We start from the raw sequence: 71,253 nt of genomic DNA, 5'->3' as shown, positions 1-71,253 counted from the left end.
AGAGCTGCTACTTTTATACCGGCTCATATTTTGAGGAAGTGAAAATCTCAGAGGTCAGGGAGGGAGGCAAGGGGAAACAGGGCACTGGAGAAAAGGAAAGGGAGAAATATTTTTTAAAATCACCAAGAGTCAACTGAGACTCTTCTCTCTCTTCCTCCCACCCTTCCTTCACCCCCTTGTCTAGGATGTCAAATTTCAGCCATTTTCTAGAAGGGAATCAGTGATCTTTCTCCCATAAATGAATTTATTCTTATCTAGGTCCACGTTACACTTCTGGTCACACCTCAGTGTGGTATAGATGGTGTTTGCTTGGTGCTTATATTTTTAATTTCCCATCTGACTAGCTGCTAGGCGGCTGGCCTGCACAGAACTTTGGGCTGCAAGAACGTGGGTTGGAAAGGACTTGGGGATCAAAGTGATACCACTAGAGATTAATGTAACACTTTTCTCTGAAACCTCAAGTCTTTATCTGATCTGTCTTCCAAATATTCCCAACAGATCAGTCTGCGAAGGTGTTAGTGCCTTTCCTAGAAAAAGAGCAACCCCTGAGAAGATGATTTGTCCACCTGCTAGCAGCCAGCCGAGTGACGGGGGAAAAAATCACCCCATATCACCGAGCTCTGCGGTTTCTTCATAATAACAGTCGCCATTCACTTAAATACCCGAAGTGTTCATAAAGCACAGGATACCTTATCTCATTGAATCCACACAACGACACACCCTCCCCCTCACATCCAGCTATTATGTTTATATTTTATAGATGAGAAAGCTGAGGCAAAGCATTTTTGCCGGGAGTATTTGCCTGGAGTATATTGGCCTGGAAGCTAATAAGAGTCTGGCAGGATTTGAACTGGCCATTTCTGACCCCATGTCTGGTGTTTTTTCCAATATATTCAGTTTCTGTCCATCTGCCATTTGTCCTTTGTTCTTTAGAAGGACCATGACATCAGGAAGGGGGTATCACGACAGGCAGTGAGCTGGAATTAAGAGATGAAACTGGAGAATGCAATGCAATTCAATTCACCTTGACCAAGCATTTCCTAAGTACCTACTATGTGCCTGGCTTACATTCTGTGGGAGGAGGGGAAGAGTGATACATATTGTAAATTTAGAACTCTATTTACAAAATACATATATTTTTTACAAAATTTACAAAATACAAAATACTTATAAGATGTAATTTCTGATGGGGGGACGCCATAGGTCTACCATGAAGCAGAGAATAGAATAGAGGTCCCAGAGGATAGGAAAAGAGAGACTCTGGAAACAGAACTGATACAGATGGGAATGCGGGAGTAAGGGGCGGAGGTCAGGGAAAGAAAGTGTTTCCCTGGGCAGACAATAAATTAGAGGCCCTGGGATTCTGAGTGAGTCATGTGGTAGTTTGTCGGGGATTTTAGAGCCACAAAGGTAAAGCTGATTTCATCATCAACCCCTGAGCAACTCAGTCAATAAACATTTATTAAGTACCTACTGTGTTAAGTTCTTGGGCTACAGAGAAAGCTCTCAAGGAGCTCACCTTTTAATGGGGGAGACAATATGCAAAAAATGAAGTCCCAATAAACTCTATATAGGATACACTGGAAAGAATACAGGTGAGAGGGGGGAGAGTTTCAAACTTGGAAGAATGGGGTTCTGCCTCTGTCCTGTATCGACTGGGTGACCCTGGCAACCTCCCTTAAATTTCTCGGTGTCTCCAGCAGATCTCAGAGGTAAAAGGTACATGGACAGAGGGAACTCTCTCCTGTGGGAATTCCCCAGACTCGTGAAATCACTGGCCTAAGTCTCTGTCCTTTCAGAGGATGGAGGGTGGAGAAGTAGGTGTGCTGCTCATGTAGCGGCCGGACAGGCTGGACCTTTCTGATGGTCAACGCAGTGGAGCTAGAGAGAGGCGACTTACTCCTTTTCCTTCAGATTGTCTGTGGTTCTAAACAACTTGGAAAATGGGGCAAAAAAAGAGGGGTCTTGGCTTTCCTCCACTGCCATAAATTCTTCTCCCCTACTTGTCAAATCTTTATCATGTAACAGACGGGAAGTAGACCTAGACTCGAGTTATCACAGGGAAATTACAGTGGAAGAAACTGCCTTGATCACATAAACCCCAGTCTATTTTGTAGCTATTCCTGTTCCAAAGCAGCACCAAAGTCTCTTGTGGGGATCTCAGAGGATAATGATCCCAGATCTAGACTGGGAAGGGATCCCTAGCCAAACCCCTTCATTTTACAGATGAGGAAAGTGAATCCCAGAGAGGCTGACTGACTTTTGTAAGGTCACAGGGGCAGTCAGTATTGAGGTGGGATTTGGCTCCAGCTCCCTGACCCCAGAGTCAATATTCTTTCTAATAGGATTCCTCATTCCATTTGTAGGCTGCTCTAACTCTCTAAGGATTAGATCCAGTTCTCAATAGCCCAAATAAGCCATTGATTTTATTTCCTCAGGTAAATAAAATCTTACCCAGTAGCTATTTGCGAGTACTTGATTGAATCATTTTGTTTCCACTGGGCAGGCTGCATTCACATGTCCTGGGCAGATTTGCCCACCCCTTCCCCAAAGGTCTATCACATGGCACCTTGATCAAAAAATGAGCTTTCTATGAGCCTGGCAGACAGAGCTCTGTTCCTTTCTGCTCTCAACTCCTCTGACTTCATCATTTAATTGCCTTTCTAATAGACTCTTACACAAAAGCCAGTCAGTCTACTGATAGTGTTGACAGGAACCTGGAAAATCTAACTCACAGTGCTTTGCTGAACACCTGTACCCTTTTTTTGGAAGGGGTCTCCAACAGTATGGTGGAATACATAAAAGTCAGAGGAACTGATTTCTAATCATTTCTCTGCACCAGCTGGGTGACCTTGAGCACATCACTTTATGCCTCCAGATCTTGATTTCTTTTCTTAATTTCTAAAGAGCACAAGTGAGAGGGGAGACCTTGAAACTAGGAAACTTCTTCCTTCCTTCCTTCCTTCCTTCCTTCCTTCCTTCCTTCCTTCCTTCCTTCCTTCCTTCCTTCCTTCCTTCTTTCCTTCTTTCCTTCCTTCCTTCCTTCCTTCCTTCCTTCCTTCCTTCCTTCCTTCCTTCCTTCCTTCCTTCCTTCCTTCCTTCCTTCCTTCCTTTCTTCCTTCCTTCCTTCCTTCCTTTTCTTTTTTTTAATTTGTTTATCTATAAAATAGGGAATTGGATCAGATCAGTGATTCATGACCTGGGATTTATGAACTTGGTTTTATTCATATTCTGATAACTGTATTCCACATAATTGATTTCCTTTGTATTTTATTATATAAAAACATGATTTTGAGAATGGGTCCATGGATTTCACCAGATCACCAAAGTTGTCCATTATGCAAGCAAGGGGAAGATCCCTAAGATGAAGTGACCTCTAAAGTCACATATGGACTCAAAGGGATTCTAAGGAATGAGGCTTTGGGTAACTCCAAGTAGACATCTTTGCTGCCAGAAGGGAAAAAAGCAATGAGAGCAAAGGGAATAAGACCAAACAGAGATCATTTGCATTTTTATATGTCCTTACTTCAGAATGATTATTCTCTATCCTGGGTTAAAGTTAAGCCTCTGATATTTGAGGAACATCAACATCTGGGGGAAATGGGCAAGAATGACTGAGAATTTCTTTTTCTGACTCCCAAATTAAGTTCCCCTTTTCCTTTAGCACCAAAATATCTGTCCCACCTGATAAACATGTCAAGAATTGTGCTGCCACATATACACACATACACATGAACATATATATGTATATATATGCATGGAAATAAAAAAACAATGATTTGATAAGAGATCTGGACTGGGGGGTGGGAGGGTTCAGAGGACATGCACTTGAAATTCTGGTTCTGTTACTTGATTATTGGTAAGTTGCTTTGCCTCTTTCCCCTTTATTTCCTCATCCATAAAATTGAGCCTCAAACTATGTGATCTTGGTGGTTTTCTTTAAATCTTTTGGTTCTATAGCAAGATGTCAGAACCTCATGGGTTAATTTCCAATGCGTTTGAGCAAGATTCCTGAAGTGAAGAACTCCCCAATATTCCCATCCCTAGAGGTTGCAGAAAAAAAGCTAGAGGGAAAACAATATTCTTGGGCATCCACCAAAAACTTTTCTCCCTAATGTGGAAAAGGATTGTCAAACTTCACAGTATGAATATCCGGCTTGATGTTTCCCACTGTGGAAGAGCTTCCTCGGGCTACAATAGCAGCCCTCCTTTCCTTGCTAACAGAAAAGCATGGCGAATGACTAGATAGCATTTCCATCCTTCCCTTGGGAGCCCTCCCGAAAGAGTATATATAGACTTTCACTATAAGCAGGGTGAGGGACCCAGTGATCATGGGATTGCATCTCTATGGGGTGGGGGGCTTCAGGCCAACTTTCTGGGGCTTTTAGACATTCCTGAGTTATGTTATGGGGAATGTTCTGGTGGACAGGGGAGGCCCGATGATTCAGATCAGATTGTTTATAGAGAACTCTTAGTTGAGTTGTCTGCTCCCCCTACTACATTCCCTCCCTTTAATACATATTTCAAACTCTCTAAATTTAACTATGGCCTAGAATTACATCTTTTACATAGTAGATGTTTAAAGAATGACATTTACTGGGGCAGTGAGGTGACCCAGTGGATAGAGTATCAGCCCTAGAATCAGGAGGACCCAAATTCAAATCCAGCCTCACACATTTGCTGTTTATGAGCTCCTAGGCAAGTCACTTAACCCCAACTGCCTTGCAAAATCCCCCCCAAAACAAACAAAAAAATGGCATTTATATGGTGCTAGGACTTGTATTGCACATATATTGTCCATATTTGATCTGTAACATACTTCTGTTTGGTAGGCAATTCAGATATTATTATCTCCATGTCTCTAACATGAAAATGTTAGGCTGGGAGAGGTCCGATGTGTCAAAGTTAAGTGACCCCCGTCCCCAATAATCCAAATTTGGAGCATTTCCCATTATCCAATACTGCTTCTAAAGCCCAATGTGAAATCAAGCACCACTAGGCGGCCAGCTTTTTCCTTTAGCTTAATATATAAAACAGTGTAATTATTTTGAAAATTTAGGAGATATTAAAGATCATGAATTAAACTGATGAGTTCGATGACCTCTAAAATATTTTCTAGCTTTAACCTCAAATGATTTTATAATCAATCCTGGGAACTAAAGACAAGAAAAAGGCAGGATGCCAAGAAACAGAAAATAGATGAAGTTTTAAATCAGCAGTTGAGCTATGTGAATTTAAGAACATGGAGAAACATAGATTCCAACCAGCCAGAATTCATGAGTAAGCATCTTTCTCAATCTCCTACCAGGTGAAGCAGCAAGGTCAAAGCCTTAGGCCAACCCAGTCAGACCTATTATGGACTCAACTTGCCTTTTATCCTGGTCGCCACTCCCAGTTTTGAACCGTGGGAATCTGAAGTCCGACCTAACAGTGACTCACCTGCCAAATATTGACTAAGACAGATGTGTTGTCTTGCAGTTCCTAAGAATGTGTCATGTAAAGGCCCAAAGGGAATCACAGAGTCTGTGTGTGGAAAACGGAAAAATCACAAGTTGTTTTTTTAGCGAATATTGGCCCACCACGTGAACAGTAGTAGAACAAATGGAACCAGGTTAGACAAGCCAGGAAGTGAATCACGTATGTGGGAGCCAGGAGAACCCCGCAGACATTGGCTAGTCTAAGCTTTGCTTTCTACAAGTTATTTATCCAAGGTCATCCCCAGGACTCATCAATCTGTAAATTTAAATTTAACTTAAAAGCTTCACATATTTATTTTCAAAATGCTCATTTTCTAGATCCAAATGGCACAGAATTAATTAGAGTGCTTAAATGTCTACAAGAGGTAGGAACATTTAACTTACAAGCATCATGTTTCTTTTCAAAATGTTCATTTTTTAGATGTAAATGGCACAAGCATTAATTATGCTGCTTAATTACCTACAAGAGGCAGGAACATCTCTCTTAGGATTGGAAGGAAGGTTCTATAATGGAACAGGTAGGAAGGTTTGAGCTCAGATGTTACCTTTGAAATGCACACTGAGTGATCCTGGGGAAGTCATTTAATATCTCCAAACCCCATTTCCCCCCATAAAATGGGAACAATAATAACATTACCTCATAGGGTTTTTTGGTGAGATTTAAATGAGATAACATGTATAAAGTACATTTATAAAATTACATAAATTATAACTATATATAAATATAAAATTATATAAAGTCATCATGTAAAGGTCAGTTCTTTAAGCCACAGATATTAGAAAAGATGCTAATTTTAATTCAGCAGACACCTCCCAAGCACTTACTTCACGGCATCATTATGTTACCCAACTTTTTATTTGTGTTTCTAAGAACATAGACTCTTAGGGGACTCATGGTTTACCCTGAAATTATGTGAAAGGTTGTTGTATGGAGGAGGGATGGTTCTTTCCCAGAGGGAAAGCCAGAAGGAATGGGGATGGAGGTGCAAAGCCAGGCTTGTGTAAGGAGAACATTCAAAAGCTTGGAGATGTGCAAAAGTGGGACAGACTGTCACAGTGGGGATTGGGGTCCCCAGGCCTAGAAGTCTTCAAGTAGAAAGGACAAGGCCAATTGTCACAGAGGAATGCTATCCTGGGTCAAGGCCATTCCTCTTGGGGCACAGGTTAGACAGTATGATTATGCATTCCTTTCCAAATTAAAAACTTCTTAACCAGCACCTGGGTATTTTGAGACCAAGGCCAGTGTTCTGTCCATGACATATTCCCTTTTTATATATATATTGTAAGCTCCTTTCAGGCAGAAGCTGGTTTTTTCCTCCCTGATATCCCCAATACTTATCACAGTTTCTGGCACACAGTAAATACTTAATAAATGCTTATAAATTGATTGGCATGAAGAAGAATTTCCTGCCAACAAGAATACTACCAATGTAAAATTTTACTTTCTTCTTTTCCCTGTCTCTCAAGACTGGATTTCCCAATTTCATTCAGATGTGGAATATGCAGTCACAAATCAAATCCTAGTACTGAACCGTTAGTCTGCCCCATTAAAAATTTATTTATTTATTTATTAACATTATTTTTAAAGAATTTTGAGTTCCAAATTCTCTCCTTCCTTCCAGCCCCTTCTCCACTATTGAGAAGACAAGAAATGTGATGTCAATTATACGTGTAGAACCATACAAAACATATTTCCATATTAGCCATATTGCAAAAAAAAAAAAAATAATAGGCAAGAAAAATAAAGTTAAGTGGAAAAAAAAAAGTCTATTTCAATCAATATGTTCTCTCTCTAGAGGTGGATCTGCTCCATGTTTCTGACCTAATATGGTTCATCTCTTCTTATCCTGACCAAAGATTCTGGAACTCAAACTGTCTCCCTGTCTTAGCTCTAAGGGAAGGACATCTCTTCCTAAAGATAAGTCCTTAAGAATCAGACCCAAATCCACTAGATAAATCTTAAACACTTTCCTAGTAGGTCTCTGAGCTAAGATGCATTGAAATTTCTGTGACCAAAGTCAACAATGGAAAGATTTCTTCTACTTTTCTGATCCTTATCAATACCCTACTCTCACCATGCCAAGGCTTATGGGAAATAAATTATAGCATTCCTTGAAAATAAGGGGTTTAAGGGAGCGGCACCCTCTTTTTTTGCCAGATGCTGTGGGTATAGCTCTACCAGAAGGCAGCAGTAACACCTTAGAGCATTCCTGTCAAACATTTAAAATAAAAAGGGAGATGCTACTAATAGGGATCCCTGTGGACCACATATCAAGGTAGAAGACCGCATAAAATTATCTATTTATTTTGGTAAATATTTTCCAATTATGTGGAATTTATAATGTTATTTATTTCACATATAGTTATGAATGCTATGATTATTTGCTCTATTTTATATAATTATTATATATAAAATATTATGTATACTATGCATATGTGATTTATGATAGAAATTGGTATATATGTACATACATATGTATGCATATTTATTTATATTTAATATATGATAAAAATTGGTAAAGAAATAAAATCTGATCTGGCAGTTTTGGGGCAGTTATAGGCTGCATGCAGCTTTGGGCTGAATATTTAACACCTCTGGCCTAAGGAACTTCTGAAAAATCTCTGCAAATTCTACAGTTCCAGAGGGTTTTTTTCCTTTCAGATATGGAACAGATCGTCTTATTCTTAATCCTAAGACTCATAGAATTATTACAATGGAATACAGCTCCAATATTTCCCTAGTAGAACCATCAGTCGAGGGACTAATATTTTAGCCTTGGTGGGACGTATGCAACACTAATTATTTTACATCTCACCTGTAATGGACACAATGATCAACAAGTGATTTCTTTTTCTAGTGGTTTCTCCTTCTGTTCGTTGGACCACTGAAGGAAGGTATAAACAGGTGTCCCTAACCTGTACACTGGGCTTATGTAGAAATTCATGAGGTCCATTGTTTGTAGACTATGGGTATGGGGAACAAAGTATACTGCCAGCCCCCACTCCCCCTACCTACTCTCACTCAACCCCCCAGAACGGGTCAGTCATCCTTGTGTTTGGAACAAATAATGTACAAGTACAGTGTACAAGTTATCCTTGTTTGGAAATTGGTAGGAGAGCCCACAGTATTTCTTTCTACATGTGATTTTTATTTAATTACAACCTTGAACTAATCCAGGAAAGAGACAAATACAAGAAGCTGAAAATTTTCAAATCTATTTTTAACTTGATTTTTATTCTATTTTATTTTAACTTGATATGTATAGCAATGAGCCTCATTTTGTGGTCTACTTTTCTTTCGAATGAGGAATTACAGAGTTCTTTTAGGGGTAATGTTATTGGTTTAGGAAAATCAAGGCTAGCTAAATCAATGAAGTGTTGTTGTAAGGTTTGCAAAGTTTCATGCAGGTGACCCCATTCGATCCTCACTAACTTGAACTTAGGTGACAGGAAATAGAGCACTAAGCCGGGAATCAGGAAGTTCTGACTTCAAATGTGGACTCAGACTTACCTAAGTAATCCTGGGCAAGTCACTTAAACCATTTGCCTCAATTTCCTCATCTGTAAAATAGGGATAATAATGTCACCTATCTCCCAGTGTAGTTGTGAGGCTCAGGTGAGATAACAATTACAAAGTGGCACATAGGAGTCACTCTGTAAACGTTTGTTAGTTACTATTTATTGTTGTTGGACAGTTAGGTGATACAGTGGATAGAATTCTTTGGGTGTAGTGAAAAGAGCACTGAGAACTGGGCATGGAATCAAGAAGACTCATATTGATGACACTTACTAGTTATGTGAACGTGGGCCGTCATTGAACCCTGTTTGCCTCAGTTTCCCCATCTGTTAAGACAAGGAAATGGAAAATGGAATTTTTCCCTAAGAAAGTCCCCAATAGAGTTGTACATCCTAGCTCTGCCACCTATTAACTGAGTGATATTTGGCAAATTAATTTAACCCTAAATTAAATCAATTTAATTGGGCCCATGATTTATGTAAAATGAGGAGAGAAGTGGTCTCCTATATATATATATATATATATATATATATATATATATGTAATTTTTTTTTATCATATTCATCTTTACCAAGAAAATGTTTCTGAGCACTCACAATGAAAAGGAGAGGCTGGGGGAGGAGGCCTCCTGCATTCTGGGTATTTCTCAGGAGTCAGCCTGCCTTCCAGGGGGATCTGAATGGGGAAAGGACAGAAAGGGGAGGGAAGTACATTTCTCAGTGCTACAGGGAGCTGCTGTGGGGAGGGCTGGCATATAATAACCATCATAGTATGTTAACATTCATATAGCCCCTGATATGTGGCAGGAGTTCTTTATCATTATTATCACATTTGGTCCTCCCCAGCACCCTGGGAGATAGATACTGGTATTATCTCTATTTGTATTGATGAGAAAACTGAAACAGAGATTAAGCTACCTCTCAGGAAGGCAGACATACAGAGAAAAAAAGGAAAGGGAATAAGAATTATGTAGCATCTACTGCAATGTTGTGCTAAGCACTTTACACATATTGTTTCTTTTTCTTTTTTTTTTTTTTTTTTTTTTTTTGTGGAGGCAATTGGGATTAAGAGACTTGCCCAGGGTCACCCAGCTAGGAAGTGTCAAGTGTCTGAGGCCAGATTTGAACTCAGGTCCTCCTAACTTCAAGGCTGGTGCTCCATCCACTGCGCCACCTAGCTGCCCCCATCTCATTTGATCTTAAGAATAACTCTTTGAGGTGGGTGCTCATCATCCTTATTTGACAGTTGAAGAAATTGAGACTGGAGTTAAGTCACTCATTCAGGGTCATACAGCAGGTGCTGGAGACTAGATTTGAATTCAGGTCTTCTGGGCCCCAGGTCGGCTGCTCTATCCATTCAGCTAGCTAGCTGTCTGTAATTTTCCAGAGGAGCTAATTAAAGGGGCACAAGGGAGTTAGGAGTTTGCAGAGTGGAGGGAATGGCAGAATTGGGGAGTCTTGGAGAGATGCCCTTTGATGTTTGGTGAATCACACAACCTTGAGCTAAGGCCCCTGCTGCTCAGGAGCCCCTAATCCCCCATTCTGGAGACGACTCCCCTAAAGTCTCCTCTAAATCTATTATCCCATGAGCTGATTTTTTAAATGATTCTTTTTCAAAAGTTGCATTTATGAAAAACAAAATGACTTAAAAACAATGGATATTAACTGTATAGAGCACAATTATCTATTTCATATCCCTCTAACTATAACCACCTGAATTACACCACTTCCTAGGACAGACCCTAACCTGCGAGATAAATGACCCTCCTGCAGAGTGCTTCAATTAACGCTGGTGAAGTATTTTACATGGACAGGGTGACTCAGTGCAGGTTTTAAGCTTTAAAATATATATCATTATATTTATGCCTTGTAACAATCTTGCGGAGCTAAACTGTGCAGACAGTAGCCCATTTTGAAGACTGGGAACTTGAATTAAGTCAGGTGACTTGTCTATCATCACACAACTAGCTGGCAGGATCTGAATCCAGTTCCTGGCTCTCTGTCCAATGTTCCATTCTACTACACCATAACCCAAATGCCCGTAGAGTTATTCAGAATCAGGCTTTGATGCTCCCTTAATGTTTGGTCTCGAGTTTCTGCCTGAAGATTTGAGATTCACAGCTTCTGACATACTGAGAGCATTTGGTTGAATGCCATCCTCCATGTTTTAATACCAACATATGGGATACATGAAAAAGACCTTCTTCTTGGAATCTTATAGACTACCGCGCTGTGTCTGAAAGGGACCCTAAAGGTCATCTAATCCAACGTCCCATTTTACAGAGAAGGAAACTGAGGCTCACCGAGATGAAGTCATTTGCCTACAGTCACCAAGATAGCAAGAAATAGCACAAGGTCTTGTGCTTCCCCCAGGAAAGCAAAAACCCTCAAAAGTAAGAAACCAAATATTTTAAATGAGAAGGAAAAGAAAAACCTAACACGGAAGTTTCTGCAAAACATTTATTAGAAAACTAAAGTGAATATGGCAACAAAACTTAAATAGCAAGAAACGATTATAATATCAAATCGAGTATGTCTCCAAAGGGAAGAAGCCACGTGGAAATTGTCTAGACTAGGGTGTGATCAACAGCTAATCCTGGGCCAACAAAGATTAGTGCCGGGTCTTTCTGCATTCTAGGGCAGCTACCTCACAGCACCACGGGGTTCAAAGCATCATTGTGCATTTTATCTTTATTTTAAACTTAAGGATAAAACAACTTAACCAGAAGCCAATTTGAAGCAGGTTGAAAAAAGATTCAGATCCCTTTCCATGATTAAAATTTCCCTAAAGGACAAATGGAGAACAAATTGGAGGAATCTCCTGAGAACAACTCTTGGCTCCTGTTAAAACTGATAAACACTCGAGGAGGAGAGGCAAGAGACTCTCTTATCCCAAGGGGAGGAGATGGAGAGTGAGAGGAAGAGAAAGAGGAGCCAATGAGAAGAGAGAAGGGAAAAGTAGAGGGAAGAAAGGGGAATAGCAAGAGAATGAGAGGAAAAAGGAGAAAGAAAAAATGAAGAGCAAGGCAGAGGAGGTGAGAAAGAAAGGAAAGAGGAAAAACAAAGAAGGGAGGGGAGAGATGGAGGTTTACAGAAAAGAATCAAAGACTTGCCAAAAAGGCATTCAAGAATTAAATAAATCCAAGCTTTTTTCATTCTTTCTTTTTACTTTCTCCTCGAGCTCTTCCACTTGGGACAGCTCAGCCTGGTGCATCCCGGTTTCTCTGAGTTAAGTTTAGGTCCAGTCTGACTCCTAAGCAAGGTAAGCTGGGGAAGGGGCAGAAGGACGAGGAGGGGAGCTGGGCAGTTAAGAGACAACATTATAAAACATCAGTAAATCTTCGATTCTGATACATGAAGACATATTTGAGTACGATTTTTAAAACAACAACAACATTTTATTAAAGTGTAAAAGTACGGCGTCCTGACAACTCTACGGATCGCTAACGCTACAAAAACACGTCACGGACAACAGGTGGAAATCGTCACATTGATTCCGAGGTTTCCGTTATCGGCAAAGAGATGTGCTATGGCTGTATCAAAAACAAGGCAGTCGCTGTTCAAGATGGCGGCAGCCACCCCGTCGTGGATGGAGCGGGGGGTGGCCTCCCAGGTCAGTCTCCGTCGGTTGCCGTTGAGTTCCAGTCTGTAGGCAAAGTTCTCGGCCTGCTTCCGGGTCCCGATGAGCAGCACGATGGCGAAGAACTGCTGGTGGCCCTCGTACTTCTCCTGCTTTTCCAGCACCAGCATGAAGTGGTGGCCGAAGCAGGACTGCATCATCACCCAGTCGACGGCCCCCGGCAAGTTAATGTCCGTGGCGAGGAAGACGATGTCCTCCCCCTGGAGGGTGGTGATGCTCTTGTGCGCGTGCATGAGGTGGGACATGACGGCTTCCAGCGAGCCCTGCCACTTGCAGGAGGCCCCGGGGCAGGGGCAGGAGTAGGGGCGGTATTCGCAGACGTCTTCATGTTCCGGCTTTTCCGTGTGGTGAAGGGTCAGAGAACATCCCGTGGTGGCGTACTAGAAAGAGAGAGACACAGGGACAAGCCAGTCAGCCTCCTGCACTTTGGACTTCTCACGCGAGGTGGGAGGATGCTAGGGGACAAGGGGGCCTAGAGGAGGGGGCTCGAGTCTGGAACATGGCAGACGGGGGTGGTCGCGAGCAAACCCCGAGACAGCTCGCCAAGCTCTCTGCAGGCAGAGATGGGCTCATCTCGCACAGAGTAGGTGCTCAATACTTGTTGGCTGGTTGATGTAAGGGCAGCCCTGTGGTCTGATGGAAAGAGTACTGGATTTATAAACAGAAGAGCTGAGTTTGAATCTTGACCCTAATCATTTCTCTCTCTGTGACTTTAGATAAATCAATTTCTGAGTTTTAGATCCTTTTTTTAAAAGGATTTTTTTAAAAAGGATTTTAGATCCTTAGCTGTAAAATAAGTTTCAGGGGCCTGTTTCGGCTCTAAATCTGTGGTCCTAAGACCACAAGTTGCCATTTACACTAGCAATGGGAACTTCCATACCAGGAAAGGATCTAGATTCAAATCCCGACTATGCTGTTTATCTGGTGACTTTCTTAAGGGGAAAGGGGAGACTTTGAAAATGCATATCTACTTTATTAAATATTTTTCCCAATTTAGAAATATTCATTTTTTAGATCTCACTTCCATTTACCCATGGACATGAAAAAGAGAAACACAGACTCAGTATATCATAGGGGAGAACAGTCAAGCAAAACCTGTCTTGCCACATCAAAAAATGCCTTTATCTTACTCTGCATGTTGGACCCCCATCTCTTGGTCACAAGGAGAGCAGAATGCTTTTTTAGCACTCCCCTGGAGTCATGGAGGTTCATTGAGCTGATCAGAATTCTCAAATCTTTCACAACTACTTTTGCAACATTGAGATTATGCTAGCAAATTGTTCTTCAGTAAATCATCTAACCTCTTTAAGCTTAGATTTCCTTCTCTGTAAAAGGATAGGGGTCACCTTGAATGCCTCCTCTACATCTATGACACCTTGACTGGATGGTTTCTGAGAACACCTTGGGATCTAAATCTATAATCCTGCGAGTGCCTCCCTCCTTCACTTAAATCCAATTCACTTGCATCCCATGGTATCACCTCCCTGATGTCATGGTCCTCTTGGAGAACGAAGGACAAACAACAAGGATGAAATCACAGTTCCTAACCTGCCCACTCCACCCCCAAGAACTCTCCAAAATGGACAATTGCAGTAAGAAATCTCATTTCTCTTCCTCTGCTATAGGTAAGGCAATCTGCAAGCTTTCAGAAAAATGATCTAAAGATGCTAGGAAATATGATCTGAAATAAGTGTATTATTGTCAAGTCTTTTTTGATGTGTCAAAGCACCAGAGATTTAAAATTAGGAGGAAATTATTAGTTATTATTTACTCATTTTCATTTTGTGATGCTTATCTCTACATTTTGAAGAATACAAAAAGATATGGCAGAGCTGGATAGGAAGGGAGAGGGAAAGATAGAAGAAAGGGAAAGAGATAAGGAAGGACAGAGGGAAGGGGAGGAGGGAGAGAGAAAGAGGGAGACAGAAGAGAGAGAGAAAGGGAGGAAAGGAAGGAGGGGAAAAGTGAGAGAGGCAGAACAATAAAAAGAGACAGAGACAAAGAGATAGGGAGGGAGGGGAGGGGAAGGGAGAGAAGTAGGGGAGAGATAGAGAGAGAAAGAAGGAAGGAGTGAGAGAAGGAAAAAGAGTGAGAGAGTCAGAAAGACAGGGAGACAGAAAGATCATCATTATCCCAAGCTCTGATCAAAAATGTCAGTAGTTCCTGCTCTTGACAATCTTAAATTAATGGTGAATGCTAGAAAAATGAATCTGGATAGCAGTATCAAGTGCAAGTGATCAAAAAATTTGTTAATGTGCTGCAGATATAGAAGGACACTAGACTAATGAAACCCCAAAGGAATATAATGACCTGTCTTAGCTTCAGGAGGCCAAAGGTAAATACCCTGCCCCTCTTTTTGGTAAGCAGGTGGTGGCCTAGAGGGGTAGAAGGAGGAATATGCTTTTTGTTATGGCAAGGTTTGTTTTGCTTAACTGTTCTTTTTTGTTCTGTGACAGTGATCACTAAGAACAAATTTTTTGGGAAGCATCAGTATGTTTTTGAAACAATCCCATGCTAAAAACGTTGTCCCAAAATCTAAACCCATCTAAAATGTCACCATTAATCCTTATTATTTACAAATGCAAAGCAAATACTTTAAAAAATTCAGTTCAACAAACACTTATCATATATGTTAATAAGCAAAAGAGAGACGAGGATGAAACTATCTGCCCTTAAGAAACTCATGCTCTACACTTCTACCATGTCTAACGTATATTGGATCACTCGGGGCAAGGGGAGGGAAAACTGGAACACAAGGTTTTGGAAGAGTCAAAGTTGACAAATTATCCATGAATATGTTTTGAAAATAAAGCTTTAATAAAAAGAAAAGTATGCTCTAGAGAGAGTGTGGGACGGATAATGTGTACTCATAAATAATCCTAAGACAAGCAGATGTATCAGGTGTAAAGGAATTGGGGAGAGGGGAGGTTCCAAACAGTGATAAGAAATCTGAGGTGGGGAAATTATTCTAAGTGCTTTGGGATTACAAGAATATTCAAGAACCTGGTCGCTTTTCATTTAAAAGGAGGTTTTGAGCATGAAGAAGAAAAATAGACTGATGACCCTTCCTGTGTCTCTATGTAGTCTAAAAGACCCTCAAACACACTTTGGAATATTACTTCTTCTCGGTTACTCACAGCCCTGCAGTCCGCACCAAAAGCTCCTGACTGGAAAAGGGCAGAGCTGCTTTTAGGGAATGCTGATAGCCCATACACACAAACACACTCAGCAAACACTTGTTAAGCACCTACTATGTGAGACAGAGGCACTGTGTTAAGGAACAGAAACACAAGGACAAAAGGGAATTGGTCCCCTCCCTTCCAGGTGACGTCCTAATGGGACAGGCAGAAAGACACACACAAGGTAATGGGCTGCTGGCAGGGAGGGGAATAAAAAAATTCCAAATGGAAGATGGCACCTGGACCAAGCTACTGAGACACCTATGGATCCTCAGAGGGAATATCGCCAGGGGACGGAGCTGGCTGGACTTTGGCTGCCAGTCTAAGGCCAGAACTACTTCAATCCAATTCACACACAAGTCCAGACAACACCCTATGATGTCACTGATCCTCCTGAAAATAGGAGACTCGAACTACCAGCAGGACTGCAGTCAGTCAGGGCAAGCAGCATTAATGAAGTGCCGACTGTGTGCCAGGCACTGCGCAGAGCACCGGGAATACAAAGAAGGGCAAAACCCACTTCTGACCACAAGGACCTTCTGTTCTTTTTTTAAAAAAAATTTCTTTGGATTCCTTTATTTGTCTGACATTGTCTTGTTACAAAATAAAATTTACAAAGCCCCCAAAATTATAAAAATAGATGAAGTGATCCCTGAGGAAGACTTGGTGGTCGATCACCACGAGACAGAGATTACCCTATTTCTATCAGCCAATGAGGCACTAGAATAGAAGAGATCCTTAGTAATGACTTCTAATGAGTGAGGACCTTCCCTTCTAATGGGGAGACAGCATGTAATTAGCTGGGTTAACCTCTATATACACTGTCAAGGGGCCAAGTTATTAAGACACCTATGGGCCCTCAATGAAAGATCCCACCCACGGCAGCAGCTAAAGGAAGTGAGGGAAAAATGAAAGGCTCCAGAAGTAAGGAAGGAGAACCTGACATGAAGCTGTGATATGGAGGACATGGAGATGCAACACCGGGATAGAGGAGACACTGAGACAAGACGTGGACAGCTTTGTCTTTTTTTTCCTTGAGGGGAATTCCCACTGGGCCAAGGTAGTTGAGGAGAGAAAGAGAAACAGAAGGGAGAGGGAGAGAGAGAGAGTAGGTGTTATGTAAGGGGTCTCTCTCTGTCTCTCTATGTATGTGTCTCTCTCTCCAACCTTCGTATAGTTAAAAACAACAACAAAATTCACACCACCGTCTAGTTTAAAAGGGCACATGATTCAGAACATTGCCTGGCAGGTTCGTTGGCTGACATAATCACTCCAGTTTCATTGGAAAGATTTTTCTAAATAGCCTATTTATTTCCAACCAACCAGGAACAGGAAGGAGTTGTCCTTTGGCTGATGATTTAGAAAGAAGGGTGCTTCCCCGCCCTCCATTCTCCCTCCCTGTCCCAAACCTACAAATGCTGTGACTTGTTATAAAAAACATGTCTTTTATTAACACCAAACCCAGAACTTCCTCTTATGCAAGCCTGAGTATGAGTAGCTATACATAGATTGTGGTTCCCTCTTAAAAAAAAAAAAAAAATCAATGGAAGCAGCCCACAACATCTTCACTCACCCCGACAACTCCCAAAACAAAACAGAAAAAAGCCCACTACTCAAATAAAAAATCAGTACAAAACAGCCTAAGCAACTCCTCCCATGTATATTTAATAAAATTAAATACCAGAGCCATACCTTTGAGGATTTTCTGCTCCCTTTTTTAGATGAACTTTTTTGTTTTTGTTTCTTTGACATAATTTGGGGGCCTTCCTTGAGAAGAGCTATCCCTTTCCAGGGTCAAGGTCTCCTTCTTTTTAGTCCAAGTTCCTTCTTCCTTTTAACCCTAAACAGCTGGAAATTGTTTGCCCTTAACAATGGCCTAAAAGCTGCTGGATAACATTTTAAGATGCCAGGTGCTAAAAAAGACACTTTGTGAAGCTGAAATCTAGGTAAGCTGATGAAAGGACTAGAAAGAAGCCATAGCACCTCAAGAGCAGCTGACAGGATGGAGGAGGTGCTTGTCTGAAGAAAAGACACAGTGGTCTCCAAATAACCGGAGGACTCTCTGAGAGGGCAGTGTGACTGAGTGAAAACATTAGCTTTGGAGTCAGGGGTTCTGGGTTCAAATCCCACCTGTAGGATCTTAGGCAAATCATTACATTTTCTTGAACCGCCTGTGCTCATTTGTAAAAGAAGGGGGCTCAATGAGATGGTCTCTTAGATAGAAAGGCAAATTTCACTTCCATGTATGGTAAAAGCTTCCTAACCATCCGGATCTGTTATAATAACTTCATCAGGCAGCTAAGTAAGCACTGGGCCTGGAGTTAGAAGACCTCATACTTTCTAGTTGCCTGATCCTGGGCTAGTCATTTAGTCTGTTTGCCTCAGTTTGTTCATCTGTAAAATGAAGGGATAATAATATCACTTACCTCATAGGGTTCTTGTGAAGATCAAATGAGACGATAATTATAAAACTCTTAGTACAATGGCTGGCACAGAATAAGTGACTAATAAATACTTATTGGCTTCCTTCCTTCATCACTTAGAGGTTGAGGGGCAACAGATGAAAAGCCAGCATTGAAGTCAGGAAATCCTGGATTCCAGTCCCACCTTCGGCCATGGTGGCTGTATGACCCTGGACCACTCAGTTAAACCCTGAGTTCTAGGCAATTTTTTACAACAATAATTAGAAAGGGCAGAGGGGACTCCCTAAGTCCATCAAATCGTGGGTCTCCGGACTGTCACGATCAGAACTGTGTCTGAAATGGGGGGGAGGAGACCAGAATTTGTTAAGGATGCTTACAATTTGAATAAAAATTGGGTCAGATGGTCTCTCAATTCTTTCTGATTTTGAATCTATTAACTGGATTTGGTGTTGGACACCGAGGCCCAAATTCTGGTTCTGCCACTAGTTACCAATGCAACTTTGGTCAATGTACAAGTCCTGTAAGACTCAGAAATGAGGGGATTAGACCAAAGGGCCACACAGGTTCCTTCCATGAACTGCTCTCAGCCATCCCATCTAACTTCAGATTCTTACTAACAACTAACAGTCGTTCAGGAGCCCATTAAAAAAGACAAGCATTTATATACTCCACTACAAAAATTCTCAGTTCTCTCAAGTTAACAGTTAACTAGGGTTCCTAATAGTCTAGGTCTTTCCTTTGTTCCTGTTGTCCAGGTGAGGGGATTTATTTAGGAGGTTAGGAGAATCTGGCTTCCAGGAAACCCTGACAACAGCACAATAGAAAGGCCTTCCTTTACCTGAGATCAGGCACACTGGAAGGTAAGACATGCTTGGCAGGCTCGGCGAATTATGTTTGCAGGGAAGGCCCTTCCAGAGCCTCCTGGCCTAACTGGGACTCTCTGTTATAGGCTTTTTGGTGTTACCTGGTCTGTCTTTTAATTGGCTGGCAAGGAGAATAATATGGAGCATCTGGGTGGCAACAACAGCCTGTAAAATGCTCACATCCAGTATCTTATTTCATCCTACCTACCGGAGGTGGGGCTGATATTACTCACTAGTCTTATATGTGTGCAGAAACTGAGGCTGGGTGAGAGAATAAGTGTCTGGCCCCCATTACACAACTCTCAAGCGGTGACTCCACGAATAAAACTCAGATCTCCGACCTTTTCCAATGCTCTCTACAGTCCCATCCATTGCTTCACCATGATCACAGTTATGTTTTGGAAATATTTTAAATTTGGGAGAAAGTTTTTAAAAGATTTTAATTCTGATTGAGTTCTAGCTCAAGTGAAACATAACCAGGAAGGTTTGAAATTACAGCTGGCACAACTGGTCTTTCCCCCCTTTTAGCTTGTACAAAACTAAAAACAACCTTTCATTTTGTTTTGTTTTTTCTTTGTTGGCTTGGGATAGAAGGAGGTGAAAATTCAAGTCATAGCAGCTAAAATTTTTGTTCAAGTTTTTTGGATAATTTCATTAGGACAGAGAGCAAATTCACTCTCGGTGCCAATTAGCATCTTTCCTGCAATTTAGGGAGCTGTCTGATATCCTAGCCTAAAGTTAGCAAGAAATTTGGCCAGCATTACTCAAGTTAGTATGTACCATAGGTCAATCCAATTCTGAGGTCAACCTCCTTTTCATTCAACAACATGACCTCTAGTAGCTAGGTCATTGGTACAAAACTAACATACTTAAATCCAAGCCTTTGTGGAGGACCTAGTGTCAGATGATGAATAAACAGATTCAAAAGAAAGAAACCATGTCTACTCTGGAGGAACATTTATTAATGTTCAGTCAGTGAAGCCACAGAAAGAATCTAAGAATTGACTGCCGAGAGTCTGAATTCTATCTCTGATAGCTGACTTCTCTATACCTCAGTTTAATCTTATGTACAAGAGAGATACTAATCTCTCTCAGGGTTGTTGTGGGACTCAAATGACTTGTAAAGTACATTACAAACCCTAAAGTGCCATGTAAATCTGGCTTTTGACACTTCTATTTTAGGCAGTCACTCTTCTTCGGAACTAAATGTCCTTGTGTGTAAAATGGGGGAGTGATTCTAGATCAGAAATGGTCACATGCTCCCACATTTCCAAGTGTTACCAGAACCCGATTAAAATGTAAATTCCGTGGGTTTAGTGGACCCTATTTCTAGATGAATTTGACCCCAATATGCTAGAGCAGGACTTCTTAAACTTTTTACATTGAAAAAATTTTTACATGATCCCTGTATATGAGTATATAAAATAGGTAGACAAATCAAACATCTATTGATAATAAATAATTTCATCAACCCCCCCCCCCAACCATATTCAATTACAGGGCCCGTAAAAGGTCTTAACCCACAGTGTAAGAATCTGAGGTCTAGATTACCTTTCAAGATCCCTTCTAACTTTATCATCCTGAATGCTTGAGGTTTAGATAAAACAAAACTTAAAGCAATTTTTTTCTTTTTTAAGAAAAAAGGACCAGATTAAATAAGCTGACTCCCTCATTCTCCTCCCAAATCCCAAATTCGTACCTCCTACCCTTTGTTTTAAGCAAGACTATTTCACATTAACAGCATAGTATCCTGGAAAGAACCCTCCGATGTGGCTGTGAAGATCCACTCCATTCATATTTCAGTTTCCATGTATCCCCGGGTAAGCCTCTTCACCTATCTGCCTCTCACTTCCTCATCTGTAAAGTGAGAGTGGTTGGTCTGGATGGCCTCAAAGGCCCCTTTCCAGCTCAAGACCCGTATGAGCATATGATTTCCTCCCTTAGCATATGGAGCTTCCTAGATGGAGTCATGTACAGAGAGCTTCCATCTGGAGAGACACCTCTCATCTCCCAGATGGAAGAGAAAAGCCAGATTTCTAAGATTCTGGGTTATACTAATTTCTGTCCAATTTCGTGGATACCACGAAATAAGAACTGTTTGTTTTAAAGGAATCTCCACTGAGGGTCTGGGACAGCTTCAGGAGAACACATGACAAGTAGTTTAACTGTAAACTCTTTGAGAGCAGGGACTGATGTTTTCCTCGCCTAATTTTGTATTTCTTGTATTTAGCAAAGGGGCTGGCACACAGCAGGCATGTAATAAATGTTTGTTGACTGTGATACAGAAAGAAGGGATTTCAGGGATTAAAAACACACAAAAAGTCTTATGTCCTAGGGAAGAATACTTATATTCCCTGACCTCTTCATGACAAAAAAGCCAGGAGAAACAGAGGGGCAATGGTCGTGTCAAAATATCACTTTTTACTCCTCTTTAGAAACTCTACATGTCACAATGGCACAGGGAGTTTTGCAAACACGTCATTCTTCCTTGAAAATAGATCCTGCCCTACTGCCACGTACATTTCAAGGCTTTTGCCCAATATAAGAACTGACCCAGTTTCTTTCACTACTGTAGATTGAAATCTAAGCTTTGAAATCACTGCAGGACTCTAATGTATGGAGACAGAAAGTAAATAATGTGAATTGTAAATATTTTTGTGGTAAATATACCTATTAGCTACCTAGTCAACAGAAGGATTTCTCATAGTCCAGTAATTAAATGGAGAGGGGAATATCTTAAGAGAACACTTTCTGTAGGACACCACGGGGGAAAATACCAACTATGGAATAAGAAGATTTGGAGTCAAATCCTGACATTAGAGAAGTCACTTAATCTCATATTTTATTATCTGTATAATAATACTTCACATTTATATATCATCTATTATGTTCCATGCACTCTGCTAATAATTTTTACAGTTATAATCTCATTTGATTCTCCTAACAATCTTAGGAAGTGAATGTTATCATTTCCCATTTTACAGTTGAGGAAACTGAGGCAGAGAGAGGTAAAGTGGTTTTCCTTGGGTCATACAATTAATAAGTTTCTGAAACTGGATTTGAACTCAGGTCTTTTTAAGTCTAGTCCCATCTACTATACCTCTTGGCTGTCTGTAAGGAGGAGAGACAGCTTCTGCGAACATTTACATCTCTAATCGAAACTGGGAGTCAGGGGTACTGTCATGGACTGTGATCAACTCATGTCCTCTCTCTTTCCCTCAATTTTTCTTCTTGCAATAAAGAAACTGTCTTACTGCTTATTTACTAGAAGAAAAAAGATACCATCTGCTTACTTGTAGGAAAATGAATGAGGTTTAGTAACTCACAGTTTATAAAGTAGCTGTGTGAAATCCTCAAATGAAAAGGGCTTCTGAAATACAAAGTAAAATCATCAATTCTGCAATGGCATTTGTTAATTTATTTTAAATTTTAAAAAAGAAATGAACTCTCCAGTATAATGCCATTCTCAATCAGATCAAAACACATCAAAGAATCTGATGGTTGGCTCAATGAGGATTTTCTCCTTCACTCCCCTCCAAATACCTAGAGAATAAAGTCCAAACTTGTTGGCTGAATTTCTAAGGTACCCTCTCGAACACACACAATAGCACCCCTTCTCCATCTTTACAATATGGTCCTTCACTATACTACATATACATACACGCATATAAAAATATATATGTATATTAAGCCCCCTTAAATCCTCAAGCAGAAATTGCTGCTCATCCTATTCACTAGTTTAGCTAGACCCTTGCTATCTGTCATAAATGGTGAAAGAAGGAGGATAAATTTCAATATCAATTGCTGTCTAGCTGTCCCAGATTAAATTTCTTATTGTGGAATTAATTTTTTCATAGCCATTTAAGTATTATCTTTTCAAAACTTGTGAGGAAGCCTTTAAGAAAATTATCAAAGGATTTTATAAATCTTGGATTAAGATTTTTTCCTACAGAATAAGTCCTTTTCAGGACTAAGCTCACTTTGAGGTATTCTCTCCCTCCTCCTTATGGTGTCTTTCTCCTTAGTATAGCTATCTCTGATTAGTCTGCTGAACTCTATGGATCTAACCTGTCAGTCAATGTTATATCCAGACTTTATGGCACATTCCTTCAATGGATTCTACCACACTCCTTTCCTTGGTCCTTTCCTCAGTAACCCTATTGCTCTCCCAAATCTATTTCATATTTGCCATTCCCATTTCCCTCTTATTTTCTAAGTAATCTTTTCTCCTAAATAAATCTACTTTTTGGCAAAAAGAAAAAAAAAACATTTTTCCTATCATTTAATTTTTGGTTTAGACTTATCATTTCATTAGGGAAAGGGATTCTTGGTGAGGAATTCCCTCTCCCAATGCATACCTATCACTGCTCTGCCAATTCTAGCTTTTGATGGCTGCTGGTTAGCAGAGTAGAAAGCAGCCTGTGCAGGGTTATACAGCCAGACCTAGCAAAGGCTCCACTTCAACCCAAATCTTCTTAGGAACCTCTAAGGCCAGCTTTCAATCTACTGGACCACACTGCCTCTGGTCACTTATTTACTATGAGGAAAAAACAAACAAATGAAATTGTAGATAGTTCCAGCTTTTCAGAATTTCTAGTTATAAAAAAAAGAAACAAACCTGTTATCCTATGAGAAGAAAAATGGATCTCCAGCATAAGTGGACCTAGGGATGGAATATTGATTTTGCAAGTGTCACTCTCGCTTCTTCTGATCAGCTACAGGATGGAATGGATTCTGGGAAAACCACCTAAACTCCAAGTCTTCCAGTCACCTCCTCTGAGCCTATAACATTTATTTGTAGCTCACTGCCTCTAAATACAGGAGGGGCTTGGCTGTAGCTGCCTCCAGACTCCCGGAAAACCAGAATCCTCCTTGGGACAAGTGTAACAAGAAGTATTTCATTTATCTCCTGTACTTCCTCTAAGGAATACAAAGTATTTTTATATATCTTGATAATGGGATGCCCAACTGGTAACTTCTCCATCCCATGGCTTTTAGAGGCTGGGTGAGAACATATGTGAGATAACAGACAACGAAGTAACAATTTTACAGAAGATGAAGCGAGAATGTTGCTGAAGAAAGCAGAATGTTCTTCTAACAGGGAGGACAAGTTTGGGGAAAAAAAACAAATTGTTATATATTATCCAAGTCCTTCAACATAGTTCCTCTGACCTGCTTCCAGTATCTCTCTTCTCCAAGCCATCTAGCACATAACCAAAATAATCTTTCAAAGCCATAAGGATGACTTGCCTGCTCAAGGATCACCTATGGCTCCCTACTGTCTCTTAGGATAAAACAAATTCTTTCAGATTGACATTTTCAGCCCTTCACAGTCTAACTCCAATTTACCTTACATTATTCCCCTTCACACATTCTTCATTCTGCCAAACTGACCTACCAGCTGGTACTCCAAACTTTGCAGTCGTTTTACCAGTTCTGCTTTTTTATAGATCACAGCTAATACTTCTCTCCAACTTCATCTCTTAGAATCCTGATTTTTTTCAAGGCTCAGCTCAAAGGTCAACCTCTACAGAAACCTCTTGATTGCCTGCCCTATTTGTTAGTGCTTACTCCTTCCCTTATGTTTCTTTATCTTCAGATAAATTGTATCCATAATAGAACAGAAGCTCCTAGAAGATTTGCTTTCATTGTTTTCCTTTGTATCCTGGGCATTTTGAACAATGTATCTTTCTTATATCAGGCATTTAGGGAAGGGAAATCTGTATTTATGTAGTGCCTAATATATGCCTGGCATTATGCTAAGTGATACACAAATATTCTCTCTTTTGAGACTTTAATAAAAGCTTGTTAAATTGCACTGAATTGAACTAGATTTTTTCAAGACACTTCTGGTGAGGTAATTCCTTTTAAGAGCCCCCAGAAGACTGAAACTGAATGCTGGGAATGTCATTCCATCCTCTCTACCCAACTGGCCAGAGTCAGAAAGAAAGCTGAAAATCAGCACATTACAGAAGTTGCCTCCTGACTGGACCTGCTTTCCCTCTGTTGCCAGCCAGAGGAGCAAGTGATTGAGCAGCCATCCCACATCATCCTGAAGAACCAGTTCTGTAAGATACCTTCTGAGCAATGTTTAAGACAACAAAACCACCTGGAAAAAGCCGGCGTGAATAATGGCTCTTGGAGGCAGGGCCAAACCACCTTCACCTCTCCATTTCTGAAGTAATAGAAGAGAAAGGGAAGAATGAGAACTGGAACTTCTTGGTGAGGAAACTCCCTCTGCCCAAAGCAGATGGGGATCTTCTCCGCAGCTTACTGTCTTAGCTGCCTGGAGAACAGAAACTTGCCGAGGGTTACACAGCTGGGAGACATCAAAAGCAGGGCGTAAACTCGTGTTTTCCTGGATTCAAGGCCACCTCTCTATCCACCATGTTACACTAACAGCCAAGAGAATAAAAGCTGACAGTGACATGACTTTAAAGTGGTAAATGCTATTATCATCATCTCCATTTTACAGTGAAGAAACTGAGGCACAGAGAGATCAAGTGACTTCCCAAAGATCATATAGTATATAATCCCTGTATATGGTAGGATTCAATGTCTGGGGCACCATAGGAAAAGTTCATGGGATCAAATAATGCCATGTTATCATCTTAGTTCAGACGATACAGTACTTTTCCTTTACTGTGTAAGTAAATACTTTCATTACTATCAGGCCTTCACCTACACAACAAATCAAATATCCTATTTAGCTCCAAAGACTCCATTCCCATTTTCACCTTTCTGCCACTTTTGATTCAGGATGGTGACATCAGATACACACTCCCAAACCAAAACACACACACACACACACACACAGTCATTTTAAAAGTCTATCCAAGGAATTACAAAGAAGCAGCAAAATAAAGGCATCAACAAAGAAATATACATTGAAAAAGGAAGGAATAAGGGAGGGAGTGTCATAAAAGGAGAAAAGGGTGAATAATCAAAAGGGTGAATAATCAATGGACATCCTCCATATTCTTGGGATGTCAGCAGTTGGAAGAAAATCCTCAACACATTGGATGTGTCAGATATAAAGGAGAACATAGACAAGAGTTCTATAGTTTGGACAGGTATAGAAGGGGATTCTTCCTTGGAGGGAATATCTATCTTCATGAGACTGAAAATCTATTGCGGTTAGCATAAAGTCTATGGTTAGAACAAAACTGTCTGAAGAACTTTGGTTTTGTTCCATAATTCCCTGGTCTCCCCAGATCATTCAGAGAGTGGACTGATTTGCTTTGTAGTCTTAAGCTGGAGATTGGAATTCACAGCCCTCCACTTACTTTACATTGTGCCCCCTCCTCCATTACTATGTATACATACATATATCCATATTCATTTTCATTTTCTCTCTCTCTCTCTCCTTTTTCTCCCACTCTCCTTCTCCTTTCCTTCAGTTCTGTTCCCTTCCTTCTTGCCTTCCTTTCTTTGTCTCTGGCTGTTTCTCTCCCTCCCTCAGGTCCTCTCCTAGAATGCTATGGCTGGTAGCAAGATGAGGAGAGAGGGTTTCCTATCTGTCTAGGGGAGATTGACCAGTTAAGATCAAAGCATTAAGGAAGTAATCAGACTAGAGATTGTATTTACTATTATTTTTCTTTTTGAAAGCTAATAAAATATGAAAAAAAAGATAAGAAAAATGAAGGTAAAGTTTAAGTGACAGGCTCTTTTTCTTCAAGTCCAGAGTCTGACTTCTGACAGAGACCTGTCTTTTTATTTGCTGGCTTACAGATTCTTCCTGCCAAAAACCCTCATTTTTCGAGCCGAAGTCAGAGTAAGATGAATGTCAACAACTTCCTCTTCCTCCTTCTCCTAATCCAAAAATCGGAGTCCTAGCCACTCAATTTAAACGCTTAATGTGCAAGTCTCAAAGTAAAAGACAGGGCAACAAGCATTTATTTAATACTAATGTGTTAGGCCCTGTAATAAGCGTAACAGAGGCAAGCCTAAAAATGGAATTCTCTTCCATCTTTGGCTCAAGGCCAGCTCCTGGGACAGAGGTATATATAGCTTTTCATCCCATAAAGAAACGATTTCTCACTTAAAGATCACTTGATAAACCCTTCATTAACAGGGAGAGGGTAGATATTAGTTTTGATTCCACTTGGGGTTATGGGGGAAGGCAATAAAGGCAATGAGAAAAAGGCTGATGAAATTTTGCCAGTGGATTTGTAGCTATTCCCATACATGGTTTTCAGAGAAGTACATTCTGATCTCCTCAAAGAGATACATGTAGGTGGGGGAAACTTTCTTAAGTTTATTCTCACACCAGTCTTAAAAAGCAGAACCATATTATGATGTCAGGGGGTGGAAGAGTGAGAAAATACACTATTATTAACTAGATAAATCAATTTGACCAGACATATAAGCTCTTACTGTATTTATAGGCATGTATTTATGTTGTATAGAATAATGATGATAATAATAGTTACGATCCATAAAATACCTACTGTATGTCGGGCACTGTGCTCAGCACCTTACATTTATCATCTCATTTTACCTCCCAACCACCCTGGGAAGTAGATACTTTTGTTATTCCCATTTTACATCTGAGGAAATTGAGGCAACAGAGGTGATTTTTCCAGAATCACACAGCTAGTGAGTACTTGAATGACTAGATTTTTATTTGTATAGTATCTTTTAAGAAACTTCTAACTTTCATTTCCAGCCTCAGTACATATATCACAGCCCTCCTCCAGGTACTTATACATTCTATAGTCTAGTGAAAATAATCCTCCTGATGTTCCTAACTCCAACCTCCATCCCCTTGCTTTGGGGCTCTTCTCCACACCTGGTGTGACTCCTTCCTCACCCCTATTTCTTAGCATTCTCTGGCTTCATACAGACTCAGCTCCAATCTCATCTTCTGCAGGAAACCTTTTCTGTTTCACTTAGGTTAAGATTAGACAGTTTATTTGCATACCCCTACATAGATACAGGGCAGCTAGGTGGTTCAGTGCATAGTGTACCAGGCCTGCAGTCAGGAAGACTGATCTTCATAAGTCCAAATATGACCTGAGACACTTACTGGCAGTTCATATATGACCCTAGGCAGGTCACTTAACCTTATTTGCCATAGCTACTTCAATTGTAAAATGAATTGGAGAAGGAAATAAAACCACTATAGTATTTCTGCCAAAAAACCCAAAAGAAACAAAAAATACCCAGAAGGGATTACAAACAGTTGGACAATACTGAACTGAATATATGTTTTGTCTACCATTAGAATCTAAACTCTTGAATAAATAGAACACTGATATTGGAACAACAACAAACAAATAATTTTGAAAGACTTAAGAATAATGATCAATTGAAATTCCAGAAAAGGATCTTTTGGCTGGGAGTAGAGAGGAAATGAGAGTGAGGGGAAAAAAGTTTGATGATTTAAAGCAAATTTAATTAAAAAAAAAAAAAAAAAAGAGGAAAAAAGAAAGAACAAAAGCTCATTGAGGGTAAGAGGTGATTTTATTTTTAGTTTTACCATCCCCAATGCCTGAAACCTAGTAAATGTTTAATAAAAGCTTATTGGACTGGCTTGGATTCTCATAGGTTTTGAGCTGGGCCCTTTGAGACCATCTAGTACCAACCCCCTTTGTTTGCAGATAATAAAACTCAGGCTCACTGAAAAAATGACTTACCTAGAGTTGTACAGGTGGTAAACAGCTGAGCTGGGATGTGAACTGACTGCCAATCCAGTGTTCTTGGAATCAAGATCAGGAAGACCTAAACTAATCTCTACTGGTCATGAATAAACTACCCTCTTGCAGCTTCTTGGAGATTTTTAATGTTGGCTGCACTAAGATTTTTTTTTTTTTCCTGCTGAGGCTAGTTATCCTTCCTACTAACTTTAAAATAACAAATGTTTCCTTTGATTTCGGATCACAAGGAACTGTGGCCAACTAGTTACAAATATCATTTTCTTCAAGGCTCGCCCTTGTACCTCCTCTCTGCTTTCTGATTGCTGGGAAACGGCACTCAATGCCAATCAAAAAACCTGACTGCGTGTGGAGTTCAAGGAGGATGACCCTCTCTCCCTTTTGCCTGAAAGAAGAGGGAGAGAAATAGATTGACAGGAAGAGAGGAGGAGAGAGGGGAGGAGAAGAGAGAGAAGGGGAGGGAAGGGGGAAGAGAAAAGAGTTTCTAGCTGGGTAAAATTCCATCTCATCTCTTGCCTTTTAAGCCTTTATCAGTGAACTTTGGCTGCCCAGGTAACCCATCTTGAATTTCTAACATTGTTCCTTCTGAACCAATACCATTGTTTTGACTAACTTCATGTTTTTGTAGAACCAGTTGGCAAAGCTAGGCAAATCTCCAGACTTTAAAATTTCAATTAACTAGACAGACTTCTACTACCCAGAAACCCTGATAAACAAAAATCTACTTCTCTGTTTCACCTTTTTTTTTTTTTTTAAAGGGGGGGGAGGCAAATCACAAATACAGCTATTATTTCAGATTTTCTAGTCCAACTTGAACCTGTGCCCAAGGACACAAAGCTAGGAAGGTACAGAGTTGGGAATTAAACCCAGGTCTTCTGTCGATGTCAAATCCAGGGCATCCTCTAGATACCAAATCTACTGTATCACCTTTTGATCCTTCAAATCAAGAAAGCATACACTTTTAAAAAATCAGTGTGCTTCGGTCAACACAGCTGGAAGGCAATCTCTCACACTTCTGCACCTACAATTATATCAAAGGTGGGAGCAAGGCTTCAGGCCTGTGTTAGCTACGCTCCTTGAGAGCTTCTCATTATTAACAAAGGATTGTGGGTAAACTAGACATTGCTACCCGAGAGACAGATAATTTAACACTCCCCTCACCCCAAGGGAAACCTTGCTGTTACTCAGAATGGAAAAGCATCTGGCTCAACTTGTAATCAATTATCCATTAATATTTTAACTTTCTCCGAATATTTCAAAGCAGTCACTGCCACAGAGCTTAACTTACTTTTCCAGCATCATATACCCTCATCAATCTCCTCACATTTTGTATTACCCTGATTTGATTCCATAAAATATCATAAACTATTCTGCAATACTCATCTCAGATGAAGAGTTTGGCTGGGACGCCCAGTTAGCTTTGGGCTTTTCCCTTCTGCAAGAAATAAAAATGCCTCAACTAAGTGGAAATCAAGAGCTCAGAGTGAATTCTTACTTCGGGAACATGGGAAAAGCATATTCCACATCCCTGGCCCAGAGCATTCCATTTCCCATCTCTGTGGCTTAACTGGTTGGCCCTCACTCCTGGGATGATCTCCCTTCTCACTTTTTCACGTGTAGCTTCCTTCGAGACTTATTATCTCAATGCCCACTTTGTGCAGAAGGCCAGTCTCCCAGAAGCCAAAACTCTCTCCTCAAAAGTTATCTTTCCATCTCCTTTGTACCTTTTATGCATCTTTGATGCACCTGGGGGGGGGGGGCATGTTGTCCCTTCCACAGTAATTTCCTGGAGGGACAGAACTGTTTGTGCCTTTCTTTGATCTCCAGGGCTCTGTTCAGAACCCGGAATCAGTACCAAGTACTTAATAAATGTGTGTTGATGGACTGATGACCCCGAACGCTGCAATTCACAGGGTCATCTGATCACTCATGCAGTCCTATTTAGCATATTCACTCTCCTTACAAGGGAAGAAAAATATCTTCAAAAGATTTTTTAGTAGTAAGGCTCAGTGAAAGGGTTTGAGGGTTAGAAATAATTAAAATGTCTTATTTCCCCAAGCTTCAGTTGGATTGATGTTTCTTCTGGAATTGAGTAGAAGCTGGAAACCTTGGTGATCTCCCCCTTCCCCTTCTCTATGTACTCTCTATGAAAGAAGAGACCTGGGGAAGTTAGCCCATAAATATAGGATTCAGATCTAAAACACAGGGTTAGAATGATGGGATTTCCAAAGTCCTTTTCTGCTTGAAAATGATTTAAGGATTAATCCACTCAACTTAATCCAACATGCATTTTATTAAGCCACCACTGTATAAAGTGAAGATAGAAAAACAAAATAAAATACAATCATCCTTCCCTTCCAGAAGCTTATATTCTATTGGGAGAAACAGAGTTATGGGGGCAGGGGAAGAGGAGAGGGAGAAAGAAGATATTATTTTAGATATTATCATTGAGACTGCTGGGTTATTTGTTTTTCTTTTGGGTCAGAATTCTCCTAATGTGAGAAGCTGCAACTCAGTTGTATTGACAACTTAAACTTAAAAATTGTTTTTTACTTCATTATATTCCAAATACTATGCTGTGAGAAGAAAAAAAAGTTTGAGAACCACGAGGTTAAATATTCGTTTTTAACCTGGCTTCAGTTTTTAAAAAGTTGATTATAATAATTGTTATCTTATTGTTCCTGAATCGTTAGGCATTTTCATGCTACTATAGCTCATAAGGTAATTTAGTGTAGAGGATATTAATGTAATTATGATAGTGTAAAACAGTAAATCATATTTTGTTCTACTTAATTCAGTGAAAAAGCATTAGGTACCTATATGCCAGACACTGAGGTGTTCAGCTCAGACAACACAAAAACAAAAAGTAATTCCTGTCCTCAAGAAACTTACAATTTATTAAATGTCAACGTTATTAGGTCTATGGTTCTCCCTTTCACTAACAAGTGAATTTGAACTATAAATTCACTTTCTCACAGGAAACAACTTTGGCCCCTGAAATGCTCAGCCACATTCCTTGTAGGGTTCTAACCAATACCTGCCTTAGGACCAAAGTAGGGAGTTTTTTGGTTTATAAAGGATGGTTTAAAAGACAGACTTTTCAAGTCCACATAATAATGAGCCATGTTCTAATGGGATTCTATTCTATTTTATAAACATCAATGCATTTCCCCTTTACAAAGGGTCCATCCCTCCTCCCTAATCAAGAAAAAGCCTAAACCTAAAAATCCGTGTGGAGGATAGGCCCTGGGATTCAGTTGAAGAAATGCTCAGCAAAGCTCCTTGGGATCTCTTGACCCTAGAGCAACTTTTGTAAAAATATGGTGAAAACTCTATTTCAATAGAATTACAAAGGAAACAAATTTTATGTGTTTTATGATTCAAAAAGCTTGTTCTGATAAAGAATTCATTCCCATCCAAAGGTGCCCAAGACAAAAAACGTTGAAGAACCATTAAGGTAAGAGGTTATATTTTGCCATTGTATATAAAGCTACTAGCTGGTTGGCTGGCTAGTCAGTCGTTTGCCACAAGCCTTTTGCCATATGTATCTGTAGATTTGTTTTAATTAGATCACAAATTCAAGAAAGAGAACTGTTGTTTTTCAACCAATAAAATGTTAACTACTTAAGGCCCTGGGCTGTTCTTTCATTTTTGACTTTGTACAATAACTCCAGCACCTAAGTACAATGTCAGCACACAGAATGAATTTGAGAAATACCCAATCAATCAAGTATTTGCCTTTCAGAAAGATGTTGGAATAGAAAAGGGGGGAAAAAAAGGGCCAACCACAAGTTGACCTGAATAAGCTGTAATTATGATACAATATTCTTTTACATTTTACATGGGCTTCAGTTTACATACATTACATCTTATTTTATAGATTAAATGTTTGCTGAAATGAACATGCCAGTTTATCTTCCATTAATATTTCAACTATTCTATTTTATCTTTAACTTTTATTTTACATTATTCTCTGCCCAGTAAGTATCAGTCATTCCAACCAATGAACTCTTCTATGAATTTATCCAGTATCTCTCCCTGACCCCCCTTCCCCACACCCTCACCCCAGGCCTGGAATTTGCTTTCCTTACTCCAGTCGATTAGAATTAATTCCTAGCTTCCTTGAAGGCTTGGCTAGGACACCTTTATTTCAACAGGTTATTCCCAATTGTTCATACCTTCTCTTCTCAAATTATTTTGTACTACCTTATCTACTGGGTGCATGCTATACATATTTCTTACTCCCCTCCTCCAGTGGAATGGAAGTTCCTGGAGGGCAAGGACTGTTTCCCTTTATTAGTCTCTATGGTTCATATTTTAAAAGACAGACTTCATAAATGTTGGTGAAAATGGAGACTCCACCTGCAGAATTCAGTAACAGCTACCCATTTCTCTATTTTTATCCTGAGGCCAAACCAAAAAAGTTCCCCAAACAGCCACAGATCTTTTCATCAGGCTAATAATATATCCAAATTGAACTCATCTCCCCCTACCCCAAAATCTGCTTTTCTATCTTCCTCTCCTTTAAAACTATCAGGTCTTCTTTCACTTCTTCTCCAGAGGCCCACTGCTAATCAATGAATCCTGCCATTTCTATTTTTACTCATCTTTGCACTCAATACTCACCATTGTGCCATTTTTACTGCTTGTCTCTCAAGTCTACAAGCCTCTTCCTCTTGATTTTTCCATCCAGGCTTCCTTCCTGTTTTAGCAAAAATCATGTGCTCCCAGAAGCATTTTCTGTCCCTCTCCCTCTCCTTCTCTTCTCTCTCTGTCTGTCTGTCTAATTACCTCCACAAAGGACCCTGAGTATAGGTTGTTGTTTGTATAATGTTTTTGCTATTAGAAAGTGAGCTTCCTAAGGACAGGGACTATTTCTGCCTTTCTTTTATATCCCCAGGGCTTCTCACAGTGCCTGGCATATTATGGCTCTAATAAATGCATGTTGCCTTTCACACCTCTGCTCCTGTTTTCATTCTAATGGCTGTCACCTAGGTTTAGGCTCTCGTTAGTTTGTGCCTAAATTACTGCAATCACCTCCATACTGGTATCTTTACCTCTGGTACGGGATTTCTTAAACTGTGTGTATGTGTGTGTGTGTGTGTGTGTGTGTGTGTGAGAGAGAGAGAGAGAGAGAGAGAGAGAGAGAGAGAGAGAGAGAGAGAGAGAGAGAGAGAGAGAGAGAGAATTAATGTTTTTATATAGTATTGGGTATTGTGCTAAGCACTTTAACAAATATTATCTCATCTGATCCTCACAACAACCCTGGGAGAAAGGTTCTATTACTATCCCTGTTTTCAACTGGGGAAACTGAGAAAGAGAGATTAAATAATTTCCTGGGCTCGTAAGCTAGTTAAGTGTGAATATCTAAGATCAAATCTGAACTCGGGGTCCCTTCTGACTACAGGCCCAACATTCTATTTTCACTGAGCCACCAGTTGGATTCATTTGTATCATGATGAAACCTATGGACCCTCTCCTAGAATATTTTAAAATGACTTGAATAAGATGAATAGGAAGATGAATAGGTTTACAAAGGAAATCAATTCTATTTAAATACACTGATAAATCTATATAGATAAAATAACAAGATCATAGATTGCCATTAAAAAGCTTTGAAGTTCATGCTCCAGTCTCCCCCCACCTCCAGTCCAACCTACATACATGGTTCCCAGATGAATCATTATGATGGACAATACTCATGTATCACAGACTTGCTCAGAAACTTTTGTGATTTGACACCCAGATGGGAATTGACCCTTCACCCCCTCTATGCTCTCCACAGGTGGAAAGCAGTTCTTGGGGCTTTATTCTGCCTTCTCTCCTCTGCTTTCTAAAAACAAAAGCACTCATTTTAGCATTCAATTCCGGGATGGTCTGGCTCCAACCTACCGGTCCAGCTCACACCTCCTATATTCTATCCAAACTGTGCCACTTGTTCCTCATACTTTCTCAGCAACTCCCTCCTCTCATTGCTCCAACCTGTCTATTCACTTAATCTGTTGCTAATACAGGTTATCTCGGACTCTTCTCTCTCATCCCGATCAGTTATATCATCCCATTAATTCTACCTCTGCAATAGTTCTGTATTTCCCCCTTCATTGTCCTTACCACCGGCTATTCCAATAGCCTCTTAAATGATTTCTCCCATTTCATCTTATTCCCTTTCCTCCAATTTATTCTTCGTAATGTTATATATATACCTGGTCATGTCACTGCTAAAAAAAAATAATAATAATAATAAAGTCTTCCCTCCTAAACTCCTATGCCTGGGATTAAAGATCGTGTACAATCTAGCACCTTCCAGTACATTTTATATTACTTTTAGTGTGCATTCTACGCTCCTGATTTACACACGGTGCCTTTGGAGTCCTCTCTGTGAGACTTTATTCATGCTTTTCTCTTAGGCCTGAAATTCTCTCCACTCTCCCTACCCTTCCAACTTTCCTTGCTAATTCTTCTCTTTCCTTAATGGCACCTCTTTCAGGAAGTCTTCCCTGGCTTACCCTCAGTCTCTAGATCTCTTGAATTCCCTTAAGCACATATTATCTACTTTGTATCTCCCCCAACAGTGGATAGATTGTTGGGCTTGGAATCATGAAGACTTCTCTTCTTGAACTCAAAATCTGCCCTCGGATATTTATTAGCTATGTGATCCTGGGCAAGTCACTTAACCCTATTTGCCTCAGTTTCCTAATCTATAAAATGAGCTGGAAATGGAAATGAGAAAGCACTCTAGTATCTTTGCCAAGAGAGCCACAAATGGGGTCACAGAAAGTAGCAGATTACCAAAATGAATGAACAATTTAAAACAACAGTATTTAGTAGGACATAAATTATCTGTTGAAGATGTAAGTTTATGAAGTTCTATCTTCCTAATTCCTACTCAAGTCCTAGATGAAAAAGCATCTATTCTATGAAGGCTACCCAGATTACTCTCTGTTGGAAGATAATTCCTTCCCTCTTTCCTCCTCCTGCCAAACAAAGTACTTGGCCTTAACTCCTGTAGCAGACTTTTACATTATTAATAATTTTATCTAGCATTTGTAGTTCTATCTCCGAGTCCCCCAATCCCCCAAATAGTTTAAAACTGAACTAAGGCTTGAGAGACTCTTTATTATTATTACTATTACTATTATTATCCTAAGGACTGTGACTCCATCTTGTTCTCTGCATAACTTACACTAGTGGGAGCAAACTCAAATATAAAGCATCTATCAGGATCTTTATGTATATATGCCCACATTAACATTATCTAAGTTTTACTGTATTTTTATTTTCTACACTTTCTACAATATACTAGCAGAACTTTTTTCCAAAGAAAAATAATTTCACTGCAAAATTGCCTGATAAAAAGGAAGCAGCCAGTCATGCTTAGAATCCAGTTCTCAACTTAAGATTCCCTGCTCTTTTCCCAACAACATGTGCCTAAAACATGTTTCTTAATAATTACTAGCCATATGACCCCAGACAAATCTCTCAGCTTCTGTGTGCCTCAGTTTCCTCATCTGAAAAATCAGAATACTGGGCTAGATGGCCACTGAATTCTCTTTCTACTAAGATTCAAAGTCCAGGAGTGAACTCTTGCATTCAGGTGGCAGCAGAGTACAGTGGTTGGAGTACTCAATTTGAAGGAAGACAAGAAATAGTCTTGACTGCCTGGCTGTGTGGCACTCAAGCGCTTCCTTAGTCTCCCTTTTCTCATCTGTAAGATGAGGGAGTTAGCAGCTGACCTGAAAGGTCTCCTTCAGCACCAAGTCTGTTTTCTTTTATTATCCTATGATCTGGGTTGATTTTGGCTTTTCCTAATGAACATAAATAACAGCTCCATAAATAGCAACCACTGGTCACACAAACGATGGGCTCCTAGTGATTTTTGACCCAATGATTTTGAAACCCTGCAACCTCAAAAGGGAGTAAATTCCTTAGCAAAAACTATCATGGACAGTGTAGGGAGCTAACACTCTCCAAAACAACCCCCACCCAATTATGTGAGAGTCAAATTGTAGTTGATCTGAATTAAAAAGACAGAAGTAATTTAAAATAGAATTTAAGATTGACTTACTCTAATCATACCCCCATCCCATCCCCAACACACACTGGTTCCATTTCACACCTTTTCAACCACACAGCAACTCCTGGATTATACTAAAAATCCCTTTACAAATTCACTGTTCACTGATAAAAATCTCCCCCACTCTTCCCTAAGAGTAACTAGCTGGGAATAAAGCTACTTCTCCAGTGTCTTCAATCAAAAGGGTCCCACTTTAACCATTTGCTAAATGATCCATGTGTCAGTTGGTTATTTGTCACTATGTCTGTTTTACAGCAAGATTTAACAGAGAGAAATAATAGGAGCCTAGGAGACCACAGGAAAGTTCTGACACTGGGTTATTTTTAACATTCCTCTACAAAATTCTTCCCAACTAATTTTCTAGAAAATGATTTTCAACAACTTGGTGAAATTATTCAATCATTCAAAAGCACATTTCATACATAGTTTTCCCCATTCTCCTAATTACCAGATGCTTTTGGAAGGCTAGTGTCAAATTCTTGCTCTATATCCCTCCCCTTTTCCAAGATCAGAGAATCATAAATTAAGAGACTTCTGGGGCCATCTAATATTATGCCCCCATTTCACAGATTTGAATATTATGGTCAAATGCAGAATGCATATTCAGTATAGTATCATACTGGTCATCTACAATCCAAACCCCAAGTCAGATCTAATGGGGAAGGCAAGAAGGGATCAAGGTTTAACCCAATCCTTTCAACTTACAAAAGAGGCCCAGAGAGATAAAGGTATTTGCTATTAGAAAATTCCTTAGGCATACCATTGTTTCATTCTGTATATTTGTATTCTTAGTGGTAAGCACAGTACACAATAAGTTGCATAATTAAAAGCTGGTAAATTGATTTTTTTGAAGCCACACAGGAAATAAATGATTTCGCTTGAATTCAAACTTCCAACTCAATATTCTTTCCACATATCATTCATTATTGGAAATTGAGTTCAAGAGAGATGAACTGACTGGACTAGGATCCCAAGAGTTAATGGCAAAGTTGGGAACAGAGTTCAGTCTTGGAAGTAAAGTTAGCTTTTTTTCTCTCAAAGTTTACATATTTATTATTTACAGTATTCTCCCCTTCTCCTCTACCCCACTCTCTATCACTCAGCTGACCAAACAGAGAGGGCATTAGAAATAACTGCAAAGTCTTCTACCACCCACTCCCTTTGAGCATTAACTAGCTTTACTGAGGGCTTGGGAAGAGGAGAAGGAAGCTTCAGTTTGGACCTCAGGACAATGTAAGCTGAGGAAAATGATACTAATTCCATGTGATTCCAGAAGAAACAATGACGCCAAGCCAGATTCTAGTGAAGCTTGGTACCTAACTTCTTTTTGATTTGAAACAGCATTTTACTTTAGCTTGTAAAATGATACATTTGCTTATTGTAGCTCTTCCTATAGTTTATTCCAAGAGATTGCCAAATCCTTAAATGGAAAGCTGATTTCCCCCATTCCTATCCTGATCCATTCTTCAAAGACAACTTCACCTTGGAGACTTCTTTTGGCTGAATAGGAAGTATCCTGAAAGTGAAACTTATTTTGTTAATTATACTACACCATAAATTTCATATACTTTTTTAGCTTTCCCTTTCTCTGGCCAATCACAATAGTGTTTTGAAACCAAAGGAAATTTTTTTGGGGGGGAGTCAGGGAGAGGGGAAAAGAAGTAGTGATCTCAAAACCTGTAGGCAGGTCTCATAACTAGAGAACATTTCTCTTAAATTTAGGTTTGGCAATTGCTATTCATTCCTGTCTAATTTACATCTTTTCCATTTGCCATTTCAATGAAGAGATGAAATCCACCTCTCACTTTCTTCCATCCAGCATGGAGTTTCACTCTATTTAATATAGGCCAAAAGTTTTTCATCCTATTCATCTTCACTTCCTATATCATTCTCAAGAGCTTTATCGTAAGAAAACTCCAAAAAAAAAAAAAAAAAAATCCCCCCAATGTAATTTATAAGAGAAATTCACAATGAAGTGCCAGAATTAAAAAGTGAAGCATTAGTGGCTAATCTGAGAAATAATATAATACTTTACAAAGTTAAAAAAAAAAAAAAAGGTGGTCTCTGAAGCCTTATGTAGGATCGTGTGATGGATAAAAAGCAATTTATTTTGGTGAATTAGGTTTCACAATTCAAGTGATACTGATTTGCTTCAAACCCTTACATAATACTTTATTTTAAGCTTGCTCTGTGACAGTATAACACCAAATTAAGTCACTCGTTTTCACCCGACTTCAATTCCCCAGCTGTAATTCCCCGGTGGATTTTCAATTTAAAAGAAGCACTTGTCCTACAAAATAAAAAACACCAAGCTACAAACGACTCCCTAAATGGCCTGTGATGATACCTAGTTTCTCCACTCTGACGTTTAGAAGTATGAGATTGTTATTAAGTTTCTAAGTTTGGTTTCATTGTCACTAACCTTTTAAAGCTGAGTTTCCTATTCTCTACAATGAGAAAGCACCACCTGTAGTACCCACTTCTTGGGGCTGTAATTTACAGAAAGTGTTATTCCTCTTTTTTTAATTATGATGATGACGATGGGATCATCCAGAGAAAGGTTAATTCAGAGGTAATTCTAAAAATGTCAAAGTTATACCAAAAAGCACACTCTAATAGATAATAAGTAACTGCATGAAAGTTTAATTTCGGAGCTCTCCGCCTAAGATATGTAACAACTTCTCCCCGATGGTCTCATCTTAAAGTTGGAGAACAGCGTTAGTGAATGCACCTGATGCTGGGGCAGTTAAGAAAGCCCCGAGAAGCCCTCCACATATTACTAAGGAGGGCTCCCCAAGAGTCAGTGAGCAAGGGAGCAGAGGATGTTTTCAGGCCTACATTTGAACTTCAGATCAAGGAGGGAGAATTAACCACCTCCTGTCAAGCCCTGGGATCGGGGGACTATCTTTCCTTGCTGGTAAGCCTCCTTAAATACCTTCTCAATGCAGATTTTATTTTGGTAGCAGTCTCCAGAGTGCCAACCTATCACCACGTGAAGAGCCCCAAAGAACCCTGCAGGGAACGGGGATGGGAGGCCGAAGAGGAAGTGTGTAAGTTTGTGAAGTATTTGGTGTGGCAATGGAGAAGGTAAGGAAAGGGAAAATGTACCAATCGCCGTGCCCTGAGGAGGGTGGGGGAGGGTCGCACACTGGGCTGGGAATACAAAGTTTTAGGAAACATCAAAAGGCTTCTCGGAGATCACGGACCTAGAATGTGAAGGGGCTTTAGAAGTCGTCAGATGCAACTACTCCCTTTTAGTGATGAGGAAGCAGGCTCAGCGAGGTTAAGCGACCGGCAGAGAGTCACACAGTAAGTGGGGACATTTGAACCCAGCACTTCCAGACTCGGACTCCAGCGCTGCACCGAGGCGCCAGTGGTCGCCGGCCTGCCGCTTCCCCGGAGCGAGCTCGCGCCCCTGCTACCCGGCGGCGGAAGGCGAGGAGGAGTGCCCACGTAGCACCTGGGGCTCGCTTACCTTGCAGGGAAACAGCACCGCCGAGGCCACTTTTTCCATGGCCAGGTTCCTGATGCTAGGGGTCAGGGATCCCCGGCACGTCGGGCAGCAGCTCAGCTTCTGGCGGCATTGGTTACAGACCAGGTGCCCGGCCTGGCACTGCAGGATCGGGGGCAGGACATAGTCAAAGCAGACCGGGCACTCGAAGAGCGAAGTCAGCTCGTGGTGCTGGGGAGAGACCGGCCCGCCGCCGCCGCCGCCGCCTCCTCCGCCGGGGCCCGAGATCACTGCGGCCGCGGCGGCCACCGCGGACGAGCCGGGTCCGGCAGCCGAGATGGTGGCGGCGGCCGGGGGCGCAGCCTGGGACGGGGCGTGCTGCTGGGGCTGCTGCGGGGGCTGGGGCTGCGGAGGCTGGGGCTGCTGCTGCTTGCCACAGGGTTTGTTAGCACCGGGTCCGGCGGAGGACGGGCGGCTCATCGCGTTCCGAACCAACCATCGAACTGCGGGCGCCGGCCGGCCGGGGCACGGAAACGGACCCGCTCCCTTCCCGCGGGGGCGCCTCGGCGCGAAGCCGCGAGCGCGGCCGCCCCGGGACCGCCCACTGCTCCGGGGAAGCGAGCCGGGGCGCGCCGAGAGGCGGGGAGCTCCGGGGAGCCGTCTCCGCCAGCCGCCGCCGCCGCCGGGGGGCCGCCTCCAGCGTTCCTACGGGTCTCGGGTCCCGGCGAGGGCTCGGCGCTCCCCAGGCGTCTCCAAGCGCAGCGGCCGCGCCGTCCCCCGCAGCTGCAGCCCGCCCGCGCTCCGCCCCGCCGCCGCCGCGACCAGTCCCACCTGCCGCCCCCCTCGCAGTCAGAGCCGGAGTCGGTGCCGTGCGAGGAGCCTCAGCCCACCCGCTCCGGGAACCTCTGACGAAAGACTGCGAGGCGCCGTGACGCCGCGGACACGTGTGTGGTTCCGCCCAGCCGCCGCGGCGGGGATGGCAGGGGCCGCGGCCCCGGAGCCTGGCTCCGCCCGGCCCTCGCGGCGGGGCGTGGGCCGCGCCGCTCCCCGCCCCGCTCGGAGAGGGAGGGGCCCCGCGCGCGGCCGGCCGAGTTCTGGCGGCCCCCGGAGCTGCCTGGGCGTGGAGCCGGCGTCGGGAGCGACTTCGCGTCTCCGGGTTTAGCTGCTCCGGAGCTCCGGAGGGAGGGAGCGAGCGCCCGCCCCAGCCCGGCGCAGGCTACACCCCCTCCCCCGGGAGTCAGTCTCCCGAGACGCCTGGTCCTGCTTTCAGCCACGCCCGACCTCGCTGGGAAGCCACCCGGGCAGCGGCGCTCGGAAGCCGGAGAGACCCTGTATTCTGTGGGCACAGAGACTGCTTCCGACCGTCCGTGTGCTCCGTGGGGCTGGAAGCCCTAACGTTAGGGGCCGAGGGGCATCGGCGGCGGTCAGGCGCTCCGAGAAAGGTTTCTAATTGTCAGTCACGAGGGGGAGGGGGAGCCCGTTCTGTCGGCCCTGGAGGAGGTGAGCCAGCAGCTGGCGAGCCGAACGGGGCATGGGTGAGTAACAAGGTCACGGAGCTCCCTGACCCCGCTCCATGCGTCTGCCCACCCACGGGCACTGGCAGGCTCTGCGCAGACTGGCCGCGTTACTGACGGAGGGGGCCGGAGAGAGAGGGGCTGGGACAGCAGCTCCACCCTCCGCTCCAGTAAACCGGGTAAAGGCTACTTCTGATCAGCGTCCAGAACGCTCCCTGAGGGCCTTACGGACAGACTTTGAGATCCCATGAGTAAAGAAGGCTGGCACTCAGGGGCAGAGCTGGTAAACATTTAACCACCAGCTCTTCAAAAAAAAAAAGCACAATTCACTATTGAAACTTTAATCTTCATTAGCATTTTCTGCGTCGTTATAAAGTCTAGACAATTAACAAAACAATAAGTTGTCATCCACACAAATCAATCATTTATGCAGTTTCTGATTTCCGAGGTGTAAATGCTCTCACTGTTCTCTGAGCCAGGCCCAGCGTAACCCCTGCTGACATTTCAAAATTTTGTGACCACAGTCTAGGCCCTTAACTCCTCTGAGACTCGGTCTCTTCATCCGGGAAAGGGAGGCAGCATAGTCTCTGGTTCTTACCACCCAGTAGAGATGAGGATCCAATGAGGTTCTGTATCTAGAGTGCTCTCCAAATTTTAAATCGCTATAAAAAGGTCGTTAGTGAATCACTGGGTGGTATTACCCAAGCACAGATCTTCTCCTCTGTTAGCTCCGTGTTCAATAAACTTCGGTGGCTGTTGTTTCTGGATCTAAAACAAACCCTTCTGCTAAACGTGCATTTAAAGTACTTGGAAATCTGGCTCCAAGCTTCCTTTCCAGCCTTATTATACATCATTCCCCTTCACACAGTGGACAATTCAGCCAAAGAGCCCTCGATGCTATTCCATCTTAGAGTTTATTACCCTTCACACACTGGACAGTTCAGCCAAACGGCCCTTCATGCTATTCCTCCTTAGTTTCCTGACTTTGCAATGACTGCCCCTACACTTGGAATGAGTTCCCCTCCTGGCCTCTGCTTCCCTACTTTCCTTCAAATTTCAGTTCGCAGCTTGTATTTTAAAATGAGGCCTGATTCCTCCCTTGCTAATGCTTCTCTGCCCCTCCCCTAATTATCTTGTATTTATTCTATATATACTTATGTATTTATTACATGTAAATTATCCCTTATTCCTTCCCTATTTCAAGAGAGTCAACTTTTTTTTTTTTTTTTTTTTTTTTTTTTTCCTGAGGCAACCTTGCCCTGGGTCACACAGTTAAATGACTGAGATCAAATTTGAACTCAGGTCCTCCTGACTTCAGGGCTTGTGTGCCACCTAGCTGCCCCAGGAGTCAACTTTTTCAGTTTCATGGGTTCTTTTGGCAGTCTGAAGAACCTTAGGGACCCCTTCTCAAAAGAACATTTTAAAATGCATAAAATGAAAGCTATAGGATTAACAAAGAAATATGTCTGTAAATATAAAGACTGGAATCATGTGTGACCCAGAAGGTGTGTTTAGTAACAATATTGAAGTAATGATGAACATAGATGATATTTTCAGGTAATTGTGATATCTGTGCTATATATGAAAATATCTGTGATTTCTATTAGTGACAAAGTCATAGACTTACTACTACTATTATAGTTTGTTTCCTATATTTGCTATCAAGGGAAATGCTAAAATTTGGTTCAAGGTTAGTGAAAAATAAATATATAATTTATTCCCATTCAAGTTCATCTGTCCATGACTCTTAAAAGTCCATGGACTTAGATTAAGAACACCTGCCATAGAATGTCAGCTTTTTCAAAGCAAGAATGCCTTGGATTTAAGGTGGCCTAGTAGGTACTTGGTTGATTGACTAAATATTATATGGCAATAAGGAAAAAGGAGTTGAAATCTTAGGTGAATAGCTAATGTTTATCGTGCCAGGCACTGTGCTAAATAGTTTACACCTGTAATTTCATTTAATCCTCACAACAACTTTGGGAGATAGGTACTATTGTTACCCATATTACAAATGAGGAAATTGAGGCAAGGAGAGATTAAAGTGACTTCCCTAAAGTCACAAAACTATCAAGTATCTGAGGCTGGATTTGAACTCAAGTCCTCTGAGTCTATCCAGTGTTCCTCAGAGCTGATTAAAAAAAGATATGAAAATTTTGACATTCTTTGTACAGTATCATGAGATCAGTCTTGGAGATCTCCAAAGATTGAGGGAAGGCTCTGGGAAAATATTTAGGGGCAATTGCCTCTGAGAATAAAGTATTTCCCTGCCCTTAGGGTGCTGGTGTGGGTGGCCAGTGGTTTAAATGGGGTGCTCTCTCAGTTAACTGCACGACTCAGGAGAAGACATGGGGAAATATCACATGGTCAAGTAACTGGGAGTATGGTGTTGAAAGAAAACTATTTTTTCTTCTGAGAGCTAGGATACCTGAGTTCTAGTCTGGTTTTATTAAACTGTGTATAACTGTGACTCTTGCAGAGAGGACTGACTTATTTAAATTCATATTCCAGTGTATACCATAGGAGCTTTTTAAGTGTTTACTGAGTGGGATCCAGATGACTAGCACAATCAAGATCTTGTTCCTCTGGCCACTGTAGATGCAGGTCAGAGGGAATCGTTTTGGCCTTCTCGTTCAGAGGAAGTATAGAGCTAATAAAGAAGCATATATTAAGTGCTTTTTATATACATTGCGCAACCCAAAGAGAAAAGTGAAACAATCTCTGCTCTCAGAGAGCTTACATTTTAGTGGGGGAAAATAGGGACAGAAGTACAAGAGAAAGGAACAATTGTGATGTTAAGTGAAAGTGTCTCCCCAGCAGAGACTACAGGAGGAATTTGGCTGTACAGGTAGGCAGTGAGTGACCCTCTGTGCTGAACACTGAGGATTGTCCTCCCTTTGCTTTCAGGAAGCTCACATGTGGGAAGGAGGCCTGTATCTGTTTACAAAGACAACTATATAACAGCTTGAACAGGATAAAATGGGGAACAACTGGCAAATCCAATTGGAGTGGAAAGTAGTAGAAAAGGAGGCATTAAAGGTAAGTTGGAATTAGATTGTGGAGATCTGAAAACACCAAACTGAGAGTTTGTATTGTATCCTGTTGGTAATTTTGAGCAGGGGAGGGACCACATCAGATTTATGATGTAACAATGTGAAGGAGAATATCTCATATATCATATGTCTCATTAATGAGGGACAAAATAAAGTGGTATTGTACTGGAGGAAGGGGAGAAAAGTATATTTTGCCATATAGATAAAACTATGATATCTTCACAGTATACCTTTGCATAGGACCCTAGACCTATAGTCAGAAGGGACTTCTACTTTAACTGTCTCATTTTCTACATGAAGGAACTGGAGTCCACAGAGGGTGAGGGTCTTGAGTGACACGGACTGGGGTCCTCTGACTGCAAAGCCAATGTACTTTCAAGCATCCCACATGGCTTCCTACAAACAGGTATATGTAAGAACTGGATGGGACCTTAGCTTAGTCTAATGGGTCATTTTTAGATGAGGATAGAGTGACTGCCTCCAGCTTACCCAAATGGTATTCACTCATTTCAGTCTGGTTCAACTCTTTGTGACCCCATTTGGGATTTTCTTGTAGAGATATTGGAGTGGTTTGTTATATCCTTCTCCAGTTCATTTTACAGATGAAGAAACTGAGGCAAACGTTCTAGAGACTTGTACCTGAGGCCAGGTTTGAATTCACAAAGATGAGTCTTCTAAGTCTTCCACTTCCAAGCCCAGGGTTCTATCCACTGTGCTACCTCAAAGAGGCTTCTAGTTAATGGTAGGGCACCACCTTATTCCAAGCACTGAGTCTCAAGACTTGTCTTCTTTCACCTTTCCATTTTCTTTCCCATTCTCACTCCTCCCCTGCAATCCAATCAGTTATTGAATCCCATTGATTCTAATCTGGGACAGCTAAATGGCCTAATGGGTAGAGTGCCAGACCCAGAGTCAGGAAATCTAAGTTCAAATCTGGCCTTAGAAATTTCCAAGCTGTGTGACCCTGGGAAAGTCACTTAACCCTGTCTACTACCGCCGTTTTCTCTTGTGTAAAATGAGCTAGAGAAGACAATGACAAACCATACCGGTACCTTTGCCAAGAAAAACCCCAAATGGGGTCACAAAGGGTCTGAAAAATGACTAAATAATAACTAAATTATTCTAATCACAGTGTCTCTTGCAATCCCAATTCAGAGGCTAATCATCTCTTATTGGATTATTGTAATAACCTCCTGAGTGATCCCTGCCTCTCCTTTCTCCAAGTCTCGCTTACATATTTACATAATAAATCTGATGAGATCCTTCTCATGGTTTGCTATTTCCTTCTCCTGCTCTTTTTACTGAGGAGGGAACTGAGACAAACTGGGTTAAGTGACTTACCCACAATCACAGTTAATAAATGTCTGGGGCCAGATTTGAACTCAGGAAAATAAGTCTTCCTGACTCCAGGTTCAGCACTCTGCAGTGACATCTCACTGCCCCTGAATCTTTGGTGTCTCCCTATTATCAACAGGATAAAATACAAATTCTCATTGGCATTGACAAAACTTCACAATCTATTTGGAACCTATTTTTGGTACTAGACTTCTTAGACATATACTTTCCAGATCAACTGGATTTACTAGTTGCTCCAGATTTCATTCTGCTCTGTTACCTCTGGGCATTGTTTAAATGTTTAAATGTTTAAATCGACTGTTTAAGGCGGTGGAATGCATTCTCTCCTAATCTTGTACCCATTGAAATTCTTCTCTGGTGTTCCTCTAGAACCTCCCCTCCAGAAGAAAGAGGTATCTTTCTCATCCTACTCCTGTTTGGATCTCTTTGCTTCATCTTAAACTATCTCTTATCACTTTTATTTATATTCAAGGCATAATTTCCTTGTGTCTACCCTAAATTAAATTGTTGTTTTTTGAAAGCTCCTTGAGGGCAGGACATGGCCAATTTTTAACTTTATTTTCTTTAGCACAGTCCTCTGAACACAGTGTACACTTATTAAATAATTATAACATTTCTGTTTTACATTTTGAAATTACATTAAAATTTTCTCTGAAGCAGCTAGGTTGCACTGTGGTTAGATTACTGGTTCTGGTCAAGAAGACCTTAGTTCAAATTTGATCTCAGACACTTGCTGTGTGACCCTTGGCAAATCACATACACTCTGTTTTTCTCACTTTTCTCAACTTTAAAATGAAGACAATAATAGTCACCTCGAAGGATTGTAGTTAGGATTAAATGAAATAATATTTATAAAGTGCTTAGCATCTTAGAAGCTATATACATGTTTATTTCCTTTGCCTTTCTCTGCATGCTTCTCCCTTTTTGTGGCAGCCTTTCACATAAGAGTTCCTCTCTTTTCTCCCTTATTTCTCCTTTTCTTCCTTTTCCCCCCATTTTCCTTCCCTTCCCTGGCCATGTGCAAATTAAGCTCTATTTTAAGATATTTGTTGTGCTTATGGAAAATAATTTTATGTTCTCTGTTCTTAATTTAAAAACCAAACTCAGCCTTATATTTTCCTTTCTTAAATAAACAAACAAAAAATACCCAAAAAAACTATATTTAGTTGTTGTTTTAACTTGTACCATGGTGGTGATTTTTCCTTGGCCCAACAGTAATGATTAGGGAAATACTGTTAGTCTCTGTTTTGTCTTTTGGCAAAGAAAACCAATCCATCCACTGTTTCCCTGGGAGATATCCCTGCTTAATGAGAATGTATTTTTTCTTATTTCTCTCCCTCACTTCTTCATGTTGATCCAGGATGTGTGCCTCTGATTTCAAGACAGACATAGTAGAAGTATAGAAAAGAGACTTGGGATCAGGAAATCCAATAAAGGAAGGAACCTTAGAGATTATCTTGCCCAACCCAACCCATTTACTTTACAGATGAGGAAATTGAGGCTTAAAGAAAGAAAATGGCTTAGTCAAGGTCATATAGATGGTAAAGAAGCAAGACTTACTTCTCCAGAATTAATGACCTCATCAGTTTGCCTACGATAGGGCTTCTTATTTCTATTCACTTTTTCCAGAGAATTTGTTGCATGATTCCAGGTATATAAATATGTAAAATAGGCATGCAAAGAAAAAAATTATTGATAATAAATAATAATTTGGCAACCCCCATATTCAGTTACAAGATCCTACATTGGGGTTGTAAAGTGCAGTTTAAAAAAGCTGGGGTCTGTGGGACAGTCTTTGCCCTATAGGCAGCTCTCTCCTCCTTATTATCTCTTTAGGTTTTTCATCTGGAGTAGGGTTCTTTAACAGGAAATGGTCTGAAAGCTCCCTACCTATTCCACATTGTTTCTTACGACTTCCAAAGGCAACCATCTGGTTTAGCCAAGCTATCCTGGAAAAATACTATGCATTTACCTCCAAATTTTTGCTTATGCAGGTCACAGAATCCCAACCACTTCCTTGGAGCCTCCTCCCCTTCCTCCCGTCTCCCTTCCCCAATCTTTACCATCCTTTCCTTTTCCCAATTGACCAATGCAAAACTGTCCATCCTCAAAGATCCAACTCATATTCCATCTCCAGGGGAATCTTACCTTGAACTCCTATAGCATAGGCCATCTGTTTCACACATTTTGTCACTTAAGTGCAAATCAGTATGTAATAAACTATATTGGGTGTGAATATCTTATCTCCCCAAGTAGATTCTAAACTCAGAAAACAGACCTTATTCTATCTCTCTTTTTGCATTGCCACCTCCCTCCCCCTCAGAACCTACCTTGGGGTTATAAGCACATAATATGTACTGAACACATATGACATGAAATGTTTGAAAAATTGTTATGGGGAGAAGTTGGATGTGGGGGAAATTACCCAAGAAACATAAATATTTAAGTAGTTTAGATAAAAAAGCCCATGACATAACAGGCAGGATGTCATACAGACATTTCTAAATTCCCCTAGAGCTTTCTCCAATCAGAAGTTTCACCCGACCAAGCTCTGTTGAATTACTGAGTCATCTTTAAACCAAAAGAAGGAAAAGCGCGACATTTTGTTCTGTAAATATTCATAAATTTGCCTGCTTGGTTTGTCAGTGTACCATAGCAAGGACTTATTCATTTCAAAAGGCAATAGCATCATTATTATTATCATTGTCATTAATAATGATTCTTAGGTGACAAGTGCATTTCATCTCTTCTGTTTATGTAAAATTAAGTATTCATCTATGATTTTTTTTAGAGTTCATCTTGATATATAAAGAAAGAAGAAACAAAAAAACCCTTTTACTGTAACTTCCAAACCACACTTTAAAAAATTAGTCTGGAGGGGAAGACCCAGCTAAGGAAAGGTGTGTCATAAGGGAGAGGGTAGGGGTGAGTGAAAAGAAGTAAATCTCTAATGTACTAGAATTACAAAATGAGTTGCAGATCATAAAAGAACACAAAAATACTGCCCACTTGAGCTCCTGTAAGCCCTAAGGAACATCTGAATTTGATTTTCAGTGGTTTGGTTATAAACACTTTTGGTTATAAAGTGGGAAAGCACCTCTTTGAAAGAAAATGTCTCCAACCAAAGTATACTAGAGCTTTATTGGTCCTTAAGTCAGAATATTGGTATCTGGCAAAGACAGCCCTGTGCTAGCTAAATGCTGGGAAGACTAGGCAGTGTGATAAATTCATGTCAAGAGCTCAAGCATTTATTAAGCAAATACTGTGATGTGCCAGAGCACAATGCTAAATGTTAGAAATACAGAGAAAGGCAAAACACAGCTCCCTCTCTCAAGGAGCTCATAGTCTACAGGAGTCTAAAACGTACAAACAAAATATATAGAGGGGAATCGTAGAGGGAAGGTGAAAAGGAGATCCAAGTAAAGTTTCTTGGAGAATCTGAAGGATCTGAAAAGAAAAAGCCAGAATAGCCAGGAGGCAAAGGTAAGGAGGTAGAACCAACCAGTGGAAATGCCCATAGGTCGGAGGTACAGTGGCCTGTTCAAGGAAGCTGATGCCATCAGAAGGTAGGGATGTGCAGGAGCCAGCTTGAAACTGTAAAGAGCTCCCAGGAAGCTAGAACTTCAGTAACTGGGATGTTCCTCTCCTCCTAAGATTAATCAAGAGTGCATTTAAGCTTGAAATCATGAGAAAACATAGGGTCCTGGCACTATTACTGGAGCATTGTCAAGTTTAAATAAGATTGAGTCCCGAGAAACTAACAACATGCTTCAGAAAGTTAGATCATAGAAAAGAGAAACCAGGGTTGGTTACAGAACAGTGTTTTTCACAGTAACATACAGTTTTAAGATATATAAGCAACATGATTTTTCTCATTAAATGTCTCTGCTGAATTATCAGCAACCCCATCTCCTTATTTTCAACCACCACTAGCCCATTTGTTATGTTGGCCACAACAGAAACAGATCTCTAGAACTAACTGTTAAATTTTCATTGTGAGCATTTACATTTTGGAAATGGACAGATACTACAAATCAGACTTGGTTTTTTTGTTTATTTTTCAGACTTAGAAAATGAGGGAGAGAGTTAATAACCTAAATTAAATTTAAAAAGATGTCTCCTGCATACATTTTTTTTTTCTTGATAATCCCTTATAAAAGATTTACCAGCAGGGGTAAGGAGGGAACTAAGGCATAAGAAGACTGCAAAGGGAGGAGGGGACCAGATTGTGAAGGATCTTAAAAGTCAAACTGAGGATTTTATATTTAATTCTAGCAGTGGTAGGGAACCATTAGGGTTGCTTGAATAGGGAAAAGGGACAATGTGCCCTTTAGGAAGATGAATGAAAAGTGCTAGATTTAGAATCATGGGACCTTAGCGCTGACATTCTCTGGATGCTCTTAAGCAAATTACTTTATATCTTTAGGCCTCATTTTTTTTTTTTTTCATTTGTAGAATTCATTAGTGATCCTCCCCTACCCCAGCTCCGACGTTATTAAGTCAAACAGCAAAAAATTAACAGGCAGCTTAGACTGTTTTATAATGAGAAGCATTTGTCACCAAATAAACAATCAGTTCAGTGAGTGATAAAGGCAAAGATAATGAAGGGTCTTGGCAAAAGTTTGCAGGGACCTGGAAACTATGGAGCAGCTTGGATATTTATTGAAGTATTGTAGCCTGTATTTACAAAAAGAACCATTGGAGGCTTTTTCACCCAGAGAATAATATGCTAAGTGAGAATTAGAGAGAGAGAAAAAGGAAGCATGATGGATTTAATGCCATTAAATTTGGTGTTGGCAAAATTGGGTTTCATTTTGAGGTCTGTTCCTACCTAGATGACCTCGCTAATCCCTGAACTTCTTTTTCTCATGTATAAATCAAAAGATTTGGGCTACATGATCTCTGAAACCTCTTCCCATTTAGATCTCTGGTTCTATGATCATGAGCTCAATTTGGCTATGGTGTTCAGCTTGGATTAGAGCAGGAGGGGTCGGAAGTGGGGGAAGACCCATTGGGAGGTTGTTCTGTGTTTTCTAGAAATGAGACAAATGAAGGAGTTTCACAAAAGAAGGAGGTCGGTTTCATACTAAGGCTGTGAAGGTCAAGAACAAAAAGGGTTGAGAAAAAGAGTGTATTTTCAACATGGTTGGGTAAAATTATAGGGATTTCATTTTTAATTCCTCTTCCTCCCTTTATGGAACCAAATCTCAATCCCTTAGGATATGAAGCACTGATTAAACCAGTCAACTCCTGTAGTTTTTCCAGACCCAAAGTTCATTAGCTCTTAATAGAAATGCTAATAAGTAAGGAAAGGGATTAATTTAGGTCCTATTTCAACTTTTTAAGTTAGCACTTTGAACCAAGCACTCTGCTAAATTCAAAGAATACAAAAATAAACACAGTCCCTGGCCTCAAACAGCTTACTTTCTAATTGGGAAAGACTACACGAATGAGGGAGGGGTGGTCCTGGAGGGGCTTTTTGATTTGCAAAGTTTCAGGGATGACAGGAGATATTTGAAGAACATAGTGATTGGAATGGAGGAAATTTAAAAACTAAGGATGGATAAGAAGGGAAAGATTGATGGTAGCTGAAGGGAGATATCCAGAATCTAGATAATCTTTCCGAACTTAGATCTGCTCCCTGACTTTTCTAATTCATATAAGGAAAGGGAAGGGAATAAGAATTTATATAGTACCTATTGTGCTAATTGCTTTTTTAAAAGGATTATCTTATTTCATCCTCAAAACAATTCTGGGATGTTACCAGATTTTACAGATAAGGAAAGGAGGCAGACAGAAATTAAGTGATTTACTTAAGAGCACAGGGATAATCAGTATCTAAGACTATATTTGAACTGGGATCTTCTTGACTCCAGACCCTATTTACTACCCTGCCAATTAAGTGTTTTTAAGAGTAATAATCATCTTTTTTTTCCAGGTTGGAAATCTTATCTTCTTCCATATCCAATTATTTAACAAATCTAGTCTATTTTTCCTTCAAGATGCCACTGGTTTCTCCCTTCCTTTTGTTTTCAACACAAATGAGACATCAAATCAGTCCAGGGCCTCATTCCTTCTTCCTTTAGATAGCTTTTTACCAAATATTCCTTCTTTAACCATTCTGTGCCATTGTCCCTATTTACTTAATTTTGGGTTTGAACCTGTCCTTGTGTTGGTGTAAAGAGTGATTACTGTGATGTGTAGAACTTGTTTTCCCAATGAAGATCACCAGTTTTTCCTGCTGGAACACAGAGAGCTTATGTAATTTATTCAGGTTTATTTCAACAAACATTTATCAAGTTCCAAGTCACTGTGCTAGACTATGGTATCCCAAAACTAAAATGAAAATGGTTCCTGACCTCAAGGAGGTTTTATTCTCCTGGGAAGGACCAACTCATAGAAGGATAAGTGAATAATAAGTAACTCTGTGTGGCTGGAGGGAAGGCCTCTACTATCTGAAGCAATCAGAAGCTGCTTTATTTAGAAGGTGGCATTCAGGAATACAGAGGGGCTTGGAGAGAACTGATGCTGAGTGAAATGAGCAGAACCAGGAGATGATTGTATTTTTCAACATGATGATCAGTTCTTTTTTTTTTTTTTTTTTTTTTTCTTTTTCTTTTTCTGAGGCTGGGGTTAAGTGACTTGCCCAGCGTCACACAGCTGGGAAGTGTTAAGTGTCTGAGACCAGATTTTAACTCAGGTCCTCCTGAATTCAGGGCTGGCACTCTATCCACTGTGCCACCTAGCTGCCCCCATGATGATCAGTTCTGACAGAAGTGGCTATCTTTGCAATGAGAGGATCCAATTCAGTTCCAATTGATCAGTGATGAACAGAACCAGCTACACCAGAAAAGGAACACTGGGAAATGAATGTGGACTATTTTTGTTTTTCTTCCCAGATTATTTTTACCTTCTGTATCCGATTTTTCTTGTGCAACAAGAGAACTGTATAAATATGTACACATATATTGTATTTAACATATATTTTAATATGTTTAACATATACGAAACTGCCTGCCATCTAGGGGAGGAGGTGGAGGGAAGAATGGATAAGTTGAAACAGAAATGTTTGCAAGGGTCAATGCTGAAAAATTACCCATGCATATGTTCTGTCAATAAAAAACTATAATAAAAATTTTTTAAAAAAATGCCAGCTCTCATTAAAACAGTTTTACCAAATGGTAAAAGAGGCACAAAATCCAATGAAGAAAAACATGATCTGAAAAGCATAATTGACTAAATGAAAAAATATATATTAAAATTTACTGAAAAAAATAATTCCTTAAAAGTGAAAATTGGGCAAGTATAAACTAATGATTTTATAAGACACCAAAACAAAACTAACTAAATCAAAAGGATTTTAAAAATCAAAGAAAATGTTACATATCTCATTGGAAAAGCAACTAACCTGGAAAATAGATCCAGGAGAAATAATTTAAGAATTATTGGATTTATCATAATTTGACAAACAAAAAAAAGATATCATCTTTCAAAAAAAAAATTCAAGGATTATTGCCTTGATATCTTGAAACCAGAGGGTAAAATGTAAATTGAAAGAATCCATCTATCACCTTCTAAAAGAAATTCATGAAAGGCCCTTTAGAGAAAGAATTGATAGAGCCTGATAGTAGATCAAAGTTATATTTTAAAAAATTTTCTCAGTTTTTTTTTTTTTTTTGATCTGTGTTTTTCTTTTATAGATTGACTTACATGGAAATGTGTTTTGCTTGACTATACATGTATAACCTATATCAAATTGCCTCTTCAATGGGAAAGGGGAAGGGAGGGAAAAATTTGAAAAAAAATTTTTTTACATGTAATTGGGGAAAAATAAAATATTAAATAAGAAAGAAAAAAAGAACTTTAACACTAAATAAGATTAGTATTTTCAATATGCAGAATAGAATAAAAAAATAGGATTGTCCATGAAATTGTAAATCTCTATTACATACAGCTTTTCTTTTTAAATACATATCAATTCAACATTTAACTTTCAAAACTCTTATTCTTATCTGATTCTTTCTAGACCTCTGTTTGCCCTTGTACATTTAAAAAATGTTTCCATGAAACTGAGTGGATGCCCATCAGTTGGAGAATGGCTGAATAAATTATGGCATATGAATGTAATAGAATATTATTGTTCTATAAAAAAACAATCAACAGGATGATTTCAGAAAGGCCGGTTGAGATTTACATGAACGGATGCTAAGTGAAGTGAGCACAATCAAGAGAACATTGTACATGGCAACAACAAGATTATGTGAAGGTCAACTTTGATGGATTTGGTTCTTTTCAACAATAAAGCGAAAATTCAGATCTATTATACAATTCCAATAGATTTGTGATAGAGAGAACCATCTATATCCAGAGAGGGGACTACTGAATGTAGATCACAACATAGCATTTTCCCCTTGGTTGTTGTTTGCTTGCTTGTTTGTTCTTTCTCATTTTTTCCTCTTTAGATCTGATTTTTTTTTTTTTTTTTTTTTTTTTTTTTTTTTTTTTTTTTTTTTTTTGTGCAGAAGAATTGCACATTTAACCTACATTGCATTACTTGCTATCTAAGGGAGATGGTGGAGAAGGAGAGAGAAAGATTTGAGATATAAGCTTTGGCGAGGGTGAATGTTGAAAACTATCTTTGCATGTATTTTGAAAAATAAAAACCTATTTTTATTTAAAAATGTTTCATCGCTTTTTTCTCTTTTCCTTTTTTTCCTTTTTTTTTTCTTTTTGACATAAACCTTATCCCTTCTTTTTATCTTACCCCCTTTCCCAATGAAAAGGAAGAAAAGAAAAACAAAATCCTTGTAACTTTATGCACAGTGAAGCCCCATCTACTCAGGTTAATTTTTAGCAACAGTCTTTATTTGTATTCCCAGTGCTTAGCACAGTTCCTGACACATGATAGGTCTTAATAAATGCCACTTGACTGACTTAATTTCTGATGATCCTAATCATCTGATGTATCATTGGGGCTGCCTGCATATCTCTTTTCATATTTTCTTTAGATGCTAAATTTTTCTCACATAGCATATTTCAGAGTTTCTATCCTTTTCTTGTAGAATCTGCATCAATCTATAAATCTGAGCTCTGAAACTTTCTGCATTTTCTAGTGGGAATGACTAGATCATTGTTTGTTTCTTTGCTTGTTTTTTTTTGTTTGTTTGTTTTTAGCATCATGATAACTCTGTTTCTATAACAAATCTAAGTGATTCAGCCATTTGTTAATTCTTTGTCAACATATTGTTGGTTGTATTCATATATGTATGTTGTCCATGAAGGATCTTTTGATGTCATTCTTGGAGCCCATCCATTTCAGTGACTCTCTTATTATTGTCATCACAAAGGAACCAGAGGAAAGCTGTGAGTGTATTTGTTGGATATTCTGTGGAAGATTTACAGGAAGAAATGATGGGGTAGCTTGACAACAAGCTTGGAATAATCTTTGGTCTAGAAATACTTAGAAAACAGTATGAATGCTTAGGAACCTGGGATCATAGATTTAGAATTGCAAGGGACTTCTGCATCCTTCATAATCCCTCATTTTTCAGATAAAGAAACTGAGGGTCAGGAGATATGTAGTATGCCCAAAGTCACACAGATAGCAAGGGTGGGAGGAAGGACTTCCAGTTCCATAATTTGTGTCCTTCCTATTGTAGTATTCTGCTGCCCTGATAATGTATTGTTACTCCACTTGGCTATGACACCAGGAAGTAGACATTAGAAGGAAAGGAAGAACAGAACCGAGAATACCCTGTATTTGGTAAGAGAATAATACCCACTTTTGTAAATATATATCAAGGGTTTCTCATGGCATTTCTCTAATATATATATATATATATACATATATATATATATATACAATTTATATAATTATATTTATAATATAGTATATATAAATTTATAATATATAATTTATATATGTATAATTTAAAATATATAATATTTATAAAATTATATATATGAAAAATATACTGAATCCTGTTTGGAGAAATTTTGCCTTGTAAGAAAGATTGCAACATACTAGAGAATAGGTATCATTCAGATGCATAATGGTGATTGTTATTTGTCCTATATTTCAAAGAGAACCAATGACATCATGGGGTGATATGTTGGCTTGCATATAAATTGGATTTAAGTGAAACAAGAGGTACATAAAGTCATCACCCTCTCTTTTTTTTTGAGTCATCAAAGTCTAGTGGCAAGATAAAAGTCAGGATAATTGGGAATGGCCTGGGATGCAGTAGATGACTTTGAAGCTTTAAGCACTCCATAGTGTCTAATTCTGTCATCTTTATGGCTATTGGGAAAAACTGCTTTCATCTTCTCATCCCATCAAGGGAAGTCTTCATATCCTTCACTTATTGATGGGTTACACTCAGTCAGGCTAGCCTATTGGCCAGTATGATTCACTTTTCAAACTTCCCTTAGTAAGTATGCTGTGATACCTTCCTTAATGTAAATCCTTAACTCTTAGATCAGACCAACACAGATGGACATGAGAAGATGTTGGGATAAGGGAAGAGGGGATTGTTATCTCCATGTTTGCTGCATGGAGCAAACATGAACTTTAACTTGAATTCACATACATATACATACAAGTTCTAGCTCTAAGAGTTATCAGATCAATTCTTTGTTAAACCTTTCTCCAGGTTCTTACTATAGTCTGGAATATAAATAAATTCAAAGACAATTAAAACTATAACAGTTTTTTATCTCATCCGGACCCCACTCTCTTCTTCAGCCTGAGAAATTTCCTCTTCCTTGTTATTAATCCCTGCTTCCTCCACCTCAAACTAAAAATGTATAAGCTTGGACCAAAATAATTATAAAGAGACATTGACTTAAATAGAAATTTTCAACAGCACAATTAATCAGTTAACTAGCATTAAGTGACTATTAAGTGCCAGGTATTCTGCTAAGCACTGGAGGTATAAAGAAATGCAAAATATATTCCTAGCTCTCAAAAACTCACAGTCTATAGTCAGAGTAAGTATAAACAGTGGTATATAAAGTATATACAGAAGAAATTGGGGATAAGCTCAGAGGGAAGGCACTAACTAAGGTTATGGAAGACTGAGGTTTCTTGCAGAAGGTGGGATTTTGGTTGAGACTTGAGGGAATCCAGGATGCATAAGTGAGGAGGCAGAAATTTCAGCCCTGGGGGATAGCTAAGTGAAAATGTTCAGCTTAGACAGAACAACAAGGATACCAGTATCTGGTATCTCAGAACATGTGGAGGGGAATGAGGAGACAAACAAGGTGAGGTTATTTAGAGCTCTGAATGCCAGGGGATTTTATATATGATGCTGGAAGTAATAAGGAGCCACTGCACTTAATTGAATAGAAGGATAGGATATGAAGGATAGGGGTACTTTGGAAAGGTTAATATGATAGTTGAGTGAAGAATGAATTGGAGTTGGGATATCAATTCTGCTTTCTTCCCTTAGCTTTTGGTTCTCCCTTCATTCCTCCTAAACACTGCATTTCCTTTCTATTTGATAGAAAAAGCGTAAGAGAAAAGAAATTTGATATCCTTCTCCTCTTCTCTTCTTTTTCTCCCCATGACATCTTTGCATTTTGGCCATAATGGCTTCTTCAGGAATGGAAGGTCTCACCAAATCTCCAAGAGTTGAGGGGTCACATTTGCATAAATGGAAGGCGTATGCACAGTGAAGAAGTCACAATTCCTCCTAATTAGAAATCAAAGACAATAGAATTCTCTCCCCTGGCAACTTATATTTAGAAATGAAGTCTTGGTAAGGAGGATCTGGTAAGGAGATGGGATAAAATAATCTCTCTCTCTCCCTCCCTCCCCCATCCCTTCAATATGGGCTATTTAAAGCTGCATGATCTAGTGAAAAGAACATTGAATTTAAAATTAGAAAACATGGATTCCAAATCTGGTCTACCCCAATTTTTCTTCTAAATTTAATTTTTTATTTATTTGTTTAACAAATTTTCAGTTATATCCTACTGTTCCTAACCCCTTTTTGAAGTTTTCTTGACAAAGATATGGGAGTGGTTTGCCATTTCCTTCTTCATCTCATTTTACAAAGCAGGAAACTGAGGTAAACAGGGGTAAGGGACTTCCTCAAGATCCTGCAGTTAGTAAGTATCTAAGGCTGGATTTGAACTCAGATCTTCCTGATTCCAAACTGGATACTTTATGCACTGCACCTAGCTATCCTAAACTTTCATAAAGAAAACCCTGCCACTTATTTGGGATTTTCTTTTTTTTTTCAGTAAAGAATACCTCAAGCCTAAAAGAAATAAACTACCTGTGTTTACTTTGCAAATTATTTTGCTTCCTTGGGCCCTTATTGATCTTTAGATATAAAATGAATGAGATGGACATCAGTGATGATGAATGCAAATAAAAATGGGGGCTGCCAAACCATATCTAAAGGTCCCTGTAGGCCCTATACTGAGGGACCACACGTGTTTATCTGCTTCTTACTCCCTTCCTCCTCCTCCGTCCCTCCCTCCCTCCCTCCCTCTCTCTCTCTCTCTCTCTCTTTCTTTCTTTCTTCCTTCCTTCTTTCCTCCCTCCCTTCTTCCTTCCTTCCTTCCTTCCTTCGTTCCTTCGTTCCTTCCTTCCTTCCTTCCTTCCTTCCCTTCTTTCCTTCGTTCCTTCGTTCCTTCCTTCCTTCCTTCCTTCCTTCCTTCCTTCCTTCCTTCCTTCCTTCCTTCCTGCTTCCTTCCTTCCTTCCCTTCTTTCCTTCTTTCTTTCCTTCTTTCTTCCCTCCTTTCTTCCCTCCCTCCTCCCCTCCATCTCTCTCCCTTTCTTTTTTTTTTTTTTTGTCAATGCACCAACACATTAAAATCAGAAAAGAACTACATTTCAATCCGGTTTTGACCACGTGACCGTGGACAGGGCCTGTTGCACATCCTTGGACTGGATGATCTCACGTGGGATTCTGCAGCCTGGTATATTGCATTATCATCCTCTGAATACCCTAGCTGGGAAGAAGGGCTGGTAAAAAGAAAACAAACCACAAAAACCCTTAGTTTAAAAATAACCGTGACTTGGCCCACAAAGATAAAGAGTTATCAGTTTGTTTGTGCCTCAGGCTCCATTAAAGCCTTCCCGAGTGGCCGACTTTCTGCCTCTGAATAATAAATGCAGATCTCTGGACCCTGGGGGAAGTTGGGAGCCCAAGTCTCCCTTGTCAGCTTTCTCCCTCTTGCAATTGCGCTGCTTTGGCTATGCGCTTCTTATTTATGGCAATAAATGCTCTCTGGGAAGTCAGACGAGCTACTGCTTCCAATGGGGGGAAGGGGACTGGCAGGTTGATTGGTTATTATATATTATATGTTGTAATCTCTCCCCTTTCTCCAAGGTTGTGAGCCGAGCCAGCCTTGAGACAGGATAAAAACATCCCCCACTCCCATCGGCAATTGCTCCTATGTGGCAGATGTTTGACTGTGCAAATTGATCCTGGGTCTTCCATCGGGGCCTGCCTTTTGGGCTTCCTTTCCTAATTCCGTGATTTTGTAGGTTTGAGACATCTAGAATACTTAAGGCCCAGTGCCTGCACATTGTAGGTGCTTAATAAATATTAATTGATTGACAGATTCTGGGGATCTTGGCTGGAGCTGACAGGTGGAAAAAAAGAGTTACTCTATATAATCTAGAACAGGACTTCTTAAAACTTTTTTCACTCATGGTCTTTTTTTTGCCTGAAAAAATTTGTGCGATTCTGGGTATAAAACATATCCTGATAACAAATTATAATTTTACGATTTCCACATTCATTTACATGACTCTATATGGGTTAAGATTCCTCAGTCTTTAAGGTACCGCTAATAGGGTAGGGTCAGCTCCTGGAGGAATGTTTGGGCAGTGTAGAGCTGAGGTGAAATACCAATTTAGCAGCATGTGCCATGTATTATACTGTGATGGTTTTTAAATCTCAGCATCCTGGGAGAATGGTAGTTATAAATGAGTGTATCCTGCATTAAGTCTTTCTGACAGGATCATTTGTATGTATTTGAGTATTTTTTTATGTAAAGGAAATAATCGGTAGCAAATACATCACACACATATATTTACATGTATATATAGTTAGTTTACAAATTATTTTACATATGTTCATTTGATGCTCACAATAACTGTCAGCAAGCACTTTCAATGTCCCCATTATACAAGATTGTGAGAAGTTCAACCACTTGTACAGGATCAGATCATTGTATCTGAAGCAGAATTTGAACTCAGGTCTTCTTGGTATCTGATCCCGTGTCTAACTCATTGAACACACTGAAGACTTTTCTACTTCTTAGGGAGAGCTTAGAAATGAACCAAACCTACGCTGAAAGGAACCTTTCCCCAGAAGGAGAAGATGGAGAGAGATGGGAGAGCTGCAGGCTTAACTCCTCTCAAAAAAGTCCAGGCTCCTCTGGGGCCCGAGCAGAGAGCCTCCACTGGGAGGAAAGGGATAGGAGCAGGCTCCAAGCCACTGTGGCTGCCCTGGTTATGATGTATTTGACATATAGTTTTTCACATGTGTATGCATAGTATTATATATGTATAAATATACACATATATACACATCTATAGTTATATACACAAATATACAGATGTATATATATGTATACATAGAAGCACAAACATAAATACATAGAGATATTTACATACACAGAAGCAGAAGCATGTTTGTTTGGTTTTTTTTGCATCCCTTCATTCTATACCTCCTTCTGCTTCCAGGTAGAATCTTGTTTTTGATCCATCAATAATAAACACCTACTGATTTCTGTGGTTGCCATATAGGAGTTGCCTAGGAACAGCTTAGAGACTTAAATTCCTTTTTCTTCTTCTTCCCTACAATGACTTAGCCAACAGGGAAGAAGAACCGTTTGCTAGTTTATTCTCAATTGTACATAGCTTAGAGCTAGCTAGCTGAATATAGTTGGGTTTTTTGTTTGTTTGTTTGTTTTTCCCCTCTGAGGCAATTGGGGTTAAGTGACTTGCCCAGGGTCACACAGCCAGGAAGTGCTAAAGTGTCTGAAGTTGAATTTGAACTCAGGTCCTCCTGACTTCAGGGCTGGTGCTCTATCCAATGCACCACCTAGCTGTCCCCCTGAATATAGTTTTAAACTGGGTATTGGGTGACTTAAGAACCTTGATTAACAATGGGAAGCATGTGGGGCTAGGGATCAGGGTGAACTTAGAAGGTTCAAGGTAGAGGGAAGGGTTAAGGATTGATTGAATTTTTTTGGGGGGGGAGGAAGATGTGATATGGTACCAAATGCAAATTATTTAATTTTTCTTGATTTAGAAAACTACTAGTCCACAAACTGCTTTTTCATATTATGCCCCTCCTTTTTGGTTATTTACTTTGTTTTTTGTTTTCCTCTCATGCCATTGCTTTTCCTATCTATATCACCAGCTAAAGCCTCTTCCTCAGACTTGTGGGGTGTCCAGTTTAATTTAGGTTCTGGGATTATCAGAGCTATAAAATACTTTAGGCATTATCTCTCCTTTTTCTTCTCTCTCTCTCTCTCTCTGTCTCTTTCTCTCTGTCTGTCTCTGTGTCTTTCTGTCTCTCTATTTCTCTCTCTGTTTCTGTCTCTCTGTCTCTCTGCCTCTGTCTGTCTCTCTCTGTCTCTCTGGGTGTCTCTCTGTCTCTGTCTCTCTCTCTGTCTTTCTCTCTCTCCCTTCTGTCTCTTTCTCTCCCTCTCCCTTTTTTCTTTCTCTCAAACGAGACCCAGAGGGCTCTTGTGACTGGCTCTGTGTGTAGACAGCGTCAGAATCCAGTCCCTGGGGCCTCAGACCGGGGCAGCCCATTGCCTTTCTTGTTAGAATGTAAGCTGTTTGAGGACCGGGACTGGTTTCTTTCTGTCTAAAAACCCAACGCTGCGCTTAGTGCTCAGCTCGCAGTGAGTAGTCTAAATGTAGTTAGCTGGCTGATTGATTGCTATCTTGGAAGTTAAGCTCCATGACATTTTTTCTTTAGTGTGAGAAGGAAGGGAAAAATGAATGGCACTGCCTGAGAAGAATTCACATGTAACGAATAGCCATGTCACACCATTTGCTCATTTGTTCTCGCTTTTCTCAGCGTAGAGTAGTTGATAGAGCGCTGGCTTGGCTTAGAAGCCATAGTTAAGCCTTGCCAAAGCAGGGTGATCTAAGTCACTTAGGCCATCCATCCGTCAGATAATTGGCAGCCTTCCCCAACAAGAGTGTTTCCTTAATGGGGGGATCAGTGAAATCATACGGCTGATCCTCCTCCAAAAAAAATCTCATTATTTCTTGGGCAGAAAGGCAGTTTACTTTTCTCTTCACCAGAGGTTCTTAATCTTACTGGCAGCCCGGGACCCCTTGCTCTGACCCGCATGGACCACTTCTCAGGATAATATTTTTAAATTCATCAAACAACAACAGTGATAATGATTACAGCAGGTAGCGTGGATTGAATGCCTACTATGTGCCAGGCACTAAACGCTTTCGCATTTTGAGCCTCACAATAACCCTCCTACATGGGTCACATTTGAATTCTGGTCTTTCTGACTTTGGAGCAGCTAGGTGGTGAGACTGGGTTTGGTGTCAGAACCCACTAGTTGTAGGATCCTTTTAAGTTAGCTCAGCCTTTTTGTCTCGGTTTCCTCATCTGTAAAATGAGTTGGACAAGGAGTTGGCAAACTCTTGATCAAGAAAACCTCAAAAAAGAGAGCAAGAAGAGCTGGACATGAAAATGACTAAATAACAACAACAGCAAAACAAATCTCAGACTTCCGGCCCAGTGCTCTGCCTACTTTGCCACTTAGCTGCCTCTAAAATCTGTAAATTACAAAGGAAACCAATAATATTGAAATACAGCCATCACTATGTATGTACACACATATGTATGTATATATATATTTTAAAAGTTTATAGATTCCAGTCTAAGAACTACAGTACTAGACTATCTTAGTAGCTAATATTTTAAAAAAATAATTATTGTATTTATTTTAACATTCATTTAAAACATTTTTGAGTTCTCAATTCTCTCCCTTCTTCTAGAAGAGAAGGCAAGCAATAAATAACTAATTTCTTGTTAAAGATAGAGTAGAAAAGCAGTTTTTGACTTGACATGAGGAAAATTTTCTAATAATTAGAACCATCTAAAAGGGAAAATGGTCAATCTCAGGGAATAATTGTCTTCCTCTTATCAGAAGTCAACAAACAATTGTTTATTTCCTAGACACTGTACTAAATGCTAGGGATTAAAAGAAAAACAAAAGCAAGCCCTGCCCTCAAGGAGCTTCCATTTTAAAAGAGGAATCAACATGTAAATAACAATGTCCGCTAAGTTATGTTCAGTATAAATGAAAGATAATCTAAGAAGGGAGACTCTGGGTGACCTTTTGAAAGAAAGTTGTATAGAGGAACTATGGATAAGTTAATATAAGTCAAACTCTGTATACTCTGGAATTCTGAAATTCTGCCAACTTTTCCACAGAATATTAAATAATGTGTGTGTGTGTGTGTGTGTGTGTTCCACTGCTGAAATCTCTGATATATCCTAAGAACTCAGCACAATTAGCTTAGATATATTTCTATGGATTCATCCTACATGGTTAACCCATAGGGACACTAATAGTGGTTCTATTGTGATTTTTATACTTTTCAAAATTTATTTTTCAAACTTTAATATTTCTAGTAAAGAAAGGATAATAACTTACCTGGTTGGGATTATTTTAGGTACATTATGGGAAGCAGTATGTGCCTTAGGCCTAAAATAAATCATTCTCCTATTTAAAAAAATAAAGAAAAGAAAAAAAAAAAAAACCTTTGACAAAGCCACGAATTATTTTAGCTTCTTCAGTTGTTCTTAGTTGTGTCCAACTTCATGACTACTTTTGTGTTTTCTTGGCAAAGATACTGGAATTTGTATTTCCTTCTCTGGCTCATTTTACAGGTGAGGAAACTGAGGCAAACCTCTAAAACAAAAGTGACTTGTTCAGGCTCACATGGCTAGTGATGTCTGAGGCCAGATTTGGATTTGGGAAATGAATCTTTCTGACCAGTGCTTGATGAATTGTGAATTATAATCACCTATACTGAAGGGTAAATACTAAAAGATTTTTCAAAGGCCTCCTAAGTAATTTCAAGAGAGATGTAAGGATTGTTGGTTCTGTCTCGGTGTTACCGCTTAGATTTTGTGATGAATAGGTCACATTAATCTTTGGACTTCAGCCTCTTCATTTATTTATTTTCAAGAACATTGCTGTTCTTTTATTTTTCCCCCCTTTTTTGTTGCTTTCTTTTTTCTGATTATACGTGTACATTAATTTTTCTGAATGCACTTTCTTTATGAATCATGTTGAGAGAGAAAAATCAGAACAAAAGGGAAAAATCACAAGAGAAAAAAACATAAAAAAAGGGAAAAAAGGGAACATAGCATATGTTGATTTATATTCAGTCTCCATAGTTCTCTCTTTGGATGCAGATAGTGTTTTCTATCCAAAGTTTATTGGAATTGCCTCGGATCATTGAACCACTGAGAAGACCCAAGTCTTTCATAGTTGATCATCACCCAATCTTGCTGTTATTATGTATAATGTTTTTGCTTGTTTCACCCAGCATCAGTTTGGATAAATCTTTCCATGCTTTCTAAAATTAGCTTGTTCGCCATTATAGAACAATAATATTCCGTTACTTTCATATGCCATAACTTATTCTAACATCTTCATTTGTAAAATGAGGGAACTGGGATATGTCATCCAGCTCTCAGTGTCTGGTCTCCTAACCCATGATAGCTTCAGATCATTTAAAGGGTGTTAGAGTGATTTCCTTCTAGAAAAAAGAGCTGTACCAGACTGACAAAGAACCAGATGCTTTCCCAGGTCTCTTTGAGAAGACAATTGTGGAACTCTTCAAATGCCTTTTCTGAAGTTTGTCCATTTAAAAAATTCTGTTTTTATAGTTTCTATAGTTAGTATAGTTGGGATTCCAACAAGGGATTCTATGTATCTAGGGGTGATTAAGACCTCGGGGTCACCACAGATCAAACAAAGGAAGGTACCATTGAGGTAAATGCCATCCAAAGGCTGAAATGAGGCCTTCAGAAACAGAACTGTACTAAGCAACATTTGGGCCAAGAAATTATGGTGGGGGAAGGAGAGCTTACTGGGACACTGAGGCAGGGATAATTACCATGCTAAGTATCTGATGTTTCAAAGTTGCTGACGTGCTCTAAGTGACTTAAAAATCCCCTGTAGTTCAGGCTTTATTCAGCAACAGTTGAAGAAATAGTTTTCATAGAATCATAGTTTTTGAACATGAAGGCACTTTGAAGTGTCTTTGTCCAAGGTCCTAAAAGTAAGGAGCACAGCTGGGATTTAAATTCAGATGTTCTGTCTCCAGAGAGAGTTCTTTTCGTGTCCTGCTGGGAAAATGTTAGGGCTGGAAAGGACCTTAGAGACCAATAATCTTTTTCCTTGTTATGTTTCTCCTAGTACTGTCATTTTGTTGTTGATAGGTTGTTTTTCACTCATAGATGAGCTTCCACCATTCCATTTGGGGTTTTCTTGCAAAGATATTGGAGTGGTTAGTCATTTCTTTCTCCTCATTTGACAGATGCGGAAACTGAGGCAGACAATGAAGTTTCTTTCCCAGGGTCACACAACTAGTAAATATCTAAAGTCAGATTTCAATTCAGAAAAATGAGTCTTAGTGATTCCAGATCTTTATTTACCACCCACCTTGCTGCCCATAGCACTGTCTAGACCCCTCCTTTGTTCTTTTTATTTGCTATCTTGTGTTATATTTGTTCAATATTCCCACGGACCTGTGGTCTTTTCACTGTGGGCATTCCTTCCACTAGTGTGGATTGTAACCCTTTTCATGTCCTAATTGGAGCCATTTTTGTCCAAATCTTTCTACTAATCTTTCAGGGAGGGTTACATTTTGTGCATGTCAGCACAACATTCAGCTACCAGTTTGTTATCTCTTATTCTCTCTATGACCTGTTTACTTCCTTTTCTAAGCCTACATTTTTAATGATGTGTGCTATTCCACTTCTTCCAGACAATCAGAGAAATAATTGGCAATTTGGGCGCCTACTGCAAGTAACGCAAAATATTCCCTCAAGCTAATTTTTTATGATTAATTCAATTGGAAGGTCATGATGGGACACAAGGCCTGATTGGAAAAGATACTGGTAAACAGTCCCATGGTGAGGAGTTCTTAGAGCACTATAGAGAGGGGCCAATTTTTAAAAAATTATAATTGTGATTTTAATAAAAGTATATTTCTATGTGGCAAACAGAAAAGAACACTGTATAGGGAACTATGAATCATAGAATCAAAGATTTCAAAACTAGAATAATAATAAGATATAATAATAATATTATAGAATATGTTACCAATACCATTTTATCATACCAGTAACATAGAAGCAAATTAATTTAGCACCTCGTTATTATGAATAATTGTCTCTCATAGATAAGAAGAACAATTTGATAATTCCCATTTTGTATTTATTATATGCTTTCAAATAAACCGTATATAATAATAATGAAACAGCAGTGGATAGAGTAGTTGATAGGGCATTGGACCTGGTGTCAATTAATTATGTGAGCTGGTATAAAACACTGAGCTTCTCTTAGATTGGGAGGTTGGAAAGGCCAGGGACTACTTTTTTATTTTCTTTGCATCTCTAATACATAGCATGATGCCTGGCACTATTCTTATTCACTATTTCTGTATCTCAGTTTCCTCAACTGGAAAATAAAGGAATTAAACTTAATAGCTTGTAAGTTTCTTTCTAATTCTGAAATCGATGATTCAAATATGATTCAATTATTATTTAACATTTTAAATGTTGTCTTGCTTACATTATTTAATACATCTAAAATTGGAATTCCCAACTGTCCTTCTTGTATGAGATCAATTAATAACTAATTGTTAATGTTGAAATAATTTTTTATTATATTTTATTATATAGTATGAAATCTTTATTGTTTTATTAAAATATTTGTGTTAACCTCTCTTGCTTCTCTGCTGCTGAGGTATAAATGATGTTGGTGCTCTCTAGACTTAGGCATTTGGGTGTTTGAGAGCAAAGGCCCATTGGCCCAGACAAATTAGAGTTTGATGTGAAAGCCAAGGCTGGTAACCTGCTGTAGCTCATTTATGTTTAACTTGTGTTTTTGCATTGACTCTTGCATCTGATTCTTCAGAGATCATCCCATTCCATGAATCAGTGTATTTCTGTATCCCTATATGAATATTATCATTTTTAATCTATCATACATTGTAGTGATTCAGACAAAGGTAGGCAATGATTTCTGCCTCCCACTGTCTCTTATATCCAGGAAATTTTCATGGTCATGTGCAGGGAGTAGGAGACTGTGGACAGTAGACTAGGTCATTGTTTATCCCTGATTCCCAAAAAGGACCAGTGTGACCCTGGACCATGGCAGTGACTGATGTCTTGACTTCTGAGTGAATTGGATTTATGTGAGGTAGGGCTATGCAAGGTCAACAGCCTCCCTGTCTCCTCCAAAATCATTGGAGGACAGGGATAAGACAAAATCAACTGGCAATTGCTCGATAAGCTAGCTCAGAGGATTTAGGGTCTTGGAGAACTCAGCTGGCATTCACTCCTCCAGTTAATGTTTTCCCTCCTAATATTGTACTATAGCAAGTGAAATGGGCCTAAAATGATAGGGAAAAATTAATCTTCCAAAGGCAATTTGCAGTCTAGGCAGATTTGGTGGGGATACAATGAAGGAAGGGGAGGAGCCAGCCTCTAGCTCCCATAATTGATTATGTCCTTATTGCGTGTACTGGAGTTTCTCAGATCTTTCTTAGCCCCGACTATTTCTTCTTTTTCTTCTTCCATTCTGGCAGGAGCAACTGGTTGTCTCAGAGTCTGATACCTCTTTCTCTAGACCCCGGTCATAAACACATACTTGGGTGTTAAAATTAACTTGTCTCATGCTTTTCTTGCCCATTTCCTGTGTGTGGTTAGATAGTTAAACACCCCAGAAAGGTTCAATTCACAGAATCTCTGAGTTAAATATCATCTGGTCCAATCTGCTACCGTTTTGAAGGGCCATTTGGTCAGATGTGTATATGAGATCAATTACAAACTAACTGTTAATATTGAAATAATCTCACTATTACATTTTATTATTAAAGTATGAAATCATTGTTGTTATTATTAAAATATAAGCGTTATATTGATCTCTCTTGATTCTCTGCTGCTGAGGTTACTAGCCTCCTGATCTATATCTGGTCACTGGACCCGGATGGCTCTGGAGGGGAAAGCCAGGCAGGTGACTTTGCCCAATTTGCTTGCACATCATGGCAGCCTCTCCCTGAAGTCATGGTCCTCTTTGAGAATGAAGGACAAACAATAAACACCGTGTCTGACTAATCTCTGCTGGGAGACACCGGTAGAGACTATCCCACCCCCTATAGAAACTGTCCATTCCCTTTTTGAAGAGCTCTCATTGTCAGGACATTGTACTATGGCTTGAGTGTACAGAAAGGCAATTAAAGCATTACATGAATTACTAAGCCATGAAGTGCTAAGCTTGGGAAGCACAGGATAGCCGTTTTTTTAAACATTAGAACAACTGTAATCTGAGAGAGTGGTTAGTCTTGTTTTTCTTGGAATCAGAAACAGGAAAAATCCAAGTTGACTAAAAGAATCTAGTCTATTAGGCCATCCCTGGTCATCTGGACTTTTCACTGTTCCCTGACGACTGAAGGAAAGAGTGAGGCTGACGACTTTGTGAAGATCTGCCTGTAGAAATTAGAAAGATGAAGATTTGGGCTTGACAAAACCCAAAAAGGGAAAACCCAAAAGGGGAAAAGAAGGAAAAACTTCCTAACCAAAGCTATATACATGGAATGAGACTCTTCAAGAGATGGTAACTCCCTTATTGAGATGTCACCAAGCAAAGGCTAGATGACCACTTGGACCATTTGAGATCCCTTCCAAGCCTGACATTCTATGAATCCATAATTTTATTTTGCATTTGTTTGTATGCCTACTGGATTAAATATCCACATTCTGGCAAAACTTAATTATTTTTTCCTTTTTAAAAATTATAAACTTCACAAAGACCATCAAACAGCAACATTTTAATATCCAAAGAACAGCATGTAAATCCCATGAAACTGAATCTCTATTACATACAGCTTATTGTATTTTTTTTTTTTTTTTTACACAGCTAGGAAATGATAAGTGTCTGAGGTCAAATTTGAACTCAGGTTCCCTTCACTTTAGGGCTGGTGCTTTATACACTGTGTCAACTAGCTGCCCCCATATAGCTTGTTTTAAAAAATAAAAAATATATCACATATAGAATAGAGTACTTGTTTCATACAACACAGCAGTGTGGACATTTTCTTGCTTGTCTGTGTTCCTTCTGAATTTCCTTCTGCTTTTCCTATATATTTATACTGAGGTCTTATTGACTTCAAATTGAGTTTTTTAAGCTGTGATTGGTCATTACACTGATAATTATTTTTAAGTTTTAGAGGCTCTCTTACTAATTAATCATTAACAGCTTCACAATTCTTCTCAGGATCTATCCAATACATTCACACATATGTCATCTCCTATATTACATTATAAGCCTCTGGAGGGTAAGAATGTATCTGGTCTATCTTTGTATTCACAATACCTTACATGTGAATATTAAGCACTTGTTGAATTAGTGAATGGAAAAAAAAGTTTCTTGGAGATACATTTTTAGAAGGAAATTGAAAGAAAAAATGGACTGTGTCCAAAGAAGACGTGGGGGGACTGGGTAATTTGTCAAATGAGGATTGGTTGAAGGGTCTGAGGACATTCAGCTTGAAAAGATTTGCCAGGTTGGGTGCTGATGGGTGTAGAGAAATAAAATAGCTGTTAGGTATTTAAAGGACTTTTATATGAATAACAAATAGACTTAATTGCTGAAGATAGCTAGTTGGCAGTGGACTCTGAAGTCAGGACCTGAACTCAAATTTGGCATCAGACACTTGACACTATCTGTATGATTCTGGGTAAGACACTTAATTCCAATTAACTCATGAAGAAAGAGAAAGAGAGAGGAAGGCAGGAAGGCAGGGGTGGAAAGAGGAAGGAAGGCAGGAAGGCAGGGGTGGAAAGAGGAAGGAAGGCAGGAAGGAAAGAAAAAAGGAAGGAAGGAAGAAAGGAAGGGGTGGAGGGAGGGAGGAAGGAAGGAAGGAAGGAAGGAAGGAAGGAAGGAAGGAAGGAAGGAAGGAAGGAAGGAAGGAAGGAAGGAAGGAAGGAAGGAAGGAAGGAAGGAAGGAAGGAAGGAAGGAAGGAAGGAAGGAAGGAAGGAAAAAGAAAACATGTCAGTAAGTAAGAAGTCGACCCTGAGTTAAAGGTTCTTAGCAGGGAAGCAGAAACTCTGGCCAAACACCTAGCTGTTAAGGTTAGAACACAATCCTGTCAATAATCAGACAATCATTTGCTCAATAAACATCCAGCCCAGCTGCATTCAGAAAAGATCTCATTAATGGTAGGCTGGTGAATGAGTAATCAACTTTATAGCCATGGATATCCATGAAATAATGAAGATTGTAAAATAAAACAGTCCTTAGTTCTGGTTTTCCACCAGCTTCTGTGGTGATGATAGAGTGGTACAAAAGGGCTGGAAAAATGGATTTGTCTCTTTGACAATGAAATAGAAATAGCTTTTTTTGTTCATATTACTATGAAGGGCAGCTAAGTGATTCAGTGGATGGGGTGTTGAACCTGAAGTCAAGAAAACTCATCTTCCTAAGTTCAAATCAGGCTTGAGACACTAGCTGTGTGACTTTGGGCAAGTCACTTAACTCTGCCTCAGTTTCCTCATCTGCAAAATGAGCTGGAGAAGGAAATGATGAACTACTCCATCACCTTTGTCAAGAAAATCCCAAATGGGGTGAGGAAAAGTTGGACATGAATAACAATAACTATTGTTATGCCTCAGTTTCCCTGAATAAAAATTATAACCCCATCTTTGTCTCTTAGGAATGAGGAAATTAAGTTAGAAAAGAGTCATTGAAATACCACAGAGTCATAAGATTCCAGGTGCCTTATCCCAAATGTCTGTTGGG

The 71,253-nt window shown here is 39.8% G+C and overlaps 1 protein-coding gene and 1 long non-coding RNA gene across 3 annotated transcripts; one reads left to right on the top strand and one right to left on the bottom strand.

Annotated features, from left to right (window-relative positions):
• Window positions 1-11,439: 11,439 nt before the first annotated feature.
• SIAH2 (siah E3 ubiquitin protein ligase 2) lies at window positions 11,440-41,161 on the bottom strand. Its single transcript, XM_074298335.1, has 2 exons — window positions 40,304-41,161; window positions 11,440-13,013 (listed from the first exon to the last, which is right to left on the bottom strand). The coding sequence occupies exons 1-2, from the start codon at window positions 40,757-40,759 to the stop codon at window positions 12,456-12,458; spliced, it is 1,014 nt and encodes a 337-aa protein (XP_074154436.1). The 5' UTR covers window positions 40,760-41,161; the 3' UTR covers window positions 11,440-12,455.
• Window positions 40,019-54,825, top strand: LOC141560344 (uncharacterized). 2 transcript variants are annotated; one of them, XR_012487701.1, is made up of 3 exons: window positions 40,019-40,137; window positions 44,701-44,832; window positions 54,229-54,825. It is a non-coding gene; the product is annotated as an uncharacterized LOC141560344 (long non-coding RNA). The 2 variants fall into 2 exon arrangements; XR_012487702.1 differs by lacking the exon at window positions 40,019-40,137 and adding an exon at window positions 41,148-41,972.
• Window positions 54,826-71,253: the final 16,428 nt, after the last annotated feature.

This window comes from Sminthopsis crassicaudata, chromosome 3, assembly GCF_048593235.1.
Source record: "Sminthopsis crassicaudata isolate SCR6 chromosome 3, ASM4859323v1, whole genome shotgun sequence".
NCBI classification, from domain to species: Eukaryota; Metazoa; Chordata; class Mammalia; order Dasyuromorphia; family Dasyuridae; genus Sminthopsis; species Sminthopsis crassicaudata.
The sequence above is the reverse complement of the archived record's forward strand: the minus strand, read 5'-3'. Positions and strand labels throughout refer to the sequence as shown.

Coding starts and splice junctions, on each gene's coding strand:
- SIAH2 (XM_074298335.1), bottom strand. CDS start 40,759: ATGAGCCGCCCGTCCTCCGCCGGACCCGGTGCTAACAAACCCTGTGGC. Junction 13,014..40,303: donor CGGTGCTGTTTCCCTGCAAG/GTAAGCGAGCCC, acceptor CTCTCTTTCTAG/TACGCCACCACGGGATGTTC.